At 39.9% G+C, this 56597-nt stretch overlaps 1 protein-coding gene and 1 long non-coding RNA gene across 2 annotated transcripts; one reads left to right on the forward strand and one right to left on the reverse strand.

The window, feature by feature from the left end:
- Positions 1-1419: 1419 nt before the first annotated feature.
- LOC122188330 lies at positions 1420-2845 on the reverse strand. The gene is made up of 3 exons (XR_006181559.1): positions 2785-2845; positions 2493-2685; positions 1420-1574 (listed from the first exon to the last, which is right to left on the reverse strand). It is a non-coding gene; the product is annotated as an uncharacterized LOC122188330 (long non-coding RNA).
- Positions 2846-8970: 6125 nt separating this feature from the next.
- On the forward strand, positions 8971-54852 carry CUL1 (cullin 1). The gene is made up of 22 exons (XM_042886510.1): positions 8971-9060; positions 19550-19842; positions 28281-28455; positions 29438-29605; positions 30678-30728; positions 31732-31822; positions 32858-33021; positions 35762-35924; positions 36614-36744; positions 40094-40201; positions 40284-40390; positions 41435-41483; positions 41970-42101; positions 42631-42748; positions 43644-43720; positions 44465-44596; positions 45736-45828; positions 47052-47099; positions 47182-47264; positions 48637-48742; positions 49853-49966; positions 54312-54852. Exons 2-22 carry the CDS (start codon positions 19703-19705, stop codon positions 54390-54392), a joined length of 2331 nt encoding a protein of 776 aa, XP_042742444.1. The 5' UTR covers positions 8971-9060; positions 19550-19702; the 3' UTR covers positions 54393-54852.
- Positions 54853-56597: the final 1745 nt, after the last annotated feature.

Consider the following 56597-nt stretch of genomic DNA (forward strand, 5'->3'; position numbering starts at 1 on the left):
CTATGATTAAAAGCAGTAGTATCTGGCATCTTGAGCAAGTGTGTTTGTACTAGACATTTGGCTAGAGTATATGGAGGTCTTGTTTGGATTGTCTGGAGGGATGCATCAGCTACCGTCAGGAGCTTACCAACTGTATTTATAGTAAATATTGGATATAATCAAAGCAGCTCACCTGGAAAACTACATTGTATTTAGCATTTTATTCACTTGTGTTCTAATGTGCCATAAACCTTCCAGTTCAATGAATTCATTACACACAGGCATTCACCTGCTTTATTTCAAATGCTTTCTTGAACATAGAGAGGTCTAGAAAAGCTAAGCAAGTCCAAAACAGCGTCTAGGCCATCTTAGTCAAAATGGGTCCCGTTTTATGTCATCTTACACAGCATGGAAAGAAGGAATAATCAACATCATAGTGCCAATACATAGATAAGAAATGTTTTCAGCCTACAGCTTCACAGGATGTGAATTATCCATTCACAGTAAAGGTGCACAGCGCAGCTGCATTATCTGCCAACCTCAATGTCACCAGAATTACTTCCAGATGTTTTCATATGCTGTTCTTTGGGGATTAGTTGCCTAGGGACCGACTTGCACTATTTAATGTTATTTTCCTCCCTGGCAAAGCGCTGTCCTCAAAGATAGCCTTAAATGGTGCAGAAGTGGGGCAAGTTTTTGATACTCTGATTTAACAAAATTGCCATGATCCTAAACAAAAGTAATCCTTTCCAAACTTGAGTCAAAGGATCAAAGTTCACATTATTTTATTTTTCCAGATGAAAAATTACACCCAGCAGGAACTGAGAATTCATGTGCATGGAGCTGAGGGACACACACAGTACAGCACTTCGCTTTTGATACGACTCCTGGACTTGAACAATTCGTGTTAGCTCCAGACGTAGGTCTTCCCATGTCATGTAACTGCAGTTCATACAGATAGATGTATAAATGCTAAGTATACACTGTGCCCAGAAAAACTTGTGGTATTTGAAATGTGGAAATCAGAGTAAAATAAACAGATTCTCAGTTTCTGCAGGTACTTTTGTTTACTTGTAAAAGGGGGCAGTTGTGGATTGGCAACATCTTTAAGGCATTGTTTCCTGTAATTATCATCCAGAGTAGTTACAATGGATTTTGGTTTTTTTTCCCACACATTAATATTGTCATTATTCATATTACTTATTCTTTTATTTAGTGAAGAGACAAAATATCCATCAAACTAGGTGAATTTTCAAAAGTATGTGGGAGACCTACCATATATTACTGAACAATAAAAGCAAATTGTAATTGCAAATAACTAAAAGCATAAGTCTCAAGTGACACAATGTTCTTGGTTTATTTTAACATCAGTAATTTTAATTCCTTCGTAATTTACTTGCAAATTAGCTTTCTTTTCAAGAAAAAGAAAAGTACATCTTCCACTGGTATCTGGGTTTGCAAAAAGCTTGTACTTGACTGTGAAAAAAATACACCAGAATTAGAGTAAAAATGATTGCTTGCTCAACTCAGTGTAAGCCAGTTCTTCATGATGGTGTGAAGGTGGTTTTGATTAATCAACAAAATGTGTCTTCTGCCTGTAAAAATTCATTAGGTTTTCTCAGTCTTCTGAAATAGAAACATTAAAGCATTCTGGCAACTACTTCATTATGAAAATTACTGAAACTCATCTGATCTAGACAGAAATCACACGAAATACGTACCTGGATATTTGCTAACTCTTCTTCATAGTAACTCAAGGTCTTAGTTGTGCTAGACCTTAAGAATCTAGAGACCAAGTATCATATTTTTAACTATTGGGTCCCAGCTGTAATACTTTCAAATGCTTCCTGGTTTCTGTTGATGCCAAAGAACCACTTCTGTTACAATACTGTTTATGCTCTTTTCTGCTCACAAAGAGACAAAATTGCTTCTGAGAGGTTCTTAGTTACACCAGAACTTACAGTTAGGCCAATAGTCATACACAGGAAGAAGAGATGAACGCACCCAGCTGGTGAAGGGTGTTTCTGGCCATGCAGCACTCCTTCTCAGGAGCCAGCCTATGTCCCCTGTCCAGGTGCTCAATCCCCAGTTCAAGTTGTGACCTAACAATTCCCCCACATATACCAGTTCAGATCATTCACTGTTCAGACTCAAGTACTGATTTCCCAGGTTCCTGAACAGTTAAAGAATTAACAGAAGCTGTGATCACTGACCTAAAAATGTTTGCCAACCTCTGCAGAAAAGAAAAAAAAAAACACAAACCTAAGATGCCAAAAGAATTGATGTTCTTACCAACGTATATCTGATATCATGATGCTCTTTTCTGATAATCCCTCAAGTAGCCACCAGTGCTCTAGCAAACCTATTCCCATTTCTGCCTACAGACTGAAATATCATAGCGATCAGCTATCTACCTACAGCTCCCAGGTGGAGAGATAGCAAGATTATGAGATTTAAAATCAAACATCTGTCTTCAGCAGCAAGAATTAGAAATCCTCTGGCAGTCCACTTACTGTTGTGGTCAGGGCATTCATTACAATGCTGAAATTCAATTTGTTGCAGACTTCCAATACAATAGTTCAGGTGAAAAGCACTTGGTAGAGAAAAGCAAAATCAGAAGTTTGGAGCACAAGTACAATCCTGTGCTTTTCCTGGTGACACAGACAGCAAGAGGGCTCGCCAATGTTAACACCGGCCTGCAGCTACCTGTGAACGAAAGAGCAGCAGACTAACTAAATTACCTTATTGGTGCAGCTGTTCTTAAGACTGCTTTCTTATTCAATCTGTGAATACGGCGCTACCTACCTTCCATATGCAGAGGTTTGTCTCTGTGAAAAACACTGTGACTTCTGCAAAATCAAAAGGCAAATGGTGACAACGCAGGAAGAGGTAGAATCTTCCAGGTACCTCTGAGTTTGGAAGGACAGATGGTGTCCTATTTCAATTAGCTTATTCAAACATTCGTGATAGATAGTGGCACTGGTTTATGAGCAATGATGATAATCCTGACGCTCAAACTTTCCACTTGTATGGGAACCGTTGAGACACAGCCTGAATTGAGCACCTGGGGAAAGGACTGGGCCAGCCCTGGGAGCACAGGGAAAGGCAATTCAGCTGTGTGACAGGAAGGGGTGGAGCCTGGCTGCACCTCTCTTACACCCCACTGGGGAAGGATCTCTCTTTGGACATCTCTCCTTGGCGAAGCTTTCCTTGGTGGATGTGAAATCTTCTGATACAGGTAAGTAATCCCTTTCCTTTATAGCATCTTTCTATTGTGCTGATCCTTCTGTCATTGCACCTCTGATGAAATGCCTTTTCCCATCATACTGGTCTGTCCAATCGCTACACCGCTCAGCAGAAAAGCTGCAAAATCTATCACTTCTTCCCAGTATATTTAAATACTGCAGTCAACCATTCATCCCTTCCTTTCAGGTCAAATAATATGCCTTATGTCAAACAGTGTGAAGGCCTAGGAGGGGAAGGGGGACAAAAAAAGGGAAGAAAAGAAGGATATAGTCTTTTTGGCCAGAAAAAGAAAACCCTGAAAATGTACATCTGTTGTGATATGCAATAACTTATAAAATTATCCACAAACAACTTTCTCCTGCAAAAGAAAATGACTGTTAAGTATCTCATAAAAAAAGAGGTTATCAAAACATTTTTCCTTTAAATTGTTAATGTTAGATTTGAATACAAAGCTCTCATAGTATCGGGAGGTAATAAGACTTCTGAGAAAGCTGTCTGTTTAGATAAGGGGTGAAACTTCGTGTCTTTACCTTGGGAACAGAGAATACTTTCTATAGATTTCTGATGGCATTTTTTTAAGAACAAAAAGAGTAGGAGCATATTTTAAGCCACTTCCTGGAGGTAAAAACATATAATCATCATAATACAGTTCACAAGAATGCGTGAGATACACGGAGAAACTGTTCTGGTACAAACTCTTGATACACAAGACTGCTGAAGGTTGCTCTGAACAGACTCCAGGTATCTGGAAATTGTAACTCCTGTCAGGGCTTGAGGATGCACAAAGGAGTACCAAGCATTCTGGTTATGAAGAAAGATGGGAAAAATATGCATTAAGGCATCCTTATCCACTATGTACATGACAAGTATCCAGACAACTCTGCAACTTTACCAGATTACCAGATGAATTCCAAAAATGTCACTCTGACTCGTAGCAAGAAAAATCATTACATAGGCAAGTGCCAGACTCATATCAAACTCCTTAGAAGTTTAACTGATCAGATGATCCAATATCATTTAGCTATATTCCATTTCTGAGTAGCCCTGGGTTCAAATATTCTCAAGGAATGACAGTGAGGAAGTGTGCTGCACTCACAGGGACTGGTTGGAACTGAGTGCTGAGCAGACTTCCAGACATAAATATATCCTTCCTGGTGATAAGACCAGATGGATAATTCAGAACCTTCCATGTTGCTCTTCACAGTGCAGGAAAAAAAAAAACTTGCTTTTGGACCACGAGAATCTCTTACCTTTAGGTCTGAATATTTGAGTCACACCACTGACAGTGTCAGAGTCAGATGTGATTCAGCTCCACCCTGGGACTCAGGGAATACCTTTCTTTAAAGAAATTAAGTATAACATGCTTCTCTCAAATCTGATTAAAAATTACAGGTTTGAAAGCAGTTACTAGCAGGCCTATCTCCACAGCACGGAATGTGGTAACTATACGTATGTGGCACAGTACTGAGGAAAACCAAACCACCACCTCCCACTGACTATTCGGAAATTGATCAAACTTTTTTTTTGCATGTGTGCTGGGACATTTATCAGGTTAGTGTACACGGTTGTAGTCTTTTTCCTTCTATAAACTCCAGTTACGTCACAAACTCACGGACACAGCAGTGTTTGTGCCACCACCTTAGTGCAAAATCTAATCTCCAGTGATTTTTTTCAGCAAAACCTCTCCCTTCATCTACTTTGCATATCCTCTCAATAACTTATTTTTGCATCTCTATTACTCTGTTGCCCCAATCAAATCATAATAACATTCTTAGTGCTCGTGGCATCTGAAGGATTTTCTTGGCAGAAAGTAATTTGCAGAATTTCTTCGTTGCTTTCACTGATCCGTTGTATGCTTCAAAACTGGAAGCACTGGACTAAGTAACCGAGAGGAAAATAATAGTAATTAATGCTTGCACACCTTCAAGAAAAGTCAGATGTGCATATATAAATTCATTAAACGCATTGAGGACTGAAGACTTTCAGTAGTTCCAGTTATGTTTTTATAACGTGTATAAAAAATCACCTATAATTCATCAAATAAACATACTGGTTAGTGACAAACTTTGACTACTGCTAAGATGTCTTTGAGGGAGACTTTCAAACTCGTGTCCCCTTTTGTGAGCATGCTGAGCATGGCCAAAGAAATTAAAAATACTAAGTACCTTCTCGCTCGTTCAAAAGTGTGAATATGTTTGGGAATCTCTGTAGCATAACTTTACACTAATTATTATGAGAGAAGCACGTTCAGCAGCAGCCTCTCTGCTATTAGCTACTCTTTCATCATACATTCCTGTGAACTCTAGTACAGTCTCAATGGGTAGTAGAACACTGTAACAAGTGAGAAATTTGTGGAAATTAAAAGCAGATCCCTCTCAGCAGTTTCGTAAACTCATTCTGGAGTTGATTTCTCCCATGAAGTTTGTACTTGATATTTTGGCTGCTGCTGCTTCTGAAGGAAATGTCTCCTCTTTCATGTCACACACGTAAATTCCACTGGACAATTTAAAGTACAGTAAACATTCTGCTATGGGGGGGGAGGGGGGAAGTGATATTTACTTTAGTATTCATTTCCTTTTTCCTTTCTGTGACCACTTACCCTGAAACTGGATTTTTTTCAGTATGTGTATGAATGAATCATGTTACACCCAATGTCTGCATCTTACAGTGTGGATTTTTTTACTTTTATTTTTTGGCCTATCTCTTCAGAGTGCCAAACAAACTACCAGCATCACAATTAAAAGCAGAGGACTGTGCCTTGCCTCCTTAAAGTAACAACAAATTAACGCAAACAAACATCAACGTGCATAATTCTCAGATCTCAAGCAAAAACCCCAATCTAGTGCAGAACCTGCCTGCCTTCCTCCCACACTTTTTGCCCACTTCTTTTCCACTTGCCTTGTTTATCTGTGGCCCTACTCTTCACTGGGTAAAAAACTGATTGGATGGCTGGGCCCAGAGAGTGGTGATGAACAGAGTTAATCCCAGCTGGTGACCAAGCATGAGCGACGTTCCTCAGGGATCAGTATTGGGGCCAGCCCTATTTACTGTCTTCAGTGATGATCTGCACAAAGGGACGAGAGCATCCTCAGTAAGTATGCAGATGACACCAAGCTGGGAGGAGCGTGGATGTGCTTAAGGGCAGGAAGGCCCTTCAGAGGGATACGGACAGGCTGGATCAATGGACCGAGGCCAATTTTTTTGTGTCAGCTTTAACAGACCAAGTGCTGAGTCCTGCATTTTGGTTACAACAACCCCATGCATTCCTACAGGTTTGGGGCAGAGTGGCAAGCTGGAAAGCTGCACAGAGAAGAAGAATCTGGAGGTGTTAGTTGACAGCCAGCTGAACATGAGTCAGCAGTGTGCCAGGTAGGTGAATGGCATCCTGGCTTGTAACAGAAATAGTGTAACAGGATTAGAGACTATATCCCTCTGTACTCAGCACTGGCAAGGATGCAATTCAAGCACTATGTTCAGATTTGAGCCCCTTGCTATAAGAGAGACATTGAGTCCCAGGAAGAGTAACAAAGCTGGTGAAGGGTCTGGAACACAAATTGTATGAGGAGCAGCTGAGGGAACAGGGATTGTTTAGTCTGGATAAGAGGAGGCTCAGGAGAGACCTTATAGCTCTCTACTCCTACCTGAGAAAGAGGTTGTAGTGATGTGAGGGTTAGCCTTTTTTTCCCAGGTGACAGGAAAATATGTAATGACTTCAAGTTGTGCTGGGGGAGATTTAGGTTGGATATTAGGAAAAACATCTCGGGAAGAGTGAGGTGTTAGGACAGGCTGCCCAGGAAGGTGGTGGAGTTCCTCTATAAATGCAACTATTTGAAAATACATGACTAAAACTTACTTTCTAAGACTGAAAAATAAGTCATTATCTTTTATTAGTCCATTGGATTTGGTTCCATCTCCCCCAGACTATTTTGTTTGCTCTCACCTGTCGTCATCTTTACTGTACCATGCAGAGCTGGCCACAGCGATGCAACACAGGGGATGACTAACACTGACTCTGCTCTAGTGCAGTCCATACAGGCAAACCGGAAACTTAGTCATGCCTAAGAATGATACTTGCAAAGTATGCCTGCATTGGACAAAATAAAGCACTGTGATGCCATCTGACTGATGCGTCCCTGCTCTATACTACACCAGTTTCTCAGACTGTGCTTCTCAAGTTCAACCAGAGCTGTTTCATTAGAAGAGCTGTATCAGTGGTTTTGCTTGTGTCCGCTTCAGCAGGCTGTGTTGAAGGCATTATTAGAGGGAAATATATTTGCAGGCACTTAAGTGACCAAGGGCTTTGAGTTTAAGCTTTAAGAAGGCTGGTTTTTGAAAATCATGTAAAGCTGATGGAGCCAGCTGAACATTTTGGAGAGCAAAGAAATCTTTTGTTTCTCTTTGTTGCCTTCCCATTTCTCTCCTCATAAGAAACATTACATTTTCTGGGCAGAATTCTTCATACAAAGAACAAAACTTTTTTATGATTGTGGAAATTGCTTTAAGTATCTTCAGGTATAAATCAGACCAGCATTTGACTTCATTTTGGCAGGGAAAGTCTGCATAGTTTGGGAGGATACAGTGCAGAGAGCCTTGACTAAACAAAATACAGAGGATCCATTAATCCCCCTCTCCTCCTTTGCAGCACAGTTCCATGAGTATTTATTCCTGAGGACTGCGGAATTGTAAGGCAGGACAGAGTCCAAAAGATTACTTTTCCAAAACCTTAATTGTAATTACCTAGCTTAATTTTGGTCTGATTTTGCATAATCCATTCCATGCTGTTAAAAATTAACTGCCCCTCTTGCAATCCACATGACAATGATGCGAACGCTAGCAGTTGGTATTTTATCATCTTGCATTAAAGCTACATAATTTGTTCATAGACCACAAACACAATTATTTAGTTCATGATCCATTTTTCTATCAGTCAGGCCTTCAAAAGCAAGTCTCCCAGCTTGCTTGCAAACCGAATGATTAAACTTTTCTTCTGAAGAATTTCTACCCTATTCTCTTCCCAATGCTGTTATCTGAGAAGGTTTTTTTTGTAATTCACAATTACATTAAGATTTCTAATTACGTTTAGGTCATTATGACAATCTCTGTCATTTCTCAACTCAGCGTTTACTTGAAGCTAACAACTCTTGCTGCCATTCGGAGGAGAGCCATGTAGTTTAGTAACGCCAGGCGGGGATCTTCTTTAGCACTCACTGGAACTTTGAGACTGGATGGCTTGGGACAAGCTAAGAATCCGTACCTAATAATTACAAAAGCATCCGCGATTTCATCGTGGACGGACATAATTCTCAGCGTTTTAGATCGGAAGCGAGCACGCCCGACGTCTCTGGAAGCGGGGTAACGCTGGGGATCCGGCACGGTGACCCCCGGGCAGCAGGACACGAGGCCCAGCGCCTGCGGCCGCCGCACCACCTCCGCCACTTCCGGCGGCGCGCACCTGCCCTTCTCATTTCCGCCGGGGCAGCCGGCGCAGGCAAGCTGGCGGATCCGAGCGCAGCCGAAGGGCAAACCCCTCCCCGCCGCGGCTGCCGGTGATTTTTAGTTCCGGCCGCGAGGCTCGCGCTACGCCGATCTCTTCCGGTGGCTCAGGCGGGGAGAGGTTCTGCCGCGCCGTCTTTGTCGGCCTCTCGCCCGCCTTCAGGGCCGACCCACGGCTCGGGTCTCCTCCGCGCCGCGGGCCGGGCCGCGCTGGGCCGCGCTGGGGGGCGGCGCCTTTGCGCTCTCTGAGCCGTGCCGAGGGGAGGCGGCGGCGGATCTGGGCTCGGCGGAGGCGGAAGGGGCGGGCGGACGCGGCCTGACTCTGCGGGACGTGCGGTGCTGGTGAGTGCGGGAGGCCGCGGTGCCGTGTCGCAGCTGAGCCGGGTCGGGCGGGGAGGCCCAGCTGGGCCGAGGCGACGAGGGCTTAACGGAGCGCGGCTCGGCCTTGAGGAGCGCGGCGAGGAGCGGGAGCGGCTGAGCCTGGCCGACCCGCCCGCCTTTCTTCTCCCGGGCGTACGCCGCGTTCCGGAGGCGGCGGGAGCCGTTGTGCGACGGGTTCGGACCTCCGGCCTCGAACCTCCGGGCTCTCGCCGCGCGCTAGAATTACATCGCCCCGCTGGGCCGCGGGGGCCCCCACTGCCGGCAGCCCTGCCCTCGCAGGTCCGCCTGTTGTGCCCTCTCCCGTCCCGAGGCCGGCCCGGCCTCCCTCCCTCCCGGCGCCCAGCCCTTCCCTTCCCGGCACGTGGCCTGGACCCGGTCGTTGCTCCAGCTTTACGTCTCTCTCAGATCCTGGCCCTTCTTCTCGGAGCCCCGCACCTCCCCTGCCCTCCCGTCGGTCCAAGGACTGCACGCCCAGGCCATGTTCGTCCTAGGCCTCTTCTATTATATCCTGAGGCTCCTGGAGCTTTTCCAGTAGCCTGTCTCGTCGCCAGTGTTAGTTTGTTGCCTGTCTTCGCTTCTCCTTTGCCTGCTCCGTGTGGCTTTCACCCTGTTGTCACCATCGCAAAGCTCTAATGGCTCTCAGGTTTGAATGGGACCTACGTGGTTGTAGCTAAATTTCTGTGTGTCTCCCAACACCTTACCATCGTCTCTTAAAGTATTTATTTTTGTTTTTCTCATCTTCCCCAGCTTTCTCTCTATCAAAAAGTGTGCTCAGGCTTTCCCTTGCAGCTCCCTTCTGCCGTGTTCCCAGGGAGAGGTTCCCCCTCAGGTAACCTCTTACCAGATTGTTTGTGCATTGCCTCCATTCTGAGGTGGCTAGTCCTGTATCTTTTTTTGTCATTGCAGCTAATCACCTTCTTTGTCTTCTGGTAACTTCGTCTGCTGCTGAAAGCTGTGTCCTTACTGGGATTCTTTCTCAATCCTTCTTGTTTCCTTTTCAAGCTATATTTCTTAATTGTCATCATTCCCTTATGACCTTTCCTGTTTCAGCTTTCTTCATCCCAGTAACTATTTCCTTTACCGTGTTGGTTGTTGTTTTTTTTTTGTTTGTTTGTTTTTGTTTCTTGCCCTTCTGATTTTACTTTCTTGTCTTAAAAATCTTCTTTGTTATCTCACCTCTTTTCCCTTGACATATTCCTTTCCTCTGTAGGCTCACCTGCTGTCTCCTGCCGTGTTCAAGTTCTCCAGCTGTGCCTTTGACAAGAAAGGAATGTGAGCTTAGTTTATCTTTAAGCATTAGGAGATTACAGATTATTTACTTGTTTCGCCTTATTTTGTTTTCATTTGTTTGTTACTGACTTCCTTAATAACCTTTCGTCAATAAATGCTTTCATATATGATCAATTTAATATATGCTTAACCCGATGCTAGTCTAGGAAAAGAAATTCCAGCTCAGACCATCCTCTTAGTCCTGCCAAAAGGTTTTAGTGGGGAGCAGGAATACCTAGTGGCTGTGTGACTTAAATTACGCTGAACACTCATAATACTGTATTGTTGTAATACTTCAAGTTGGTACTTAGAAGATACAGAGTGTGTTTAGGATGCATTAGCTTTGAGGAAGTAGTAAGAAACTTCTTTGGTGCATGGTGTTTACTCCAGATATGCAGATTGCAGAGCTGCTGCAGTTCTGTCATTTGATGGTTAGGAGTGTGTTGCGCTGGCACTTGGTGTCTGCTGGTGACTGCTGTAGTCTTTTCCCTCTGCTTTGTGGCTTCTCTTGTTTCTCAGGAGTTGCTGCCAAATCTCTTGCGTCTGTCTTACTTTGGTTCTTAAGGTTATGAGATGTAACTGATCTTACTGTGATGTATTTGAGTATGATTTAAACATTAAATACAGCTGTCCTGTGGCAGTGTGGGGAATACATTGAATCTGGAGAGTAATTTCTGCACTGAACTTCAGAATCCGAGTTTGGTGTCTAATTTTGACAACTCGATCTTTCTCAACTTTCTCAACTGAGCGACAACTCCTCAGTGCAACTGAACAGGGCTTCTGAGCTGACGAACCCCTGTGGAGGAAACCTTTTCATTTGTCTGTTCTATACTGAGAATAGTTTACAGTTTGGGCACCTGAATTAGGCATACACGTTTCACTGCTGGACTGACAAAATGATTGTGCTGGCTTAACTAAATTATCCTCCTTTCACTATAGTCCTTTTTCCACTGCATGAGAAAATTTCATTGCATTTCTATAAAACATTGAAATTAATTTAAGCTATGTTGATGCATACCCTCATTCGGATACTGATCTGAGGTGGCTTTTTTGAATTTGACTTATTCTCCATCGTGGTGTAATGTAGGGTATTCTACCTGTACTGTTAGGGAGATAATAGCGGGTACTTTGAAAAAGTTATCTCAGGAATTCTGCTTAAAAAAGTGTTTCCTTACAGTTTGTACGTTAAGATCTGTGAGTAGTGTTAACTTCCTCAAGCAGTGTGTGGTTCTGCGTAGTTACACGTATTTCAGTAGGCCCAATTTGATGATGAGCCGCATACCGGGAGCCAGTCGTTATGTAGTTGGTTATACCTGAAGTTTCTCTGGCATTCAAACTTAATATTTTTTACAAATTTTCCTAGTGGGTGAAGTCTTTTCAAAGATGTCTCACACTTGTTTTAACGTCACAAATGTGCGTTACTGCTGTGAAGATTTGGATCTGTCAGTATAGGATAGATGAGTGCTGATGCACGGTGAGCTATATTGTGCTTTTTAACCAGCGTTTTCCAATTTGCTGAGGGCAGGAGTGGGTTAGGTAAGGTAGCTGGGTGGTGGTTCTGCCTTTGTACTCACTGTGCAGCCTTAACTTGGTGTGTGTGAGGAAGCAAGCAAGTTACACCCTGTATAGGGTGTAAACTTAAATTTTTATTATTGGTGCTGACACCGTTGAGTCGCCCTTACTCGTTGAAGTGGGATTTTCCTTAAGGAAAAGACAAAGGTAAGAAAATTCAGTGCTTGGAAAGCTACAGAGAATCATTGAGCTTGTATATTTTTTTCTGTTTTTTTGTATGTATATATATTTTGAAGTAAGTATTTGTTGTGGGAAATGGAGGTTTTTCAATGGAGGAACTACCACAGATTGGCTACTGATTGCTTTACAGCACAGTTGGGACCTCTTACAGACTGAATTAAGTAATGAAGTAGCAAAGTCGTCCAGCTCTGATACGCAATTATGTAGTGCTGTAACTTAGAACCTTACTGTAGTGTAACTGAGGCATTGGAACGTAGTTAGATTTCAGAACTTTTTGCGTTGTGAGTAATTAGCTGTATGAGGTTCACCCTGCTTTTCTCTGTAATTTAAGCTTAATTCCCTATGTAAGTTTTTCATTTCATCCAGTGTCACAGCATTGTAGACTTTGGAATTTTGTCTAAAAATAAAAAATCTGGAAAGTTTGTCTAAGGTTTGGAGGACTTAATTGGGGAGGACAGAGGTGGAGGGGCAAAGAAGGATTATAGAAAACCGTTTTTGTTGGGTGCTTTTCTTTCTGTCTTGCTTTTCGTGATAGTAATACCATGAGCAAATGTTATGGGGAATCAAGGGAGAAACTTCATATACAATTTAAGATGCTTATTGAAAATTTGCATTTTCTTAAGAAAGCAGACTGTTCTTTTACTATCTAGGCTTTCAGAGATAACAGAATTTTTATAATAAACTTGGGTGTGCCATCACTAGTAGGAGAAGTGAAATGCAAAGACAAACATGCTTAAGTAAATTGATTAAAATGGATTTTGTTAGCAGGCTTAGCTTTAAGACCTAATGGCGTGTGATAATAAGGGCTTAGGTGTGGCTGTTAGAGATGTACATCAGTTTCAACTTTTACTTCGCTTAAGATGTTAAGATGTTTCACTTTTGTACTAGTCTTGCCACTTGCAGCCATTGGAGATTAAAAGTGATTGAAAACTAGCTGAAATGTAGCTGAAATGATACGAATCTCTTTTTGTGCAGTATAAATTCCTTGCTGTAAGATTGTGCTTTCACAGTTTAGACATCTTAGTTGGACCAGAAAAAATCACGCGTGAATCCTGATTTAGACTTCAATGAGGCTGCTCTCTTACGGAAGTACCAAGATGGAAGATGCTGTGAAATTAGTATGCTGCTGGGAGGAGATTCTAGTCAGGGCTGACTGACACTTGTAAACGTCAGTACTGTTTAGAGATAGGAATCACCAGTCTCCAAGAGCAGTGTAGAAAGTTTCAGTGGAAACGTTATTACAAGTGAAAATTGCTTTTTATGTTTAACAGGTCAGTATGAATTTGTGTGTGTTGGTGCACTGAATGGTGCTGTGATGCAAAGTGATTTGTGCTGACGCTTAGAGAATTGAATGTTCAAACACAGCCAGCAGGAGCAGGGAGGAGATTGTCTTCCTGTGTGCAGCTCTGGTGAGGCCACGTCTTGTGTTCTGGGTTCATTCTTGGGCCCCTCACTACAAGAAAGACATTGAGGCCCTGGAGTATGCTCAGGGAAGGGCAGCAAAGCTGGTGAAGGGTCTGGAACATAAGCCTTATGAGGGAGGAGCTGAAGGAACTGGGATTGTCTAGTCTGGAGAAAAAGAGGCTCGCGGGAGATCTTAGTTGTAGAGAGTGCTACCTGAAAGGAGGTTGTAGTGAAATGAGCATCTTTTCCCAGGTAATTGGCAGCAGTACAACATGTAATGACTTGAAGTTGTGCCAGGGGAGGTTCTGGTTGGACATTAGGAAAAACATCATCTCTAAAGGACTGGTCAGGCCTTGGAATGGGCTACCCAGGGAAGAGGTTGAGTAACTGTCCCCGGAGCTCTTCAGGACACGTGCATGTCCTGAAGTACCAAGGAACGTGGTACTAAGGAACACAGTTTATTAGGCAGCATTGCTGGTAGGTGGACAGTTGGACTAGATGATCTTAGAGGTCTTTTCCAGCCTTATGATTCTGTGATACTGTGACTGAAGTGAACTGTAAAACAAGACCAAAATTTTCTTGGTGTAGACCTGTAGGATCCGTGTTCTAACCCACTAAATTGGTAAGTGGGTAAACTGGTAAGGGCTTTTAGAAATTTTTTTCTCTGTGAGAATTGATCTTTCAGGATAAGTAGGGTCCCTAAGCCAGCTCAGGATATTTCGGTTTCCAGAGCTTTCTGTGTTCATTCTTGCTAAATCAAATGCAGTATGATTCCGTGCTTTTACTACTGCTGAACTTGCTTTTTAAGAAAAGCAAGGTTCATTGTTCTGCCTTCTGCTTGGCATATCATGTATCTGCCGTTGTGCTTTCACAACTGGCTCTCCCTCGTTTTCATCAGCTCCACCTTCCTTGCTAATTCAGTAAATGCACCTCGGTCAGTGTTGTTCACCCAGCCATGAGTTGTTTTTGTTTTAAATTCAGGTTGTATCCATTTGTATTTTAAGTCACAGAGCAGGAGTGCAGATAAACTGTTTCTGAGGGTCATCTTTTTTGTCAAAGCCTTCCCACTTCTCTTCAGCGTGCTCATATCTTGACTTGATTCTCTGCACTCAGTATTTTCTTCATGTCAGCTGCCTTCATTTTTCCATGTGCAAGAGCTGAAAAGAAACTATAAGACTTATCACTGCACACTCAGTTTAAAACAAATGAAAAAACAATGATAAAACACCCTGCATCTTGTTTGCAACACAAAAAGATGTGAGATTTCAAATTAGAGAAAGCGTTCACTTCAGAAATATACTTGTGTTAGGGATGTGGTCTCTTATTTACAAAGTTGATGTCAGTACAGTAAGACTACTATGAAACTTTTCTTAGTAGATCATTAGTGTTTACAAAAGTTTACTTCAGCTTCCAGCGGAGAAGACTGTGTAGATGTACCAGGAAAATTTACCTTGTCTAGACTTAGCCTTTGTTTATGAGGCATCACTTGTTCATTTTGCACTAGCTGTTGCATTGCTGTACTGAGATTCCTGTCATTAGCTGCAGGAACTGTTTGCTCTAGCAAGATACGGGTAAAGCTGAAAACAAGAAGCCGTGGAACAGTGTTGAGAATCGGTAAAAGAATAAGCAGAGAGAGGTAAAAAAGCAGCACACTGAAACTTTATGCTCTCAGGTACTGTCATCTTTTGGAAAAATCCTTGAAATTAGGCATGCAAGTTAAAACCATGTCAGTTAAAAAAAGGCTTTTAGTGAGCACAGTTATGCATAACTTAAGAACATGTGAAAACTGCAATTTCCTTCCTTGTTTTGCTTAAGTGTTTAAATTCATCTGTATTTTTATATCTTTCTATCTGTGAGGAATAACTTTTGTTTTTCCAGTTGGCAGCTTAGTCATTGGTGCATGAATGAAGGTAGAAGGGTGTTCTGGTAGAGCTGCAGGTACTGCCCGTCGGAGTGGTACCTCGCCGAAAGAAGGCAGGAGTCAGCTCAAGTTTTAGAGCTCATTAAGGTAAACTAGGAACTGTTCAAACTGTACACCACTGAGCATAGCTGGGTATTGAAGTACTGTGAAATTAAGCATCTTCGCTTGTGCTCTTTCTTTTTTTTTAATGAGATGGGCCGAATTTAACTCCTGAAAAAAAGATGAACTGAAGATTTCCACACTATGTGTAGCTCATTAGTGTGTAATAATAATACAGAAAAACTGAACATTGTAACTTGCATAATTTGTTTATTAAATATCTTTGCTTGAGTTGAAAAGGGAAAAGGAATATTTCTCTTCTGGTTTGATATAATTTGTTGCGATTTTTGAATAACTTTTTTTATAAAACAGTAGTTGTGGATTCATTCTGATGGAATGTGGTAGAAATAAATGCCTACTATAGGCAGATTCTCTAGGTTTTGATTAGTTACATGTTTGTGCTGTGTGAAGTGTATGCTTGCTTGTTTGCTTCTAGTCTTGCTGTAAGGACGAGGTCATTTTACGTGAGTAAACTGGCTATACAGTTTAGTGACCTAGAACACTTCTGGACAGAAATCTCAGTGCTATAGAATGTTGTGTAATGGACCGTGGCTCAACTAAGCTATGTTCGGTTGGAGTTTTGAATTCATAATGATAACCTCACTTAAACTTAGGTGGTAATAATTAATTTGGAGGCATGTGATTATAGAAAGTGTCTTAGAAATCATAAATGACTAGTGCAAGTGATTACAGGGGCAAAATAGAATTCTTTCTTCTGCCTCTTTCCACCCCTTCAGAAATAAATGTGCTAGAGTGGAGGCTGTATCCTTTAGGATTTGTGAGATTTGAGAACTTGAACAAAAAATCTTTTAAAAAAAAACAAAACAAAAAAAAAAAAAAAACACAGAAGTAAAGACACGGAAGTAAAAAGTGAAAAGAGAATTTTTAAGTTGTCCTCCATCCTGCCCAAGCTAATACTTGTAGCTCTGTAGTGTTGTAAATTGCATCTTGTGGATTAGCTGGCAGTGGAAGAAGGTGTGTTGTTCTTGGCTCTCTTCATTTACGTGCCTTTCCTAAAGATGTTTCTGCATGACTTGAGAAATCTTAGACTGTTTTATATCTATAGAGCTGCCTGTAATTGGTAAGTGGGGATATGCGAAGAGTAAATAGACTTATTAGGTTATGAGACTCTGGGAGCCAAGTGCTGATAGCCTCTTTAAGAGTTGCTGATTGCTGAGTACAAGAGATCTGTTGAAATTCTTGATCAGACTTGCTGAAATACAGGAGAGTGGGAGGAAATAAGATCAAGAACAATAACAACAATAGAAAAAAATCTCCCACATCCAACCCAACAAAAACAAGGCTCCCTGGGATCTTGATCAGTTGGGAAAAGCCTGCAAGTTTTTAGTGGGTCAAGAAACGAGCAGCTTCAAATTCCATCTGTAATTATTTATACAGATACAGAAGTAAACTGTCTTAAAAACTATAGTCTGGAAATAAGTGGTTATGAGAGAATAGTGCATGGGCTGTATAGCTGTGAAGGCAGAAGTTGTATTGGGACGTCAAAATAAAGTAGTAGTTCTACTATATGACTGGAGACACTGTAAATCAGGCAGATTTCGGTGTGCTTGTCATATGATTCCTGAAAATTTACTCTCTATAGAACCTATCCAACGTGCATGTTATTTTCCTCATAAGGGATAGCTAAAAGAAATACAGCTTGGTATTAAAAGGTCAGTAAAACTCAAGCGACTGTTTTCAAGTGAGATCTGATGCCTTGCATGTGAGCTGTGTTCCACCCTGGGTAATGGAAAGGAGAGGGAGTAGCACATCTCTCTGTTCTGAAGTTTTGGGAGAAGTACAAGAACTGCTCTGAAAGCAGTGCCTCCTGTTTTATTATGTTGGCCCACAACATCTAGCAGCTTATTTTGCTGTATGGCAGTAGAGGATGAAACTTCCTGACAATGTTCCATTGTATTTTGGCAGCAGCGGGGCAGTGTGACAGAATGGCATCCTTGAGAGGGTTGTTGTAATGGTTTTAGCACCTTCTCTTAGCTAATTAAGGGATTAGTCTTCTGTTGTGAACTTTTATGCATTGACCAAGTATTTTGTAGGAGTTGGGACAAATGTTTATGTATTTGTTTGTTTTTCTTCACATATGTAGTATTTATTTTTACTAAACTACGTCATATTCGAGGCTGTTTACTTCTTACAGATAAGTAGGAGTAATGGTCAGTCACTTTTTATGGGTGCTGACAGAGTAATATATAGGTTCATGACTGTCATTTTTTGCTTACGTGGAGAGTTGAAGTAGTACCAGAATTTAAAAGTTGATTATCTTGGATTCTAGAGATGAAATTAATTAGCTTGCTTCCTCTTACAGCGCAATAGGATTGTAGGACTACTAGGACTTAGTGCAAGCTTGTGGGTGTGTAAATGCCCTTCAAACTGTGCCTCAAGAAGACCGAATAGCCGCTCTTGTACCTTTGAACTTGCTGGCTTTCATTGCAAAGCTGTGAAATTCCTTCATCATTACTTCTGTAGCACCCTTGTTTAGGACATTAAATATGAATAAGATATGATTTGTTTTACGCTTCAGCATGGTGCATTGTTCCAGTGTGTCTTTGTTATTAGTTTGAAATAATTGTAGAAACGCAAAGCAGAGTGTTATATGCCCTTTATAGGTTATATATTGCTTTTGTTCCTGTTTTTTCTCCCCCTAATCTTCCAAGTAATCGTTGCTCATGTAAAAGAAAAATTAGCTTTAGAAACAGATTGAAATGAGACAGTACTTGTTGCACAGATTGATGTAATGGAAATACTTCTAAATGTTGTCTTTTTTTTTACTTTGAAATGAGGTTTGAATGCTTAGAGATGACGGATAGTAAAGGCCTATGAGGTTTGTTAGCTTCTGTGTTACTGTGGAAAGGCTGATTCTTTGACTGAAAAACCTAAATGTTGTCATCCTTTCCCAGCCCTCCCCCACCTGTAATTTGCAAGGGGTCGTGCAGGGAGGGTATAAGGTAATACCGACCCTTGAAAACTGTGTGAAATCTCAAGTGGAGTGTGCATACTCTAGAAGTGGCTGTGACAAAGAACAGACGTCAAATTTTAGACGCTGGAAGAGCATCTTCACATTGCACTGCGAAGAGATGAAAACAAATAGTAAGGTTTATCAGGCCTCAGTGTGCCTTGTCTTTGAAGTTACGAAACACTGCATGTGATCCTGGCAGGTGCCAGCTCCATTATCGTAAGGCACTGTTTCTTTCTCTTTATCGTAATAATGTTTCACAGCAGATGGTCTGTAATGTCAGTTGATCCTTACTTATTACAAGTTGGTTACTTGTTAATTTTTTTTACCACGTTAACTGCTTTGACGCCTAGGGGAATCTCCTAATTCTGCACTGCTAATTCTAATTGCTGCAGAGGAGGACTTCTATAAAAGCAAATCTTTATTTTATGCACTCAATTAGTTTTCTTTGCATGTTCTCTTGCTCATACAAGCACGTCAGGAAAGTGATGTTCATTTACTTAACATAGAAATTCATATAGGCATGCATTTGCCAGATAAAAGTTCTTCCTAAAATACCTTGGATTTTAAGATTACCTGTGATAGAACCTCAAATCTGGAAAGGTTTAGTGATAAAAGAAGAAAAATAACGATACTGAATATCTTCTGGTTGTCTTAGATAACCACCGTGACGTTTGTTAAAGCCATGAGTTATAACTAAACATTGAGCTGAGTGAAGCACTAGGGTTTCCTTGTTGTATAGAAAGGAAACTCTTGTTAGTAGGATACTATCTGCTACTTGGAACAGTTGCTTCTATTGTCTTAGTAGCATTAGGTTTTTATGTCAGCAGCAGCGATAGAGCTATGTTCAGACTTTGGGCAGATCTGGACACTAATAGTCATATTTTATAGCACATTGATAAACTGCAGAATTGTTTCTTCTACTTCAGATCTCGTAATGGATTTCTTATCTGTGTGAATTATACCATTGATTTTCTCCTTTCCTCTAGCAGAATGTTTTATAATAAAAACGTTTTTCTTTTTTTCTCATGCAGATTATCTTCGTGGGAAACATCGCTGTTTGCATATAAAGAATCTCTTGCTGAGTTACTGCAACTGAGTGTAGAATGTTACGTTACTTGTGATTCTGATGGAGGAATAACCAGATCTCAGGCTGCTGCACTGGAAGACCTTACAGGAAATAAAAAATGTCATCTAATAGGAGTCAGAACCCACACGGACTTAAACAAATTGGTCTTGACCAGATATGGGACGACCTAAGAGCTGGAATTCAACAGGTTTACACCAGACAAAGCATGGCAAAATCCAGATATATGGAACTCTACACGTATCCTACTGTCTAAGTCAATTAATACTTTCATTGTTAGTATAAGATAGGTTTTTTTTTTTATATATTTAAACTCAAAATTGCTTTGTATTTGACTTAGTCACTTCTAGGAATATATTTTTATTTTGAAAATTAGCCTGTTCTGTTTAATTTGTCTGGCAAATAAGCCGAAACAATCTGTTGTCTGAAAAACTGTAATGTTGTATACGTCTGAGTTTCAGATCTGATTATGATCATCTTTGACAGAACAGATATTTAAAGTGATTCTATTAATAAGTCTAATTTTGAGTCAATGATACAGTGAAAGAAACAGAAAAAAATTTCTCCCTTTTTATGTTAGTTTTTGTCATTATGCTATGGATCTTATTTGCAGTCATGTCCAGTTACCTTGAAAATTTCTCCTTCCTTAACCTCAGAATAGTACTTTATTCTGAGTTGGTTTTATAACGTTCCAGCTACTTTGGGGATGTGCAATGGATTTATCTTGAATTTCTAGCTTGACTCTAAGAACTGTTGAAATTTTCCATCATCTCTTATGCTGGGAACTGTTGCTATCTGTGTCTACTAAGCTACTATTTGGAAGATTTCGAGCAACTTGTTTCTGTCAGGTGATGTGTAAAGGCCTTTAATTACTAATTTTAAGGAGAATTGTGCCTCTCTTTGTTTTACAGCTTCAGTGTTTGACTTCCAAACTTTGTTTGGAAACTGAGTAGTCCTACTTTTTTGCCCTGTTGAGGAAGACATATATAAATGGATTCGATGAGGAACCACAGTAAGATAAAACTTCTCACCAGACCTGTTTTGCATCTGTTGGTCAGTGTTTGCTTTACAAACCTATAATATAGCAGAGTAAGTGCTCCTTAAAAAGATTATAGTACAGCCAAGCATGTAGACAACTACGATTAAAGAAACAATAATTGAATAGATTTCCTCTCTTGCTTCAAGCAACTCTGATATTTTTCTTACTTTTTGAGGTATTTTGTATAGATTATTATTCTGATACATAAAACCATGTTCAAAGCTTTTTTGGTACATATTTGGAATTGCACATCAAGTTTTAGTCACTGTTAATTTATTCAAAAAGACAAGCTTTGAGGCTATAAGGTAATTGGATCTGTGATTCTGTGAGCTTTGTAAGAAGACAGAAGTTGGTTTTCTGTACATGTGATTACATGATCAGAATGGTTACAGAGTCCTATCTGTACCTGCCGACACTGTGCTCCTAAGGAGGAAAAAAACCTTGAACACTGAGTGTCCAGATTACTTCCTTAGTAGAGATGAGAAGATGGAATATCATTTGGTTTAGGATCAGCACTTTTCTAAGACTTGAGGTGACGGATTCCTTGTGGTGCTAATAGTGGTATTGTTCTTGACCAAGGGAAAGAAATCTACAAAGTCTGAAAAGCTTCATACATAATGCAACGTTGGAACGCCTCCTATTTTATTGTATTGGTCTGCAGGATCAGTGGCATGTGTTAGTATGGCAGTAGAGGCTGAAACTTCCTGACAGTATTCCATTGTATTTTGTTGCTCTGTGGCAAATGGCAGTTGGAGGGGCAGTCTGACAGAATGGCATCTGATTGGAAACTGTGTATGAAGTAAAGGTGTCATAGAATTCTTCCACATAGAAAAACTGGCATCCATTGACATTCGTGGACTCTTGCTGAACAGCAGTGCAGTCTATGCAGTGGATGTTGGTATGGTGAGTTGGTGGCTGGTACGTTTCAGCAGTGCTGATGGGGAATTCTTAGGAGCCTGCCATGCAGACTGTTGTTCATAGCTGGTGAAAGTGCATCATTAATGGTGATGATTATGTTGAAAAGCAGTGTTTTGTAGCTGAGAATGTGCTCTATCAAGTAGTGTTATTATGCTCTTGTAGTTTCCATGGAAGCAAATGAGCATTACTTTCGAGGTGACCTACATACTTAGTATTCTGTTATTCTTACAACATTTGCCTTTTTCTTCTCTACCTGATATTCCCAAATGTTCGTGGGATGAAAAAGAGGTATGTTGCACATTAGCTTCTCATTTCCTTCTTGCTGCTGCTTCAAGAGAAGCAGCAGGAAAGGCTGGGCCTGAAAAGTTTAAAGTAAGTTTTGTTTCTTTCATAAGTGAATTTGTTTAGTGTGTAATTCTGGTGGTTGACTTCTATTTGTGGATTAATTTAGTAATATGGTACTTCAGAATATTTGGCACTGATTAGGCTGAGTGTTGAAACAGCTGTGGTGATAAGAATGGAGTTTGCATTCTGTATCAACTGCATACGTCCAAAATGGTGCTTTAAAGGTTTCTGCCCTTTTGAATGCCGTGTATGAAACATTTGCTCAACAACTCCAGTAGATTGATAGACTTATTTTCAGGAGACTCTGACTATGAAAAAACTTGGATTGGAAAGCAAAGCAGATTTGTTTCAGCTGCAGCTGTACTGTCTGAAGATCAACCCTATTCTTTTTTTAAAAATGTTGGATCATGCAACACCAACTTTGGAAATTTTGTGGACAGTGTGGTCGTTTCTTCATCCTTCTTTTTTGTCTGCCTGTGCTTTCCCACTGTGTTGTGTTTTCTTTTATTTACTTGTTTTATTTTTATCTATTTATTTATTTGGACAAGATATTGCTTCTGAAATAACGTGTTTGATCTCTTTAATTCACAACGGGAGGGTAACCATTCATGTAAGCACAACTGCCCTTACTTCTGTCTGGCCAGAACTGAAATGAGGTGTGCAAGTTTTGTAGTGCTTTTTTTTTTTTTTTTTTTTTTTTTTCCCCAAATGAATCTTAGAAGGAGTTGAGTAGCTCAGACTGTTAGGATGCATGTCCAATTTCTTGTCTATTCTCTTTATTTAGAGAGTCTCCTGTGTGAAACACTGGATTCAATCTCTGAGTATGGGTCAGAGCTTGTATTCAAGATGGTATTTTTCTCTTTTTTTTTTCTTGTGGAAATAATACAGGGATTATTCCAAAGGTTTTCTCGATTTGAGAATGCTAGAGAGATGAACCAAGAAATCTTGTTTCTGAATGGTAGTTCGGAAGATCCTTATCCCTAATCTTACGAATCTAGATTAATTTATGCTTCTGATTTCAAGGTGATTTTTTTTTTTTTTTTTTTTTGTCAGATCAGACCATTACCAAATGTTTCTTAGTACTGTACATACTCATGTGGTTCTCTTTTGCTGTGCCGGAGCACCTCAGCAGTCCTATCTGTTCACCATTGCTTACAAACTTCTGATGAACTGTACTATAATTACATTCTTGTGCATGTTCTTTATTTCCTGTTGAGAATGTACAGTTTCCATTTAGAAAGAAAATTCTTTTAAAATGCTGCTTGCTCTCAAAGATGACTGTTTTCCCCCCGGCCCTCCGCAGTTGAAGTGAAGTACGTTATTTGGGCGCTTTTCTGTCTCTTACCCAGATAATTAGACTGTTCCTGGTACCAAAGAGCCCAGTAACTCCTGCAGCAATAATGTCTGAAGCTGTGTTATAAGCAAGAGTAGAATTACGTGGCAAGCATCAACTTCATCCAGGAAAGGTAAATAGTACCTTAATAGGTAAATAGGTAAATAGAAGATTAACTATATAGCATGTAGCATGGGTTATTGATTATCCATTGCATTAAATGTAAGTAATTGTAAGTAAGTATATAAGATGTAAGTAAGCATATCAAAAAAGGTTATTGTGATGTGTCTTTTGAAGTAGTTATTTCATCTCAGATGTTAGCAAAAAGAAAAACCTTAAATGATGGTATAGTGTATTAACATTTTAAATATGCCAGATGACTTAGGGTAATCTCCCCGTTCATAAAATAGAATACTAAATACATTCAGCGTGTTCTTACCTGTGGATAGTCAGTACCAGTTAAACATTCTGCCCAAGCAGCATCAAGTTATTCCCTTGGCAACTATTTGCTAAGGTCTCTGTACACATCTTTGTCCTAGGTCTTTCACTAGCAATCCTGTCTTTAGTAAGGTTTTTAATAAGCAGAAGTACTGATCACATGGACCTGATATTACTAGGCAGTACAGCATGGGTTTTTTTCCTCTGAGCAGGCTGTTAGTCTTTCTGCATAGAAAAAGATACCAGCTTGTTAGGACATGCAGTTCTTAAACCTCAGGAAGTGTTCCTTTTGAGATGCCTTCATTCAAAGCCATTCTTTCATTTCAGTGTTAAATTGTTTGAGGTTACTCTGGATATATCAAAGCAACCTCAGCTGTCTACTGTTGATCCTATTTAAATCCAATACAACGTTTGTTAGCATTTCTACCGGTTAATGCTTATGTGGAATGTGAAGATAGAAGTAATGGTACGTATGTATGCTTTTTGAAGGATCTACTACTACTTGTGCAGAAGTGCCGATATAACCGCATGGTCTTAGGTATTCTTGTGAAAACTGCTGCTTTGGATTGAAAGAAGTGCAGAGTATATTTATACTGGTGTGATCAGTTCCTTTAATTTTCTTCTCTGTGCTGATTGCTTCCTATTCTACTTGCTTCTATAGTAACCAAGAATATTCTGTAGAAAACAGACTTCTGCCAATTCAAGAACTTTAAGCCTAAAAACAGCCTCAGTTATGTTGGTTCTTACGTGTTCCAATAAAGACTGTAGACTTTATATACGTATTTATGTTTGAAAATGCCTTTTTTTTTCCTTGCATTTCAGTATTTCTCTGCAGTTCTCTTGAGCTTATACCATGTGGAGTGAAACAAAATGTTACCTGCTAGTCTTCAAATAGTTTTTGCTGGAAGTTTCTCAGATCTCAGACATACATTAACGTATCAGAGTTGTGCCTGAATTCCCATAGTATTCATTTTTATATATCATTCATTTATGCCTGAATTCTCATAGTAAATGCATGACTGATTCTGTAGCAGGTCCTGTCATACTCTGCCTCAGTCCTTCCTTGACTAAAGTGGGAATGGCTTAACAAAGCAGTAGTACGTCGTACAAAGACTGAAATGTGGGATTCTTTTTCTTCCTCCTTTTGCTTTGCTTAAGCTCTGTAGGGTATCTGCAAATTTCTGTTACTGAACTTAACACACGTAGAAGAGACTTGCTGATACCTCCCTGAAAAGAATTAACTCTTCTGGTTTTCTGTTTATTTTTGTGAGTTTTTTCTTTGGTTATTTTGTGGTACTTTGTTTTGTTTTTCCATTGCAACTCCTCAGAAGGTTGAAATTCAACTTGAAAGCACTTATTTTGAAAAGTGATGTGATCTTGACAACCTCATGATTTCAGGAAGTTGCACAGAATTTGATTAATGTGGTTAATAAGCAGTTTAAGTCATGTAGATGTGTCTACTTCTCTTGGAAACTTTAGGTACGCATGAGGTTGTGGTATAAAATTGGGTGCATCTGTGTTGAAATCAGTCTTTCTGAAGAAAATACGTGAAATAATTCTCTTTTTCAATAATAACTTGTATGCTTCCATTAGAGGTGGTTTTACGGGTATAGAAAACAATATTTTGTCAAAATTTTCAATTACTTCCTATATATACGTTATTCTTGCATAGCTTTGGAATAATTCACAAAAATGCAAATTTTTGACAAGCGTAGCCAAATCTGAAACTGTTCTACCCTGACTTACCCTTGAAATGACAGAGTACTCAGCGTGTAGCCAGCTGCTGCTGTTGGTTATAATCGAAATAACAAATTTATGCCTAAAACTGATTTTTATGTGAAAGGGATTAGAAGCGGCGGTAGAAACCAATTAGGAAGTTGTTTGGCTTTGTTGTTGTTGTGTACCTCCTCCTTTTCAGAAGCCTTAACGTAACTCTGCTCTGCTGTATAGCTTTGTACTATACTATTTCTACTTTCTCTTCAGTTCCTTTTATTTTTCATTTATCTGTTCCCCAAGCAGACATTGCAGCTATGCTGATTTTTCACAGCAATATGGAAAAGCTGTTGGGACCCAGCTGCCCCACTTAGGGGAATCCATTTAAAAGAAAATAGGAGTTCTGTGTTTACTTAAATTTAGGGACTCTACTTAAAATTAGGGAGTTCTCTGTACCGTCTACACAAAATCCAAGTGTTTTCCTGTTGTATTACAGAACTGATGCTTGTCTCCTGTAATTTTTCTTTGCGCCTGCTTCTTCAGGAAGAAACTCCTGCATGGAGTATTTTAGCATTTTTCTGAGGCAGAAGTTAGTTTAGAGGTGGCATGGCACGCTCAAGCTTCTGTTTTGGCGGTGTATTTGCAGTGCTGCTGAGCATGTTTCACTTTCCATGCTGACGAAAGTTGAGAACTGCTCAGCAAATGATGTGGGAAGAGGAAGATGGCCAATGTAACGGCAGTCACTTGGCCAGCCCAAATCGATGGTGGTGTGTGTGAGCTCCTGTACAACTGAAAAATCAGGTGGCAAAGATGAGGTGAAGCACTCGGGTGCGTTGTTATGTCAGGATGTTTTCCTTCAATGGAAACGATGATGTGCAGCGCCATGGATTCATTATGGAACAGTGCTGTGGGGAACACTTCTTCTGACCTGTTCTTTTTAAAGTAAAGATTCCCAAAAGCAGTGTATGTTGTACTGGAAGTGGTAAAACTAGTTTTTGTATCTGGATGCTTCTTCTGTCACATTTTAAAGAGCTTTAAGGAAAAATAAAGTTCTGAAAGATTTTTCATCTTAATTCACACAGTGCTGTATAAATTTTTAAGCTTCGTTTTGATCTCCCACCTCAAATTCTAATTTAGATAAGTAGATCTAATCTCCTTTTGCCATAAGAATGAGGTGGAAGTTAGAGATCAATCTGTTCATCCTGTAGGTGGTTTGCTTGTTTGCTAGTGTAAGCTTGAAGATAGCAGCCAGAAGCCTGAGGAGTGCAATTTCACTGTAATGCAGGCCATTGGTAAATTAACTTCTCTCCTTGTTATAGTGTGAGAATCACTATGTGAAAATATCCACAGAAGTATTTCCTAGCAGGTACTTTGCTGCAAGCAGAACTTAGAATCATGGAATCCTTAAGGTTGGAAGGACCAGTGAGATCATCTGGTCCAACCACCAGGCAGTATTTACCAAACCTGTAAGAATTACCCACTGTCATTTTATTCTTAGGCTTGCTCAAAGCCACTCGGTTTAGGAGAGCTAGGGGAAGGAGGATGCAAGATTCCAGCTGAGTGCTTATGAATCAAAGCCCTAAATTCCTCGTGCCACTGTGAAGGGTCTTCCCATATGCAATTCAGAGCACGCTACGTATTTTGAAGTTAAGCAGTGAGATAAGCCCTGGTTTTCTTCTTAGTGAGAATAGTGAGTTTTATATCCAGAGAAAAAATTGTACTGTGTAACATTACTCTCTTCAGTGGGGAATTCTGAAACAGGAGTGTAGATGGTGAAAGTAGTGGCAGTGCCAGGGAAGTAGAACAAACAAGTAGCTAGGAGCTGAAATAAATCACTTGTTTAGAAGGTTTAGCAGACTGCTCCTTTCAAGTTTATCAAAAAAGACTACAAGCCTCTTTCCCTGGAATGCAGAGTGCACTTGTAAGTGGGAAACTCAGTTTAAAATTCTCTTTTCTATTTTTTTTTATAGAAATTGCAAAGAAGTGGATGGTTTCTGAGATTTTTCTGCTTAAGTTTTACTGTTTAAAAATTAGAAGCAAGTCTGCTGCTTACAATGACTGTGATGCATCTTATATTGTAGGTTTCTCATTTCCTTGTTTTTAATTGTGCAGATGTCTTTTGTTTTCCTGTCCTAGTCTTTCAGAAGGGAAAGATACAAGTCAAAGCTCAGCAATACTATAATACTATACTGTACTATAGTACTGTACTAATTTCCTAATGTGTGGCATACCACAGGCAAAGCGTGTCTAGTGGTTAAAGCTTGGCTTGTTAGTTAGAATGAAAGTGAAAACCGTATTAGACCTTGCAGATTACTTACTGCAGTGTTATTCTAACAAGGGGGGTCACAGAGACAGCTGCCCTCAGACTCACAACAGAAGTGTAACTGCTTAGCACCTTCGTTCTTGTTGGCTAATAATTTATTGAGTGAATCATCAGAGTAACTTCTTGTAGCATCCAAGTCCATATCCAGTTGAATTTCAGTGTTAGTCTCCTTTTTTGTGGAATGCAGCTTCTTCCACTTTGCTTACTTGCATGAAGTGTTTCAAACAATGTGATTTCCACTTACTACTTTGGGATAACGTCAACAAACTGTACAGCTTTGTTTTCCTGGTGGTCTTGTTAAGTGGAGCATTATGTAAATTCAGGGTTTGTTTCAGTATTTGCTGTAAACTCTGCAGTGTTCTGTGCATTCTGCTACTGGTAATTCTGCTTAAAATTATTTTTCCTAGCTTTGTTTTTTATTTTCCATTGGTTAGTGTGTCTTGTAATGTATTATGGTTAGGTCATTTATGACCATATGAAAACAGCTTCTTGAAATTAACATTATTGGTTTTTCTTTTTAATTCTTAATAGCTCATACTCACACAGATATTCCTTAACTTCCTTGTTAGTCATGTTTATAACTACTGTACTAGTGTACACCAGTCCAATCAAGCACGAGGAGCTGGAGTACCTCCTTCTAAATCAAAAAAAGGTCAAACACCTGGAGGTGCTCAGTTTGTGGGTTTGGAATTGTACAAACGACTAAAAGAATTCCTGAAGAACTACTTGACGAATCTCCTTAAGGTAAGATATGGAGTGGTATTTGTAGGAAGATGGGCCGAGTTGAGGAGAAAACTCATACCTGCAGAATTAGAACTGTACGCGGTCATCACAAGTAAATTGAATTAACTTAAACTTGTTTTATCTCAGTTATTCTGTTTAGCTTTAGAAGGTATTGTAGGATCTACCTTGGTGCGAGCTTTTGTTCCCTAATCCTGCAGAGGAGCTGTGTATGTGGGTTGTTCAAGTAGAAGCAAACACCCACTGGAGCTGTCCTGCAACAAGTATAGCCGGACTTCCTGATCACTTAACTAGCTGTTAGTAATCCTGAGGGGATGGCTGCCTGTAATGTTGAAAATGTCTGATGTTAGACACTAACTTGCTAACTACTAATAAGGCTGCTTTTACAAAGCAGAGAGCAATTTCTAGTTATTTTTGAGAAGGTGTTCAATATTAAGGTTTTAGCTTCTAGGATTTTAATTTCAAGCAACAATAAAAGAAGGCTTGGAGTCTCCTGTAAGTATGCAGCTGTGTAAACTAATTACAAGACAGTCGGCTCCCAGTTCTATCCTGGATGCATTCCTATTTTATTGCCATGATCATTCAAACTGTTTTCATTTATTACCTGACAAATTTCTGTAGGAGACCTTATACGTGTATGCTCATTTGTTTCAGCCACCCAAGTAGTAGCATAGGAGTGGGTGAAGAGGTTATTTTTCTGAATATTTTGTCCTGGTACATTTTACGGATCACACTCATCAGTCTAGCTGTCTGTTTCCAGTATGCTTTTCTTCTGTGGGTGGTTTTCTGTATGCTATTTTTATTTATCTATTTTTTTCTTTGGTTAGGAAGTGCCATTTTTGTTTTGTGCTTTATTACTGCGAGAATAAATTCATTATCCCTTGTTGTTCCTTATAAATTATTGCTTAGTGTAGATATATTGTACACCTGTACATGTCTCTTTTGCACTTTACCTACAGTACTGGCGAACTTATTGTTTTTTTAGGATGGTGAGGATTTGATGGATGAAAGTGTGCTGAAATTCTACACTCAACAGTGGGAAGATTATAGGTTTTCAAGCAAAGTACTCAATGGGATATGTGCCTACCTCAATCGACACTGGGTTCGTCGTGAGTGTGATGAAGGTCGTAAAGGAATATATGAAATTTATTCGGTAGGTCACTTTCTGAAGCGAGTGATTTGCTCGTTCTGTCTGCTGGCATTTGTTGTATTGGTATTACCATTGCTCCTGGAAGTTCAGTGTTTGTAGGAAGTTCACAGAAGTTTTAAAGTGGGCATCATTGGACAGTTTGACGAAAGAAGTTTGACTCCTTTCAGTGTCCTCTTAGGATACCCTTCCCTTCCCCCCACCAACTCAGTATATATGTAGATGTTTCATGAGATGTTCCATCCCCTTTGTACCCCCTGAGACTACCAATATTAGATTGTCACAAGCTGACTTGAACACTTGCTGTATGTGCTGTTATCTGTGTGTGTGTCTGTGTGGACTCATTTTTCCACTTGGAGTTCAGTCAAGTGCTTCAAATAGAGAACAAGGAACAAACTGCAGTTCTTTTCTGTTTGCTTCAGAACACACTTCAGATCTCTAGCATCCAAGCTGCAAAGACACAAGCCCAGTGTTAACTGCAGTAACAGGCTGGAAAATTGATTTGATATTGATAATTTTTTTTCCCCACATGTAAAGTAATTAAAAAAAGAAAAAAAAAAAAAAAAAAAAAAGGAAAGAACATAATTATCCAAGGTGTGGAACCCCTTGTGAGAGTAAATGGTAAGGATTGTCCTTGCTGATGATGTACTAGGAAAGAGATGTTATTTTACTGCTTCACTAAAGTAACTTTGTGTTGGACAGAATATCAGTTTTTATCCTTATTTAACTTCCTGTCAATTGTTCTCCCTTTCACTAGCCCCGTGCTAAGGGATTGTGCCAGCCTGAATATCCTCAATAGAAAGTTGCAAAGTTCATTATTTTTCAGAGCTGGTGGGAGATCACTCTCAGTCAGAAAAAAGAACCCCATAGGAGGAATTAGTAACAAAATAAATGGTGATTTTGTGGTAAATCTGTTTTATTGAATGAGAAATATGTGCACCACAACTTAATCATGAAACTTTGAGGTGTTTTGCATACTGTATCAGCTTCCCTTAAAAGTAATTGTGTGTACATGTGTATGCATGTGTGTATAAGTACTTTTTTATTCCATTTTTCATCTCCCTTCCCTTACTTTCAGCTTGCCTTGGTGACCTGGAGAGACTGCTTATTCAGGCCGTTAAATAAGCAGGTATACGTAGATTATAAAATTGTGGCATTATTTTAGAGGATTGATTTTGTAACTGTTCCAGGGAGAATTTGGGGTGCAAAAAAAGGCCTAGAAAATAAAACAGATCTTTTTGCTCCTTTTTTGTGATATTAAAAATGTAATTATTTTAATGGAATTGAAAAAACAAGTCTTAAATGAAGCAGGATGTCAAGTTGCATGCTTTTTGTGTCATATGTAAGTGTAAGATTAGCGGATATATTCTTTGTGTGGATGAGAGCTAGGCAGGTAGTTTTCCTTTTGTATTGTTATTTTTTAACTAATATAAACTTCTAAAGCATTTATGAAGCCTGAAGTTTCAGTACTTAAATATTTCCAGGGCAGGCAGGTAGGTGTACATGCTAACAGTGTTGTATTAAAATTGGAGAAAGTCAAGATTCAGTGAAAAGAACAGATAAGTGACAGGCCTGGATTTTTTCTCTTTTTGTAAACCTTTTAATTTATACTGATGCCTGGAAAACTCACGTCAACCAAATATTTTGAATTAGTTTATCAGATCAATATAAAGCAACAAGTTACATCACAATGGAATATTGTATTTATTTATTTTTCACTCTTATTTACCAATACTTCATGCTTAAAAGACAGTATTTTATTCAGTAGAAAGTAGATTTCAGTTGAAGAAAAGTAGTTGCACCACTTCACTCATCAGCATGGTCAGTAGCTTTCTTTGCATAAAGGGGTAGGTGTTGAAGTTCTGCTCTTGCAATGTTTTCCTTTTTTTCAGGTATAAAACACTCAGAAGTTTCGTTTAGGTACTTAAAGCTTTTTTAAGAATGAAAAAACTGAAATAAAGGGAACAAACACAAAAATCTTAAGCATATTCATACTCTTTTGTGACTCATGACTAATTGTAGTATAGTCTTAATTTGTCTTGAATATAGGGATACATTCCTGATTAAATCTTGCTCATGACTTATCAGACTTTTCTCTGTTCTTGACTTGGTTTTATTCTCTGTTCCCTAAGGTAACGAATGCTGTATTGAAATTGATTGAAAAGGAAAGAAATGGTGAAACTATCAATACAAGGCTGATCAGTGGAGTCGTACAATCTTATGGTAAGTGAGATTCCTTTAAAGTTTTATTATTTTCTTTTTTAAAAAGTTAGAATAATAATCTTATCAGAACTCAGAAGTAGGCTGCCATTTCCTTGGATGTCCAGTATAGATACTTTTGATATAACTATGTTTATTTTACTATAAGTTTCTTTATATCTATGTAGAGATGCTATACACACAATTACAGTTAAGAAAATATTTGTCAAGATTGAAAAGAGAATTGATAGACGAGCACTGATTGCTTACTGATCAGTTTTGTAGGAGAAGAAACTAGAAAGGTACAAACATGATAGCTGATGAAATGGAGTGTTCATTTTTTTCCATTTGCATAAAGTTGAGAGCTTTGCCATGCAGATTAATTATCAGTTTAATTGCTAAAAATATATGTGCTTATAACCTGTAAGCCTAAGAGGGGAAATATGGAAGGGTAGTTTTAACCAGATTTTGGGAATGTGAAGTTTGTCATTTCCTGTAATCTGTTGTATCAGGAAGTACAGTTTATATGGGTAACGACTTACACTGCTTATTTTTTAAGTACAAAATAAATGCCAACTTTAAAAAAAAAAAAAAAAAAAAAAAAAGTGGTGCTGATTTTGTCACAGTTGATTACCTTCATTTAAGCTGGGGGGGCTGACCTGTTTACTTCATGGAATCATAGAATGGTTTGGGTTGGAAGGAACGTTTAATATCACCTGGTTCCAACCCCCTGCTACAGGCAGGGACACCTGACTAGACCAGGTTGCCCAAAGCCTGTCCAGCCTGGCCTTGAATGCTTCCAGGGAGGGGGCACCCACATCATCTCTGGGCGACCTGTTGCAGTGTCTCACCACCCACACAGTAAAGAATTTCTTCCTAATATCTAGTCTAAATCTGCCCTCTTCCAGTTTAAAGCCATTTCCCCTTTTTCTGTTGCTACATGCCCTGGTAAAAAATCTGTCCCCAGCTTTCCTGTAAACCCCCTTCAGGTACTGGAAGGTATTTGCAAGGGACTACTTCGTAAAAGATAGGCTTATCATTGTTTGCTCATTTTTGTAGTGGAACTGGGGCTGAATGAAGATGATGCATTTGCGAAAGGGCCTACACTAACTGTCTATAAAGAGTCCTTTGAATCTCAGTTTCTTGCTGACACAGAGAGATTTTATACACGAGAAAGTACTGAATTCTTACAACAGAACCCAGTCACAGAGTACATGAAGAAGGTAGGTTATTTTCTGCGTAGAGGTAAAGTAATAAAAATTCTTGACTTTTATTATCGGTTTCTTAAAATGACAGTTATTCTACAGAAGCAAAACCAATCAGCTCTTGTTCCATGAGGTGGTTTGCATCTGTGTTTTCCTTTTAACCTGTTCTGAAGTTTGTCTCCTGAGTGAGTTTCAGTGAGCACAATGAATGTTTGAAAATTTCTTAGTGGGCAAACCAGAAGAGGGTGTTAGAGACAAATTTTTCTTAAGATTCAGAAATTGACACCAGACTAACCATTTGCTTTACACCTGCAAACTTGCTGTTCTTGTACAAGGAACTTGTGTGCTAGCATATTATTGAAATCTCCTCCTGAGTAAGCTGGCCTCCGCAGAGGAATTACATCATTAATTACATTGGTTCTTTTAGAGTGTTTCCATGTACTGAACCTTAAGTGTTAATTCTGATTATCAGAGGCAGGATTTAAATTGTTATTGTCTCTGGTTTGGGGGATCCCAGACAAGGTGATTAGAAGTAAGCTGGATTGACAGTACTATTTCTACTGGTTATCGGCTGAATTTAAAATAGATAGATTGTGTTCCATATTAGACAAATGATATATATATACACACATATATATAAAGGCTGCTCTGAAAGTAATGCCTCTTATTTTATGTTGGCCTGTGATATCAGAGGCAGATGTTGGTGGAGATTGACCCTTCCTGCCAGTATTCCATTACATTTTGTTGCCCAGCAGCAGTGGGGCAGTCAGACAAAATGGCATCTGACATGGAAGTGTGTGGCATTGAATTCCTCCATGTGGGAGAGCTTGTACCCATGGCATTCACTGAGTGGTGTTCTAACAGTGGTGTTAGTACAGCGAGGTGGTGGGTGGTGCGTTTCAGCAGAGGCCGCAGTGACGGTGGGTCACTTCCTCTTCATCGCAGGCGAAAAGGCACAACTCATGGTGGTGACTGCGTGGAAATGTGTTTTGTTGCTGAGAAAATGCTCTGTCAGGTAGTGTTGTTAGGCTTCACGTAGCTGTTCCAGTTTCCAGGGAAATAGGAGCCATTGCTTTCAGGGCGATCCACGCAGATGTCTTTTTTTCTTGGTACATCTCAGTTAATGATTTACTGAAGGAAAATAAAAAAGAGTTTTTGAGGAAAAGTACTAGAAATACTGCTGTAAAATGAATCCAGTTATTCAGAATCAGTTTTTCCCTGGCATATCTGTATTTACATTCTTGTTAAATTCATTTGTGTTTTCCCCTTCACTTTTTTTACTTTCATCCTCTGCTGTCTATCTTACGTAGTTGCATACACAGATATAACAGAATAAGGGAATTTCAGCTATTCATAATGCAAATGAATGGCTTGTGCAGGATTCCTCAGCACAGTGAAAAGCTGTCTGAAGGTTATTGCTATTTCGAGAACTAGGGATTAGTGACAAGTGGAATGAACTTAGTAGTAACTGAACCTGAAAAACTCCAAAACCTCACAGAGAAGCAACTTGCTTTACTTGAAGCTCAGAATGTATAGAAAGCTGTTAGAAGGCAGGGAACACCTTCAGCAAGGAAGTGTGTAGTCTCTGACTGTATAGTATGCGTGTGTGTGTGTGTGTGTGTATATATATATATATATATAGCCATTTTTGCTGTCTTAGCATCTCCTTCTAACTGATCTGAGATTTGAAACTGGGATTTAATTAGTTAAAATGAACAAGGTAAGTATTAGACTCCGCAGTAAATGCAATCAGAGCTTTTTAAATCTTCCTAAATGGTACAATCTAAGGAATGTACCTTAGGGAAAGGGGAATTATTGAGGCTAAAAGTCTTGACTGATTTCTCTAGTCTGTGTTTTCTACTGGAGAGGTTAAGAGAGTTTATGCAAGTTATCAGAACTATTGACTTAAAATTCAGATGGGCTTGTCCCTCAGCTTTATTTACACCAGGAATTCCTAACGTGTATTTTACTTTCACAAAAGTGTCTTATAATGGTTCTCTTTTTTGTTGTATTATTTGGGTATTTTAATAATGCATGCTGTCAGTATGCCTTACTTTCTAACTGAAGGTCTGTGTATTGAATTCTAACTGGAGATAGCATCTTGTTGGAGTTATTGGTTTCAATAATTTATGATATTGTTGTATAACAATTGTTACATAAACAATTTCAGTTTTACATTTTAGAATAAAGTAATTCCCCAAGTGGTTTTTAGAATTTTGGTTCGCTAGGAAGATAAGCTAAATTAAAGATAGGTAGAATTTAAGTGACTCGAGGTTATTGGGAAGCTTTGCTGTGTGGGAATGTATGTGAGAACTTCCAATTAAGTTTGTAATGGTTATACTGTTAAACTGCAGTTTTGTGCAAGCACAGAACTTTTTCATGTTTGTTTTGAACACTGCTAGCTCTGCAGCTGGAGAGCTTTCTGATGCCAGAACTGCAAGCATACTATGTAACTAGCTTTCTTTTTCTGAGAACAGGTCTTCATTTGAAAACTTTTTGTTCAAAAAAACCAACTTTTCTCTAGTTCTTCGCCTGCTTCAGCAGTATAAGATGTTGATCATCAACATTGACATTGATTCCATATGTGTATGGCAGGAGTCACATTATGAATCCCAGAGAAATGACTGTTAAGGTGGACCATAAGAATTAGTTGAGATGTTTGGGTTTTGTTTGTTTTCTGGATGAGTTTACTTAATATACAGGTTTTCTGCTACTAGATTTTTCATACAGGTTTCATGTTTATCTTTCTCTCCTGTAGGCTGAGGCTCGCCTTCTTGAGGAGCAACGTAGGGTTCAAGTGTATCTTCATGAGAGCACACAAGATGAATTAGCACGAAAGTGTGAGCAAGTACTTATTGAAAAACACCTGGAGATATTTCATACAGAGTTTCAGAATTTATTGGATGCTGATAAAAATGAAGGTACGCCAATCCAGACATTGCTTTTAGGCTTAAAGTTCCTCTCTGTGAATAACACAAATCCTGTTGTTGGCTAAATGAGATTTTTTTTGGCAGATTAACAAATGTATCTGCCAAACATGTCCCAGTTTGCCTTGCATTTCCTATCATTTCCACCATTGCTGCCACAAGTTGAAGTACCACCACTTGTTGCCTTCTCTATATTAACATGTCTCTTAAAAGCTGTCCTGTTCATGATAAATTTTGCAGGATGGTGGTCAGCTGGAGAATCCTGTATTTCTGGCACAGCCAGCAGTAACGCTTATTAGCCTTAATTCACGATTCTAATTCAAAACTTCATATAAATAAGAGGATTTTAATTCTGTCTTTAAATCATACATGTATGAAAGCTAGAATAATCAGAAGTAGCCATGTTTCTGTCAATGAAGTATTTTTTTCCTTGGTAAGTAGCAGTGTAAAGGCAAAACATTTTAGTATTTAACAGATTGTTTTCTATTGAATTTATCTTAGCTTTCAAGGTCAGTGGAAAGATTTGGTATACTAGATAACATTTGAACTTTTCTTACTTTTTACCATAGAAATTGAATGTATATTTTCACTAGTATTGATTGTTTAACTCATTGGCAATTTTTTAATGACAAATTGGAGTCATAGGTGATACAGATAAGATACTGGCTTCCCTTATTTTTCAGACTTGGGACGTATGTATAACCTTGTATCTCGAATCCAGGATGGCCTTGGAGAGCTGAAAAAGCTGTTGGAAACTCACATTCATAATCAGGGTCTAGCTGCAATTGAGAAATGTGGCGAAGCAGCTCTAAATGCAAGTATCCCCATAAAATTATGTGTGATTGCTTCCAGTTTATATCAAGAACCCTCCTCAAATTCAGATTTCCAGTCCGCATGTGTTTTCCTTCTTGGTCATTCAGTTTGTGAGGACAATTCTCACACATCTGTAGTAGGCTCAAAACAACAGCCACATTGTTGTTGCTGTTTTCTTATTTCTGAGGTTTCTTTTCCTTACGAGTTTTGGCTGCCTGTCAGGACTTGATGCTGCTCATAAAGCTGGCTGTGCAATAGGACATCCTACACTACGATTATAATTTGAAGTCCATGCTATAAGAAGCGTTCTGTGTTTTATTTCGTTTCTATCTTATCTCAGTATTGTGGTTTGAATGAGACTGTTTGAAGTTCTGTTTTTAGTATTTTGATGAATTGCTTTATTCTGTTTGCATTCTATTTGCAAAAACGTTAAGAATGGTAAGGAGAAGAAGGAGGGCTTGGGGTTGAATCTCAGCAGAATTAAAAAGTTGTTTAAAACTATTGTTAGCCTTTTTGAATGTAGACAATGCGACACTTCTTATAGAAAATAAGCAATAAAAACAGGATAAGACAAAGCAAGATTAAGATTAAAATTTACCAAAGGTTTATATTCAGTTTAAAGCGGGATGGAATTTTGCTTCTGATACATTTCATTTCAATCAGTAATTGGCCTCAGATACTGCTGAAATAGCACTAGTAATTGTGCTTAGCATAGTGCTACTAAGCATTGAAGCAATAGCCTGTGATGGCTTCATGGGCAGCAGTAAAAATAATGCTTTCAGATGAACATGTTTTACATGTCTGAAGTTCATCTGTTAACTCCTGTAAGTACATAGCCTTTTAACGATACTGGGATTTTCTGAACCATGAAGTAACTTCAAGAATCTTCTGTTTCATTCAAAGATGTCACCTTGAATTTAGAAATCAACCATGTTCTGTAGTTATGCATCCATCCATGGGTTGTCATTCTCAAGTGTCTTTATACCTGGACCTTGAAGTTCATAGAAAAGTGAAAGCTCCTTTTTGTTGGAAGTAGCACATCTTTGAGAGAAAGGAAGCCTGAGATCTGTACTTATTCCTTCAACTCCACTCACTTAAACTCTTCCTGATCACAGCGCTTTCTTGTTTGTTATGTTCTTTATCTCTTTCTTGTTCCTTTTTTTTTGTGTGTTATTCTTGTGTATTTTCACAACTCTCTCTGACTGATTTTCCTGGAGAAGCATCTTGCCACTTCTTTCAGTATCCTTTACTCTGCTGTGTCTCTTTTTTCATCATTGCTTTGTAAGTCCTCTACCACATTTAGATAGGATTGATTCTAACTTCAGTTTCTGCACTGTGTCCGAACAGTCACCTGAGCAAATGTCTCTCAGCTTTTCTGTAGTCAGTGGAGATGAAATAGTCATACCAGCTCAACTCATGTGACCTGTTTTAGATTTTTACTGCAGAATTAGTTGTGTTCTAAACTCAACTATCTGCATTGATTAGACCACTCTTCAGTAGAAAACTACTGCCTCTAGTGCCTTGGCTTATCTTCTCTGGTGTCATAATCAGGAGACTGCTCTTCAAATGTATTCTAGTTCTCTTCAATTTCTTGCCCACAAGTTATTCAGTAATCTCTCAGTTCTTAGCTTGGCAGTCTGCATAATCTGTATTTGAATTCAGTGGCAACTAAAATGTTCTTCAGGATCCTAATAAAACCTTGCCCATCTTTTGCTATTTGTTCATAGCCTCTGGAATTTTATGGTAGAGATTTAACAGAAGCACTTAATGCACAATCATTTTGTTCATGGACCTGCTGTCCATGAGTTTATCTATTTTTGGTCCTGGTTATATTATGTGTTTCCGGAGGTCTACTGAGTCAGCAGGTTACAGAAGTTCTCTACTTTACATGTATTAATACATATGTTATCTGTTTTAAACCTGTCTGCTATTACTTTCAAGTGCCCTTTAGTTTTAAAAATGTGTGTTGTGGACTCTCATCTTTTCACTCATCCTTCTGATATTTTAACATTGATCGTACCCATTTTTAAAGTTCAGATCTACCAACTGAAGATTTCTAGCCTTTTTAGACTCCTGCAAAGTAGCAACTGTTTGGTGTTCTAGTTGCCTTTCACAGTTTCTGCTGACCACTATATCTTTATGCAGATGCAGAGGTTAATAGTTGCGTCCAGGACTTGCACTATGAGTGCCATGAGTTTTGTGCTTCCTTACCATTATGTGTTGAGTTGGTAATTTTCAGGTCAGTGGTGATTGAGATCTCAGTACTAAGTTGTATGTATTGGCAGTACATTGTTACGTTTTTAGCACTGAGATGTTTTTCAGTCACTTCTTATAACAGTTGCCAATTTATAATTGCCTGGATCTCTCAGGTCTGATCAAAATAAAGCTCATTTTTGGCCATGTCTGACTGAATAGGTGATTCTGGTTTTATTACTAGTTGCTGTTAATGAAAGCTTCCACTAATGTCAGTCCGGCAGGAGAGTGTAGACTAGTCTGGATAGATACTGGTACCAATAGGATGTAATGCTTACTTGTGCTAAGTCGGACATGGAATCATGGAATCTTCTGAATTGGAGGATACCCTTAAAGCTCATCTAGTCCAACTTCCCTGCAATGAACAGAGAGATCTACAGCTAGATCAGATTGCTCAGAGTCTCATCTAGCCTTAAATGTCCTCAAGTTCAGGGCTTCCACAGCCTCTGTGGGGAAGCCTGTTCAGTGCTTCACCACTCTTACTGTAAAAATGTTTTTCCTTATATCCAATCTAAATCTTCTCTGTTCTAGCCTGAAACCATTGCCCCTTGTCTTATCACTGCAGACCTTGCTAAAGAATGTCCCCTTCATTCTTATAGCCCCTCTATAGATACTGAAAGGCTGCTATCTGTTCTCCCCAGAGCCTTCTGTTCTCCAGGCTGACCAGTGCCAATTCTCTCAGCCTGTCCTTGTAGAGGAGGTATTCCATCCTTTGACTCGTATTTGTGGCTCTCCTCTGGACACAATCTGTTTGCTGAGGGTGCACTCAGTCCCACTGTCAGTGTCATTGATGAAGATACTAAACAGCAGCAATCACAGTACTGACTGCTGAGGGACATCATGTGTCACTGATCTCTGCCCAGAGATAAAGCCATTGACCACTGCTGTCTGGGGGTGGTCTTGCACCTGGTTCCTCATCCATCAAACAGTCTAGCCATCAAATTCCATGTCTTTCCAGTCTGTCAAGTTATGGGGAGACCATGTCCGACATATTATTCATGACATTAGTAAACACGCTGTACATCTTCACTGTGAAGGTTTTGCCAGGGAATAACTCCATTCTGGAGGAAGGGTAAAGTAATCTCTCTTTATTGCAGGATCCAAAAATGTATGTACAGACCGTGCTGGATGTCCATAAGAAATACAATGCTTTAGTCATGTCAGCCTTCAACAACGATGCTGGTTTTGTGGCTGCGCTAGACAAAGTAAGTGTATGTCTTGAAGTAACCATTTTATATTCCTAGAGTTTCATTTCCCAAAAATTTCACTGTCTTTTGTGATTTATAGGCTTGTGGTCGATTTATAAATAATAATGCGGTGACAAAAATGGCTCAATCATCCAGTAAATCCCCAGAGCTACTGGCACGGTACTGCGATTCTTTACTGAAGAAAAGGTATGTTTTTGAAGACAAATCATTATTCCAGATTGGCTTTTGTTTTAAAAGGATTTAGAAGTTTTATTCTGTGCCTTTGAAAGCATTTCAAGAAAACTTAATTATACCAAATTCTGATTTAAAAACGAAAAATAAAAATCAGTGGGAAATATCCTACAAATAATTTTACTTCTTCAAGAAGTAGGGGGGGAATAGCAGAAGTAGTAGTACTTTTTTTTTTTTTTCTTGTAGTAATATAAGCTCAATTTTTTTTTTAAGTTGTAGGGGGTTTTTTGTTCGTTTTTTGTTCTAGATGTTATTTTCTTTGTGTTTCTGAAATTTCAGTTATAGCGTGTGTGTGTGTGTGTGTGTGTCATGAGGAAAAGATGGACATCCCCCTTTTCTATTAAAGCTCTTGCTTTCCTCCTGTCGTTTTCTTTGTATCTCCTTCCACCTGGGCAGAAATTAAAGATAAAAACTTCCCTGATTTATTGTCAATTCATAATTTAATTATGTCTGGCTTCAAATGATTAAGCAGCTTATAAAGTGAGTTGAGGTCAGTCCAGTTCATGCTGGATTTACGTCAGTTTTGCCACTGACATGTTTGCTACATGTATTTTGGTAGGGAGGTTGGGAAATAAAACCAGGAAAAGTTTTTTCCCCTTTGTATCTCCTATCTCTTTTTTTCCTCCTGAAAAGGATTGAGTTTTCCCTTCTGTAGTGTATAGATACACCTGACACAATAGGTATGCCTGATGTGTAAGCATGATGTGGAGGAAAACAGTGTGATGCCAAATTAGCTGTCACCAGTCAAGACCCAGCTCTCTGAGCAGTTTTCTCTGTGTTACCTTTCATAAGTGAAGGTAGCGTTTAGCAGCAGGTAAGAAAGCAGAAAGAAAAAGAAATCTAAGACCAGAAATCCTGAGAAGTATCAGACTATCAGGAAGTCCCCAAACGATTCAATTTGTATTCATTTATGAAATAATTTCCACGTACTTCCTTCAAGTTGGATTAATATAGCAATTTGGAGAATCATGGAAAAAAAAATGCACTTTTTCATTGCAGCTCAAAGAATCCAGAAGAAGCAGAATTGGAAGATACACTCAATCAAGTGGTAAGATATCTGTAAATATCTGTTCAGCTTAAGTTCTGACAAGTCAGTAATATTTGTCAGTCATAAGTCAGATGGGATCAAACCTTTTCCTTCTATGCTTGATTTCAGTAGCTTTTCAGTAATAATCTTCATATCTGTGAGACTAGTTGTGTTTTATTTTAATGGAAATTACTTGGTGTGTTTAAAGCAAGTAGGGGGAATTTCTGCTAACTTCAGTTTTTTATATATGTGTGTATAGGTAGTTTCTGCAATATATTCTTATATAATAATATTTGTGGCTATGTAGATTTTTGAATAAATTAGAACGTTGATTTGGAATATACAGTTAATGTGTTTTAAACTTTATTGATTTTTTTTTTTTAAAGTCGCACAAAAAAAGCCTCACGCTGTGTCCATATTTAGCCTGCTAAAGAAGCAGATACTCTTACAGTTTTTCACTACAAATATATACTTTTATTTGTTACAACTTACCTTTTATTTTTCCAGATGGTTGTCTTCAAGTACATTGAAGATAAAGATGTGTTTCAAAAATTCTATGCTAAAATGCTCGCAAAAAGACTTGTACATCAGAACAGTGCTAGTGATGATGCTGAGGCAAGCATGATCTCTAAACTTAAAGTAAGTATTGGTGATTGTCCCGTGATTTACCATGTTGCAGGTCTTCACACTGCCATGGAATGCACTGGTGTATGTACTTCATTTCATGCTTTTTCTCGTGTCATGCACAACCAAATAAGTACACATCTAGTTCTCTTCCACTTCTGATTTTTTTTTTTTTTTTAATTTAAACTCCTGTGAACTTGGAATGCAGATCTGTCAGATTGGGATTAGACATATTCTTATCCAATCGATGACTTAGATATTGTTATCCAAATGAATAACTTCATTTAATTAACCTTTGTTTGTACAAAGTCAAAATAAGATGTAGTGATCTTTTAGTGGTCTGTTTCATTATGTGCTTTTCCCATTTTTAAAACAGTTTTCAGCTTCTGATGAAGAGCATATAGTTGGGATTTGAGTAAGAGAAACACTGAGCTTTGTACATTTCTTTAAGAAGACGGGCTCCTTTCGGAAGTCTTTGTTTTTATTCTTTGTTGTCAAATTGCATCTTGCTGACATATGTTCTTTTATTCTTTTTTAAATCCAGCAAGCTTGTGGTTTTGAATATACGTCCAAGCTGCAGCGGATGTTCCAAGATATTGGTGTAAGCAAGGACTTGAATGAGCAATTTAAAAAGCACCTGACCAATTCAGAACCACTGGATTGTAAGATATATGTTTGCTTATGTTACTTTTGAGTACTTCTAGTTTTGTCTTGTTTCTACAAATAAAAGCTAATTATGTGAGGGTAATACTTAATTGGCACATCACAATCCCCAAAGTTTAGAGTTATTATTTTGACCAAGATAGATTTTATATTAGACTTTTTAGGTCTGTATTTTATTGTCTGGTAACTCTTCATAGCTTTTGCAGCTCATGATTAGGTGCATAAAATCAAGTTGAATCCTGTCTTTTTTTAATGGTTTTAATGGTTTTGCTTTTGAGCACAACATAGCTTAAGCTATCTTCAATAAAAGCATTAAAAAAAAAAAGGTGCTGTGTTTTAGGTTGTTAGAAAGCTTTATTGCTTTGTTTTGTAAGAAAGTCTGTTAATTGAAGTATATTGAAACAAACCCTTTCAAAAACCAGTAACTATTTGTTGGATTACATTACAGTATTTTCAGGCTTAAATTTTATTTAGTTTTCTTGCATTATACTTGCTAACATATCCAAAATGTCTCACAAATTTAACTGTGTGGTTTTTTTGCCCTTGCCAACATATATTGTGATGCATTTTCAATACACATAAATTTGTATGTTAGGTGAGCAGTCTGTTGTTGGGATAGAAACAGGCTAAAAATTTCTGCAAAGGAGAAAATTGAATGACTGTCATAGAAAACCTACACTTACTTAGCTTTCTCCATCATCTTGTATGAATTCCTCTGTTCCATGGTCTGAATAAAGAAAAAAAGATACGTTGTTGAATGATTTTTCACTATGGTAGTTGGAGCAGGACAGAACCATTTCCTGTCCTTGTGTTGGAACTCAAATTTGAGCAGCAAGTGGAAGCAAGGATGGTAAGGCAGTTTGTCCTACTAATGTGCATTCCTCTCCCTTCCAGTGGATTTCAGCATACAGGTGCTGAGTTCTGGATCATGGCCATTTCAGCAGTCTTGCACGTTTGCTCTGCCCTCTGAGGTAAGGTTCTGAACTTTATTCAACTGAGGAATGGAATTAATAAACAAGAAAGGAAGTTACCAGGCTAAACATGTCCATCTGGTTTTTTTGTGGGTTTTTTGGTGCATCAGAGAGGATTAGAAGGTTCTTTTTTGTCTGGAAGCTTTGTATGCGTATTTTGTATTTGTCTCTTGGCTGAAGGATGTTTGGAGCAAGACAAATGAGTAAAGGTAGCAGGAGGAATTTGTGTGAAACACCTAGCTTCCTTCTCCTGTAGAAAGGTTGTGATTAATGATATTTCAAAGCATTATGTAGCAATTGAAAACTTTGTTAGCGTATTTTAATATACTTTTGTGTGAGAAACTTCCTTGGTAGTTGCTCCTGCTCTGTCCAACAAACTGTTTGGATACTGTAACCATTGGTTTTCTATGGAGCGCTATTGAAAATAGATAAGACATGAATGTTTAATACATGAATTTCACTGCTATCAGTGCAGTATCATGGTAGTTAAATCACCTCATCTCGCCTCTCGTTCCGTAAGGAAACAATTAAATTTAGATTCATATTTAGATTTTTATTGTTAGTGATGCTTTTAAAAAGGGAAGTTACCATCCAGTCTGAAGAACGTGAATGTTTTTAATTTCAAACAGTATGGCAGTATGGAGTGATTAGATTTATTTCCTGTTCCTGTGTTGTTCTGCAGCATGTTCTAGTAGTGGGTGAAGGAAAATAGCATTCTTGGTTTTCTTGTTCTTTTTTATACAGTTAGAACGGAGCTATCAGAGATTTACTGCATTTTATGCCAGTCGTCATAGTGGAAGAAAATTAACGTGGTTGTATCAGCTTTCCAAAGGGGAGCTGGTTACCAACTGTTTCAAAAATAGATACACGTTACAGGTAAGAATAGGGTTGTGTCAGTAGCAACACTTGGTGATGTTTGCAGTCTTAGAGCTGATTGCAGTGATTGCTTAGGAGACTTGCATTTGCACTCTGCTGCTTTCATGCGCTGGGAATGAGCTGCTCAGTCTCTTTAATCCTCATTTGGAGATAACTGGTTTTCTTCACAGTAAGGAATGATGGCGTAGATACATTTTTAAATGTTTACAACAGTGAAGTATGTAGTTAGTTAAGTAGCAGAGTTCATGTGGAATACCTGCGCCCCCACACAAATGAATTGTAGATGATGATACAGTGAGTTGAGCAGTCTTATATTTGTATGTCAAAATATTCATTTCCCTAATTGTTGCATTAATGTGTGTGTGTGTATGTATACACGTTTAACTACCAGGCATTCATTTGCTTTACTCACGTGAATAATGCTACTGGCTTTGTAAAAAAACAAAGTTCTTGGTGTTACGATAAATAGAACCTTTATATCTCTGATGTATTTACTATGATATTACTTAAGATCCGTTTAACATAAATTTGACTTAGAAATCTGACGTATTACTTTTGGCTTAAATGGTTTTCAGGCTGCACTGTGTGAGGCAACTGTGACCTCTTTGTGAAAGACATCTTGTATGTCATGCTTCTGTGTCCGTTCTCTCAAAAAGCAGGAGAGCTCACAACTGTGAGAAGAAACAAGATAATCTCAGTCTCTGAACTTTTATAATCAGCATATGTTAAGTCAGTGGTGATAGGTTTGATAAGCTACTGATAGCTGCTCGCTTATAAATTTGGTTTTGTTATTCTTCTTGATCTAGTAGGGTTGTGAAGATTAATTCAGTAGTCTGTGTAGGTATTTAATGAATATTAAATGAGTAAGAGTGAGGGAGTGGTAGAGGAAAAGATATTATGAAGTGTCTGCAGCTATTTAAATGCTCAGAATATTAGTCTTTATGTTTAGATGATGCTGGAAGATGGAGTTCTGGTTGTATAAATAGTATCTGTATTGTGTGTGCAATGATCAGCACTAGCTGGTTATTTTCCTTTGTCCAGTTATTTCAGTGTGTACTTTTACACTGGTGCATTTCAAACTGCTCGAGTTCAGTAAGTATGTGTGTACTTTCTCATATTCTGATTTTTGTATCTGGTAGGCATCCACATTCCAGATGGCAATTTTACTGCAGTACAACACAGAAGATGCCTACACCGTGCAGCAGTTGACAGACAGTACTCAAATAAAAATGGTAGTGCCTTTGCACATTTAACTGCACTTTTGGTCATCAGGGCTCTTCCTGCTATTGTAAGAAATTGTGTTTAGATATGCTTGGAGCCAGAATTGGTTTCTGTCCTAAAGGTGCAGATGTGCTTCCCTGGTTTACTTTCGTGTAATTACTAACTGCTTAGCCTTTTGATAAATCTTAGTCTGCCTTGTCACTAGAATGAATTGTGTAGCTTCATGCTGACCCCTGGTGTTTAATAAGATGTCACTATAGGAGGAACAGCATTTTTTCTAAAAGTTTTAGACTGTGTTTTGCGTTTCTGTTTTCTGCTTTTCAAGGGTTATGTACGTGGTCATACCAAGATCTGTATGTCATAAGTTCACTGTCTCCTGTAGAAAAGGTTCACCTCTTCTTCTTCCCAAGTAGCTTTTGTGGCCCAACGTTTATTTGGCATCTGTGTCTTTTCTTAGTAGTACTGAATCAAGTCTGCCGGGACTCCTGGAAAGCTTGGCAATCCCTAGTCAGGTGGATTTTTAATTTTTAATTTCAGAAATGCACATCTAGCGAGTCACTGCGGTTAGTTTATAGTGAATACACGAGTCTTCCACAGGATTGCCATTTATTACAGATGCCTTTTTGCAGATTTCTGTAGATAGATGCAAACATATTATTATATATAGAATAAGCGTTGGGTGCAGACTGTAGTTGGAGCAGAATAAAACTCCATACAGATGAAACCTAGCAACATGAAGCCCAGAAGACTTGGACTGGTGTAGCCGTCTGGGTGACTGACCAGAGAAAGTAAGCAGAACCAACCTCCTACTGTACTGAAGAAAAGAAAAATATATTAATCAGAAAACAGAAGTTGCTTACTTCTTGAGGCTTAAGTTTGGCATGGTGCTTACATTTACATGGCTTGGAGAAAAATGATTTCTTAAGCTTAGGCGTGATTTGCAAGCAGATTTATAGCACAACAACTGGGAGGATCTGTTGTTTGGAATTAGTCTTCATAAAGAATTTAATGGTAGTTGCCAGTTGAAGGGTCCTATGTCCTAACACCCAAGATGGCTCACTACATTTTATTTCTGTGAAGTATGTTTTTTTATTGCTTTCCAGGCTCATTTTATGGTGTTCTGCCCTCAGTAGTTCTTAGTGTAAATCTGTGTATTCTTATTAAAGGATTTTAATTTATGGAAAGGAAAGGAGATGACTGGCTGGCTGTGCTGATGTTTTCTGTAATTTTGTAGGATATCTTGGCACAAGTTCTACAGATACTGTTGAAATCAAAATTACTTGTAAGTACCTCCTGCTTTTTTTATGGTTTGCTTAACAGTCGGCAAAATGTACTGATTAACACGTTTGTTTATTTTGTTCCAGGTTTTGGAAGATGAAAATGCAAATGTTGATGAGGTGGAACTAAAACCAGATACCTTAATAAAGCTGTATCTTGGTTATAAAAAGTAAGGGAAAAACTTGAGCTATGTACTGTTGGATAATATGGGTAGCACCTTGTTTGCTTTTGAAACGTTAGTAGAATTTGATATTCCTGAAGTGAAAGCTCCTGAGTTCAAGTACCTATTCAGATATGGATCCCCATATCAGCTCCAGAGGAGACAGATGGCTAATAGGGAAATAGGGAAGATCTGAGCTATCTGACTTTGATTTTGTCACAAGGGCTGTCACGACCTGAATGTTTTCCTTGCACCTTGTGTATTTTTTGCATAATTTATCAGGTGCGTGACTTAAATGCAGTCAGCAGAGTACTTCATATTCCGAGGTCATCCAAGGCCAAGCACTTGGATATTCATGCAGTAGAGATAACGTAAGAACATCAGCAGGCTCATTTCAGAACTTCGGAGAGCAAAGTCTGTGATAACTTCGACATGATTCTCAGTAGATTTTCTTACCTCTTAACGTGCGTGTATTTTAAGCTGCTCTCAACACTCCGGTGACTTTTTTTACCATGCTAACCAGAGCACAGACGTGCATTCAGTGAGAAATTCAGTTCTCCAGGAAGATGAAATCTCAAGAAAAAGAAGCATTTTAAACCTGCCCTTGTTGCATCCTTCATCCACTTCTACCCTTTGACCAGTAACTGAGGGTTTGAGCGTATGCGCTGTCAGTTACAGGAGTGTAATAAAGGAAGCGCTCAAGTATTGCTGCACCATGTGTGTTGGAGGCTTCAGTTATGGCTCACGAGATGATGCTGAATGAGTATTGGCTCCTCTCCCCTCTGCAGCACTTCGAAGTGTGGCTGACTGGCCACACTCCTGAGTGCCGTGGTCCTGTGGCTTATTCCCCACTTGTGATGTGGGGTGGTGTGTGGTACATAGAGTGATGGCACAGCTCTGGGCACTGCAGAGCGTGCAAAAGGCATGACTCAGTTCTATAGAATACATTATTTTCTTCATGTCACAGTTAGTTATCTTCTCTGCTGTCGTAATCCAAACGTAAATTAAAATGGTGGTTTTATTTCCACCAACTTCCTTTTCTGTGTTCACTGATTGGAAGCTTGTCACTAGACATAGAAATCATTCACATCGGTGTAACTGTGCAGTTGTGATTCGACCTGACAGATGAGTGTGTTGTATTCAGTAAGCCATGGAATACATGGCCAACAACCAAATAGATATTTGGGGTTTCTGGGTTTGTTTGTTTGTTCTTTTATTTAACTTGAATGATACTGTCTAAAACTTTTGGGAGTGTCAAAGTCCACTTTCCTTGTAAAATTCTGATAGTGTGGTGTGTAAGTTATTTAGGTGGGATCTTTGTGGGTTTTTTTAGTTTGGAAATAGGCTGATTTATTTGATTAACTTCTGTTTTTCTTTGCAGCAAAAAGTTAAGGGTGAACATCAATGTGCCAATGAAAACTGAGCAGAAGCAGGAGCAAGAAACTACACACAAAAATATAGAGGAAGATAGGAAACTACTGATTCAGGTGACTTACATTGCAGGATTCTGCTGCACAATGCACGCAGAATTTCAACTTTATAATTCCCTAATGAGGCAGACTGCAGAGAACTAAAAGCAGTATAGCATTCCAATGTAATAGGCTGAAGTTTAAAAATATATTACAGTTTTAAAGTTTCTTCCAGTCTGTAACAGAAAGTGTAGAAAGACATACTGTGATACTGCTCTCCACATTGTTTTAACGTGCTGGTATTTGGGTTCCGTGGATGCATTTGCTCATGAGACTTCTGTTCTAACTGAAAATTGGAAATACTAGGTTAGATGAACTTGAAGGTATTTTTTGTCACTTCATTTAGAAGTACTTAAGAAGTAGAGGGGGCACAGAAAGCAGATTGAATAGGGTAGTTCAATTGGAAGGGGCATTCAGAGACCAAGTTCTAGCTGCCTTTCCTCCTCAGGGCTAACCAAATGCACATCAATGGGGATGTTGTCCAATTGCCCTGAGATCACAAATGTTCTACTAAAAGAATGTCACAGTAAGGTTAAATATATCAGTGATACTTCATGTTATACAATTTTTTTTGGTACCATTATTCTTACTGATCTTAAGTAACATAGTTCTTAAAATTCCTATGTGAGAAACACTGTAGACTGTATTCTGTGTAAAAATCTGAGTTCTCAAAATCAATGTGAATAGTTGGCGCTCTGTAGTGTATGGGAGTTGCTAAATCAAGGCCTGAACCAGTGATTGAGCCCCAAGTGAAAGGACACAGCCAGCCCTGGGAGCACAGGCAAAAGCAATTTAGGTTCCACCCCACCCTAAGCCTTATTTAAGGGCTGGCTGCCACAAGGGACTGCTGTCTACCTGGAGATCCCTCCTTTTGGAGTATTTGGTGAGCCCTGATCCTTGGGGTGGGTAAACAAATCTTTTTCTGTAACTGGATTGTCACCCTTTTTTGGGTAGGTTCGAGCTGGTTGTCTGCCATTGCCTTTCCCTGCAGTAGATAAGTTTATCCCCGCCTCCTGCTGAAGTTGTGTTTGCAATGCTGCTGTGGTCGTAGATGTGATCCACTGAAGAAATAAAATAGCTTTATGCAGGACAAGCTCCAAAGCATCTCTTTCTGACTTTGCTGTGCAGGCTGCTATTGTAAGAATCATGAAAATGAGGAAGGTTCTAAAACACCAGCAACTACTTGGAGAAGTGTTAACACAGCTGTCCTCGAGGTTCAAGCCACGCGTTCCAGTAATTAAGGTATGTGAGAGTTATTGCTCTACCCTGTGTTCCTTGTGGTGAGGAATCTTTCTGAATTAGAAAAGGAAACTAAAAAGAGCATCTTCAAAGTCGTGGCGGTTGGCTTGGCACTTCATGTGGGAGGGTGCTGTCGCTGTGGTTTCCAGCAGTGGCTGTAATCTGCTTGAGCAGAGTTCCACCGTGGCATCCATTCAGAAGAGAGCCATGTCCTCTGTGCCTCGTGGCCTCTCAAGCCAGAGGGAGCAATGAAGCCACTCAGAGCTCCCAAGGGAACATGTGGCCATCCAGGTCTCAGGCACAGGGTGTGAGTCTTCAGCCAGTGGCTGTTGGTGGCAGTGAGTACACCTGTGGGAAAAGTACCCAGGTTAAAGAGATGCTTATCCCGTTGGTAGAGCTCTGGGAGGATGTGGGCAGGCTGAGGAGCGTTAGGAAGTCAGAAAAGGAGATACAACAGAATGGTACTCTGTCACTCCTGAAAGATTCATCAGCCACTCAAGAAATAAGGGTTTCTCTGCTCTCCCCACAGCAGAAAAAAAAGAGGTCTAAGAGGTGGGGGAATGGAAGCAAGTTTCTGCTTAGGGCAGCAGACGAACCCTCCTTCGTGTCTACCTCACTTTCGCAGATGCCCTTACACCATAGGGATAAGCAAATGACTGTGTGGATGAAGGTGCATCTGAGTTGGAGGGGTCTCCTAGGGCAAATCAACCTGCTCCCCATATCACAACAACTCCATTAAAAAAAAAAAAAAAAAGGGCTTTTTCTGCAAATGATTCTTTTCTGCGTGAAAAGAAGGCCTGTTGTGCTGCCCGGGCCCAAACCATAGAGAAGTCTGCTGCTTCCCTTGGGCCTGGGTAAGAATCATCACTGGAAAAGTCACTCAGGTAGTACAGCTGCCCGATTACCTATTATTTGTTTTTCACCTTGGCAGTGATGAAGTAGCTAAGACAGGTCCAACGGCAGTCAAAAGGGACTTGAGGGCTTTGGGACAATCAGTTAAAGGATTGGGTGTGCAGGTAGTTCTTCTCTGTCCTTCCAGTAGCAGGGATAAATACTGAAAGGAACAGGCAGACCCAGAATGTCAGTATGTGGTTCCTAGGCTGGTGCTACCAAAAACATTTTCGGTTTCTTAATCACAAGGAGGTCTACATGACACAGGGCTTGCTAGTGCCTGATGGAATGCACCTCACTCAGAGGGGAGAAGGGGATTTTTGCATAGGTGTTAGCAGGGCTGATAGATTTGAAGGGTGAAAGGGTTAAAACCAAGCCTGCTGATGATATACTATGGAACGTCATGCCACTGCCACTCAGAGGAACTGCGTGCCAGTGAGATCCTTCGTTCTGCTTCATGAGGTGCCAGGTACAATGAAGCACATCTGAAATACATCTGCACTAATGGCATGCAGCATGAGCAACAAGCAGAAAAGGCTGGAAGTCTTGGCTCTGCCCAGAGCTACGATGTCATCGGCATAAGTGAAATCTGGTGGGAAGAGTCTAGTGAGTGATATTCTCTGGACAGTTAGAGGCTCTTCAGAAGAGACAGGCAGGGCGAGTGAGGTGACGAGGCGCTGCTTTTTGTAGTGATGCGGATGGGCTGTGCAGATCTGTCATTGGGAATGGTGTGGTGAGAGCCTGTGGGTCAGGATTAAAGGATAAGCAAATAAAGGAGGTGTTATTGTGGTATTTTGCTGTAGACCAGTATGACAACACCAATGAATTATTCTTTACGAAACTAAGGAAAGCCTCTAGATCAACTGTCCTCATCCCTTATGGGGCACCTGTTTCTCAGGCATTAACTGAGAACACCACACAGCTGATACAGGCAGGTCCAGGAGGTTCCTAAAATACTTGGACAGCAATTACCTGATGTGAAAGCCGATGAATAAAGGTGCCCTCCTAGATCTGTTGTTTGTGAACAGAGATCTCATGAGTCAAGAGGTGTTTGGTGCTATCGTCGTCATAGTGACCGTGAAGCAGTTGAATTTTAAATCCTTGCTGACTGGAGGAAAACTGCCACCAAAACTTCAACCCAGGATGTGGGGAGAGCAGATTTCAGGCAGTGCAGGTAAATAGTTAGTAAAGTCCTCTGGGAAACTGCTTTTGAAGGCATTTGGGTTCATTAGTGCTGGTCATTTTCAGCTTGGCTGAACAGGGTTGTTCTTCTAGAGAACCTTAGGCAGGAAAAGAAGTGTATGATCATTAAAAGCAAGGGGAAGTAATGTGGGAATATTACAGGGACAGCGCATGCCTTTGTAGAGAGAAAATTCTTGGTTGAATCTTGGTTACAAGTTGAGGCTGGCCAATACTAACTAAATACGTTACCAGCAAAAGGGGAGAACCAGAGAGAACATTATTTTGTTGGGAATGGTCATCTTACAGATGGGGCATAGTCTAATGCAGTCTTGGCCTTTGTCTTTAGCACTAATGATGAGCTCCAGCACTCCAGGTGCCCCAGTTGGGCTGGAGGTCTGACTGTGGGAGCGATCAGAGTTTGCTGGAAGTTGAACTTGTGTGAGGTCTTCTGCTCCACGTGGATGCAGATAAGCTTATTGGACCTGATGGAATTCATCCCAGGGTACTTAGAGTGCTGGCTGATGCCATCGTGAGACCTGTCTCAATTATTTTCCAACAGCCTCAGGAATCTGGAGAGGTCTCAGTTGACTGGAAGCTGGCAAACGTTCCAGTTTTCAGGAACAGCGAGAAAGAAGTTTCTGGCAGTCATAGGCCTGACAGCCTCACTGCAGTGCTGGAGGGCAGCCCTGCTGAGAGGGATTTGAGGGTCTTGGTTGACAGCAAGTTGAACAGTGTGCCCAGGCAGCCAGGAAGGCTAACCATATACCGGGGTGCATCAAGTGCAACATTGCTAGCCATCAAAGGAAGTGATTTGCCCTGCTCTGTTCTGCACTGGTGCAGCCTTACCTTGAGCACTGGGTGCAGCTTTGGGTGTCACAGTGTAAAAAGGACACAAAGCTATCAGTGCCCAAACGAGGGCTGCAAAGATGGGGCCTGGGTGGTTGGATGTCAGAGGGAAGTTCTTTACAGAGAGAGTGGTGAGGTGCTGGAGCAGCTGCCCAGAGAGGCTGTGGATGCCCCATCCATCTCTGGAGGTGTTCAAGGCCAGGTTGGATGGGGCCCTGGGCAGCTGGGCTGGTATGGAATAGGGAGGTTGGTGGCCCTGCGTGTGGCGGGGGGGTTGGAGTTGAGGTCCCTTCCCACCCTGGCCATTCTGTGAGGGGCTGAAGGTTTAAGTGTGGATAAGAAGAGACTGTGGGGAGACCTCATCATGACCTGCAGCTTCCTCACAAAGGGGCAGCAGCGGAAAAGGCACTGATTTCTCTGGTGACCAGCAATAGAACCTGCGGGGAACAGCATGAAGCTGTGATGGGGAATTCAGGTTGGGTATCAGGTGAAGTTTCTTCACCAAAGGGGTGGTTGGGCACTGGAACAGCCTCACCAGGGAAGTGGTCGCAGCACTGAGCTTCCCAGAGTGCAAGAAGTGTCTGGGCAGTGCTCTCAGACACATGGTCTGATTTTTTGGGGTTGTCCTGTGTGGAGCCTGGAGTTGACATGATGGTCCTTAAGGGTCTCTTCCAACATGGGAAGTTGTATAATTCTAAAAAGATGAAACGGGTAGAAACAAATTTTCAAAGTTGTAACTAAGCAGTAAATATTTTTAGCAGAAAAATGCAGATTTCTTACGGTTCCTCAAACTGTTGCAGTTTTGAATCAGCGCCAGCATGCAGTAGAGGCTACTGCATGCTTACTCACTTGCTCTCACAGTTGTGCAAGTTCCACCTCTTTGCAGGCCTGGTTAATATATTAGTTTCCTAATCTCCTCAAGAATAAAAATGTTGGGGGGGGGGGGTTATGGTTTAATTATGGCTTCATGATTGTTTGGTTTAGCATTGTCAAGGATGCTTTTTTCCGTCTCAGAGGGACAGGTGGAGCAAGGAACAGACAGTGGAGAGCCATTACCAAACCAGGCACCGATGCTGAAAGAGATGCATGCAGACAAGTTATTCTAGGCAACTAGTTACTACAGCAGTAATCCTTACTGAACACTCAGCAAATAAAAAGTTAAACAGATGCAGTCGTACTATCAAGTTGGTCAGCAGCGATAGAATAGTGAATTGATCTCCAAGTCAGTGCCATGGAATGGCATAATGCAGTGTAGTGGAGAGTCCCCTTTTCGGCTGTGGTCAGAAGCAGGAGAGTGACTTTCTTTGTGCCTGTAGCCCGCTGCCATCCTCTGCTTGGCATGCGTTTCAGTGCCAGCATTGTTCAAAGCTTGTAGCAACCAGAAGCGTTCTGCCAGTGTCTCTCCACTTACCTTTGTTTCTCCCCATAGAAATGCATTGATATCTTGATTGAGAAGGAGTACTTGGAGCGCGTCGATGGTGAGAAGGACACCTACAGTTACTTGGCTTAATGTTTTTATTAGCGTTTTCTGACTGTGTGGCACTCGGCAGATAGGTATGTGATGGAAAGAATGAAAGCAACGGAACTTCATAGCAGCCACCTGCTGCCATTTGGACCTCCCTTTTTAATCCCTGAGACCAGGACTCCCCATCAGCCAGTCTCAGATTTACATCAGAACTGCTCAGGATTGATACATTTCAAGTATGTAAATATGGACACCAATGCCATTTAACCTAATTTAAGAACAGAGAGGAATCAGACCCTTCTCATTTAAGGGTTGCATGCTACTGCATTTAAATCAATACATTGGCTATATGATAAACAGCTGCCATCACTGGCAGCACTTACAAATGTTGGCAGCACTTTGAGAGCAAGTCTGAATGGACCCATGTGTAATCTGCTATGGAAAAACCATTTGTATAGTGTGTTTCATTTTTTAATGTGTGATAAATAAAAAAAAAGTTAAAAGATTTCTGTACAAGTTGCATTTGGTTTTATTAAGTTTCATGATTTCTAAATGTAAATAAAAGGTATAATAATGGTTATGAAAGCTACAGAAATTTGTTTTGCTTTTCCTCCTTTCCTGGTGATTTGAAGTGTGCTGCTTTCTGAAGGAATTAACTTTTATCTGTAATCAAACGTGTTGTTTCTTTTTAAGAGGAAACGTGTTTTGAAGAAGAAAACTGTGCTCCTTCCACAAGAGAGCAGAACAGGAGCTAGGTGAAATGTCTGCAGACAGCCCCGGTCATCTGAAGTTTGACCTTCCTTAATACATCATATCACTCTTCCCACAGTCCTGTGGACAAGCTGGCAGCCCGGGGCACGGACGTGGAGATGTGCTGCAGGATCAAGAGGGGGCTGGAGGGCTGGGAACAAAGAGCTGTGGTGAATGGAGTTGCTTCCACGAGCGGTGTCCCTCAGGCGTTGGGTCCCGTTTAGTATTGCTGGTGGGGGTTAGGATGAGGGCACTCGTACACCTCTGTGAGAGCAAGGTGGGGTGAAGCAGTCCTCTGCCTTGGGTAGGAAAACCCTGCAGGGGCTCTGGACTGATGAGCTGAGACCAAGGGGGTGAAGTTCAACAAGCGGGCGTGCTGCGTCCTGCGCTTCAGTCCCAGCAGCCCCAGCAGTGCCTGCAGGCTTTGCCTAGGGGCAGAGTGGCTGGAAGGTAAGGAAAGTGATCTGGGGCAGGGGGTCAGTGCTGGGGTGAGTCAAGCAAGCGTTGTGCCCAGAGGACTGAGAAGGCCAGCAGCACCCTGACTTCTATCAGAGATGGTGGAGCTGGCAGGGGCAGGGCGGTGGGCGCTGTGCTGGACTCAGCTCCCAGCGTGGGTCCGCTTTGGGGCCCTCTGTACAAGGAGGGCGATGACGTCGGTGAAGGCACTGAAACGCGAGTGGTGAGGGGAGCTGTGAGGGAAGTGGGGTTGTTTCTTCAGAACTGGTGCTCTCTGCAGCTGACAGCTGTGTGTGGTGGGGGGGTTGGCCTCGTGTAACTAGTGATAGCACTAGAGAAGGGCCGCGGGTCAGGGTGGATATTAGGAAACCTTCTCTAAAGGAGCAGTCAGGCACTGGAACAGGCTGCCAGTGAGGCAGCTGAGCTGCTGTCCCTGCAGCTGTGTGAAGGAGGTGCAGCTGTGCTATGTAGGGATGTGCTTTAGTGGGCAGTATTGGCATGGGGGGACAGTTGAACTGGATGATATTGGGAATCCTTTCCAGCCTTTATGATTCTGTGATCCCCTAACTACTGCCTTGAATAAGGTTGAGGCTGCCCAATTCATTGAACAGAAAACTGTGTGCTCCTAAAGACTAACTCCTAATAAATACTACTTGTGACGAGAATAAAATATGTGTTGCTATACATATATATACATGATTGACCAAGTTTTACTCCATCTTATCACAATGTTGTGTGCTCAACATATGCAAGTGAGATAAATACTTGTTTCTACATGTAACAAAAAGCTACCCTTCCAGTTTTCTTTTTTGTTCTTGAGGGTGAAAGGACTTCTGCTTCTGCATCCAAACCATTTTTTCACCGTTGGACATGGTGGCTTCCCATCCTTCTGAGAGAGAAGCTATTTTTTATGGTTACAGTTGGGCTTTGATCTACAGAAATGTTTGATTTTTCACAAAGTTCCAGCTTGAACTGGGGAGTATTAGATCCTAACATCAAAAATTGAGAGAATACCTTGTTGCACTTGAGTTTCTGCAAGCTTGC

The sequence above is a fragment of the Lagopus leucura genome, unplaced genomic scaffold, assembly GCF_019238085.1.
Source record: "Lagopus leucura isolate 7727_CA_CO unplaced genomic scaffold, USGS_WTPT01 Super-Scaffold_100058, whole genome shotgun sequence".
Taxonomy (NCBI): domain Eukaryota; kingdom Metazoa; phylum Chordata; class Aves; order Galliformes; family Phasianidae; genus Lagopus; species Lagopus leucura.

What these genes read in the sequence shown, in the direction of transcription:
- CUL1 (XM_042886510.1), top strand. Translation starts at nt 19,703, where the DNA reads ATGTCATCTAATAGGAGTCAGAACCCACACGGACTTAAACAAATTGGT. An exon ending in AGATATATGGAACTCTACAC is followed by an intron (nt 19,843 to 28,280) that starts GTATCCTACTGT and finishes CTTCCTTGTTAG; the next exon opens with TCATGTTTATAACTACTGTA. An exon ending in GTGGCGAAGCAGCTCTAAAT is followed by an intron (nt 36,745 to 40,093) that starts GCAAGTATCCCC and finishes TCTTTATTGCAG; the next exon opens with GATCCAAAAATGTATGTACA.